Source organism: Nicotiana tabacum, chromosome 2 (assembly GCF_000715075.1).
Source record: "Nicotiana tabacum cultivar K326 chromosome 2, ASM71507v2, whole genome shotgun sequence".
In the NCBI taxonomy this organism is placed as follows: Eukaryota; Viridiplantae; Streptophyta; class Magnoliopsida; order Solanales; family Solanaceae; genus Nicotiana; species Nicotiana tabacum.
Window position 1 is genome coordinate 15,364,434 of NC_134081.1, and position 72,089 is coordinate 15,436,522.

Consider the following 72,089-nt stretch of genomic DNA (forward strand, 5'->3'; position numbering starts at 1 on the left):
TAAAATGCCATTGCCTCGCGAATCGGCCTCTAAACGTCCCGAATCTAGCCACAAGCAATACAATACAATCAATACGGCTAAAGGAATTAATTCTATAAGAAAAATACGAATTTTTTAAGCCAAAAACCAAAATTGGTCCAAACCCGCGTCTAGAAATCCGATAAAAAACATAAAACCCGAAAGCTCATTCACTCACGAGTCTAATCATACCAAACTTATCAAAATCCGACATCCAATGGCCATCCAATTCCCCAAAATTAACTCTCCAAATCCCTAACCTCAAACCCCCTAAATTTCACCTTAAAAACTCACCAACTAGGTATAAAATCAGTGGGGAAACAAGATTATTGACCAAAAAACGAGTACAAGAAGCTTACCTCAAGAATCCCCTCGAAAATCCTCTCCAAAATCGCCTAAGACCGAGTTCAAAATGTTGAAATGAAGCCAAAATAGTGAACTCTCATTTTTAAATATTCTGCCCAGGCCTTTCGCACCTGCGGTCACTTATCCGCACCTGTGGAACCGCTTTTGTGATTAAATCTCCGCTTCTGCGGAGTCCACTTAACCAGCTGCCTCCGCTTCTGCGTACTTCGCAGGTACGGAAAATGCCATCGCACTTGCAAAACCAGCCGCATATGTGCCCTTCTGCGTTCTGCGACCACGTAGGTGCGGGAGAATCTTCGCACCTGCAATCTCTGCTACCTCTCCCTTGGCCGCTTCTACGGCTCTTGTCCCGCTTTTGCGAACTCTCACCTACAATTCCCACTCCGCAGGTGAGATTACACCAGCAACAATAATATTTCAGTTGTTTCTCAAATCAAACTCCAAGTCCGTTAACCACCCGAAATCAACCCGAGGCCCCCAGGACCTCAACCAAACATACCAACAAGTCTTATAACCCAATACAAACTTAGTTGAACTCTCAAATCACCTCAACCAACATCAAAAACACGAATTGCACAAGGATTCAAGCCTAATGAACTTTGAAATTTCCAAATTCTACAAATAATGTCAAAACCTATCAAATCACATCCGATTGACCTCAAATTTTGCACACAAATCATAAATGATAGGGGGAACCTGCTACAACTTCCGAAAATCAAATCCGACCCTGGTATCAAAAAGTTCACCCCCGGTCAACTTTCTAAAATTCCAAGTTTCGCCATTTCAAGCCTAATTCTACTCCCGACCTACAAATCTCAATCCGGACACACTCTTAAGTCCAGAATCACTCAATGGATCTAAAGGAGCCATCAAAATTCCAGCCCGAGGTCATTTACACATAAGTAGACGTCCGATCGATTTTTCCAATTTAAGCTTTTAATTAAGAGACTAAGTGTCTCAATTCACTCTGAATTCTCCCTGGAACCGAACCAACTAACCCGATAAGTCATAAAACAACAGTGAAGCACAAAAATGAGCAGAAAAGGGGAACGTGGCTATATATCTCGAAATGACTGGCCGGGTTGTTATAGGTTATAAGGATGATTCTTATTTTAGAAGCTTAAGCAGTAAGAGTTGACCAAAGTTTGACTTTTATATAGACGACTCCGGAATGATGGTTTGATGATTCCAATATCTTTGTATGGTAATTTTGGACTTAGCCGTGCGTCTGATCTTGGATTTGGAGGTCCGTAAATTGATTTGATGCATTTTGGCAAAAAATAAAAAGTTGGAGGTTTGGAAGGTTGAGAGGTTTGACCAGGAGTTGACTTTGTTGATATCGGGTTCGGATTTTGATTTTAGGAGTTGGTATAGCTCCCTTTGACGTCATTTCGGGTTGATTTGATATATTTCAGCGCAAGTTGTAGAATTTGAAAGTGCATAAGTTCGATTTGGGGCACGATTCATAGTTTTGATATTGTTTGAAGTGATTTGAGGCCTCGAGCAGGTCCGCGTTATGTTATGGAACTTGTTGGTATGTTTTGATGGGGTCCTAGGAGTCTCGAGTGTGTTTCGGATGGGCTACAAGCCATTTTTTCATGCTTTAGAATTGTTGGTTTCTGGTGTGACTGTTGCTCTTCGCGATCGCGAAGATGAAACTGCGATCGCGAAGTGATTCTGGGAACTCAATGCTTTTGTTCATCGCGGTCGTGACTGTGTGCATGCAATCGCGAAGGTCCAGTTGGTTGTGGTCCGCGTTCGCGGCGTGTCTTCTGCATTCACGTAGAGATAGAGCTGGAAGGAGCATCGTGAATTGTTCTTCGCATTCGCACATATGGGTTCGCGATCACGTAAGCGGAGGTCGTTGTGGTTTGCGTCACGTCTGTGTTTTCGCGTTTGCGTAAGGTTATTTTTGGCAGCCTTCATTTTGTTCTTCGCGATCGCGAGGAATGTTCCGCGATCGTGATGTGTTATTGATGTCTTTTCCGTAATTGTTTATCCTTAATTGAAGTTATTGGTGTCTTTTTCATAAATGCTTAACCTTAATTGAAGTTATTATTATTATCTATTCCGGAATTGCTTAACCTTAACTGAAGTTTTGTTATCCCTTTCATTGTTGACATATCCTTATTGGGAATCTTTTATTCATGTTATCTCTCTTATCATCGAGTTGTACTTAAGTGGAATCATTGTTACACATTATCTCTCCCCTTGTCGAGTTATTCTTGTTGAGACCATTATTACCTGTGGTGTATTCCATTGCGAGCTCGTTCTTCCGTTTCTTTGTGTTCTGTAGTTCCTGTGTTGATTTACTTGCCGTACTCTCGTGTTATTGTTGTTGTTGTTGATGATGTATTCAGTGTTGTTGAGCTGAGGGCTATGCGTGGTTGTGGTATTAAAATTGTTTGAGGAAAAGTGATGGCATTTGGGCACATGTGGTGAAAGACCTTATATTGTGTTGTTATGTTTTTGGCACATATGGTATTGTTGAGAGAATTATCGTGGTGTTCGCATGTGAGTTATTATTACTATTATTATTATTATTATTATTATTATTATTATTATTATTATTATTATTATTATTATTATTATTATTATTATTATTATTATTATTATTATTATTATTATTATTATTATTATTATTATTATTATATATTATTATTGATATTTGCACATACGGCGTGACAAGGCGGGCTATATATGTGAGTTTGAGCATGTGGCGAGATAAGGTGGAAATATTATTATGCGCGTGTGGCGAGACAAGGTGGACATTTACTTTATTGTTGCGCACGTGGAGATGCAAGGTGGGCTATGTCCGAGATGATTTATGATGACTTGTGATGGCATGGGGCATTGTTATTGATGATATTTGTGTAATGGTGTGCCTACCTAGCGTGAGTTATGCATTTTACGTTTTGTATGTTGTTTCCTATGTGCCATTCGTTGTCTTTACTCTTATATGTTGACTCGAGTTGTGATAGAACACTTGCACAAGCATACACATAATTAATCACTCATATCAGTTTGAGAAGATAAACCCTGATGTCTATTGATCATTTACATATATTCTCGTATACTTGCCTTCTGTGTGAAAGTTATTCTTTTAGCACATGAGTTATCCGTGCGGTCAAGGTCATTATTATTGTTGGCACGTGAGTTGTCCGTGCGGGTATGAGATATTATCAGTCCCTTGGCACGTGAATCGTCCGTGCGATTATGAATTGTAATGTGGGCACAAGATGCCAAGTGATTAGGGTTCACGAGTTGGGACCCGTGAAATGTGACTATGAGATGAAATACCTCGGGAAAGTCCTTGAACAAATCTTGTGTGAAAGTGGTTGCTTTTATTGAGTGTTACTTATTTTTTCTTACTTGGTTTCATCAGACTTAAACTGTATTCAACTTACTCCACGGTGTTATTACCTGTTGTGTCTCGTTGCTAATTGTTGCTTTTAGTTTTCTATTACCAACACTGTTTCATTATTGTTGTCATGCTTAGCTTTATATTGATATTATTCCATATTAGTTTCACATTCATACTTGTTCAGGTTATTAAGTCTAGTAGGTGTCTTGACCGTCCCTCGTCACTAGGGGTGCTTATTGGGCAGATAAATTACGCTTAATGGTTCAACTTAATGATTATCGGATTATAAATGTTGTAATCCGCTAGCCATTCAATAAGACAACGGGCGAATTGGTATCAGATTAATAATTATTGGGCGGTTATCGGGCGGCTTATCGGCTAAACTAAATAGAAATTTTTTGAACAATCATTCAATCAATACCAAACAGTTTCAAATCAATACCAAATTTTTAATACGATTTAAGATCTAACCAAACAATATTTTTTAATTAAAGAGTTTTCACTCATACTGTTATACACGTATTAACTAAATTTTTAGTACCATCAAGACTACTCATACGAACATACACGTATTAATCATTGAGATTTCGATTTTTCGACTTCTCACTTTTCAGTTCAAGAGAGAGACGATACTGACGACTTCTCTGCCTCTAGTGGCTGCAGACAATTGAGAATTAGAAAATATAATTGAGGGATTTAGCCATTTAGGGTTTCAATAGTATTTTATATACATAGGGGTAAAAGTATAAATATAATAATTCTTAATGGGTTAACGATTTACCCGATAAGAAAATTGAGTAATCCGCCTCCAAACCGTTAAGCCGTTAATTATAAAATCTCAATCCGTTTACCATCCATTACCCCGATAATCCGATACCAATAAGCCAATGAGCTATTGGTTTGACTCGGTTCGGTTAATGATTTCGGTTGGGTTTTGAATAGTCCTACCCGTTACTACTCCACCGAGGTTAGTCTTGATACGTACTGGATACTGCCGTGGTGTACTCATGCTATGCTTTCTGCACATTTTTATGCAGATCCGGGTACTTAGGAGTATGTTGATCATTAGCTAGCTGATCAGGTATTGCTGTGGAGACTCAATGTATACTTGATGTCGCGTTCGCAGGCCTCGGAGTCACCTTCTGAAATTTTACTTTGTATTGTTCATTTCTATTCTGGAACAGTTGTACTTAGTAAACTCAGTAGAGCTTATGACTTGTACTACCGGTTTGGGATTGTAAGCTTTGTATAGAAATTTTTATTTTATTTAATAGTTGTTGGTTGAATTTTGCTATTAATCCAGTAAGTGTTAGGCTTACCTAGTCTTAAGGACTATGGGCCATCACGACATCCTACAGAGGGAAATTGGGGTCGTGACAGTAAGTGTCTTGCCAAACTTCATGTGGGGGAATTACCCCTCAGGATTTGTGTTGGTATATTGTTCACAGGTACTCTCCGTTATACTATATGGCCACATTCACCCTCATTGTTACCCAACTTTATAAAAATACCCTTCATCAAATGGAAAGCTATCAAATTTTATAAAAGATCCGTTTTTTATATATATAAAAAATTGAACCATCGACCCATAACTAGTTTAACCAAAAAAAAATTAGGGATCCTTTGTATTTACTGCACTTATTAGATATCTCCTCCGTGTGTGCTCTACTAGAGAAGAAAAAATCCATCGCTCATCCTCAAAATCAATTGATAGCTCAATAAATTTCCTTTCCCTTTCATCTTCTCTTTGGTGTGCTTCCTAAGTCGAGTGCGATTTGGTTCATCAACTAAACACAATGATTTAGGTCATCAACTATTACACATAGGTATTAGCTTCCACTCTGTTTGGATCATTGTTACCCATCGTTTTATAATGTATCATATTGTACTGTATTGTATTGTATTGTATCGTTTTATGAATACAATGTCTAGATAGATTGTATTGTTTGGTGTTGTTAAATAATATTTTGCTGTTTGGTTTGACTGTATCGCATTGTACTGTAATTGATAAGTTTACTAAAATACCCTCAATTATTTTAAATATTTAATTTATCAAGAATTACACATAAAAATAATTTAAGAAAATCTTTTTCTATTAATTTATCACCAATTATGTATTATATAAAAATCAAGCAATTAAATTCATGCAAATTCTATCGAAATTAGTAGAACAAGTTGATAATATTAAAAATAATAACAGTACACTATATTCATAATTAGATAATACTAATGATAAAATAAAAATAAAATGTTAAGTAGACTCCATTTAGAATTTTGATCATAAGTAATATTTTCTAACAACATGACATATAATCCATAACTTAAAGTATAAAACATAAAAGTTTTCTAATGGTGTGACATATAATCCATAATGAAATACTCATATCCGATAAAATCATGAATGATTATACCATAAATAATATTATTCTAACTCAACTGTCAGATGATGACATTATGGTCAATAAAAGAAATTTACGATCTTCCAATGAACATTCAATCAGTGTGCGACACAAGTCTACGCGTTGAAAAAGAAATATATAAGCTTTTAGGTTCATAATAGGCTCCAAATCAAGCTCCTGTACCATTTGCCATATCTCACTCTCAGGAATGGGTGGCATAGTTGAGAGGCAATTAATAGCATTAGCCAAACCCTCAACATATCAGCCATGCCTTCAAGATAATCTTTTTTAGACTTTTTATTCTTATTAGAAGATGGTGCCTCTGAATAAGCATTTGAGTTAGGTGCTTTTGAAGTTGATATGTGCTCATGTTGTTCACGTTCCTCAGTATTTTCTAAGGAATTAGCATCCATAGAAACCAGTTCATCTACCTCATAAATAGTCGATGAACTATCACTTAGCTTATCATAATTTCTAATCGGTTTGTTCCTCAATTCAACAGCTTCAGGTTTAGCCTACACAAAAAGTATAATATAGTAATAAATAAAATGAGATAAATATTATAATATAAACAAATAAGAAGAAAATTACTAAAAATAAATGTCCATTTATTAATTGATCCCATACTTCAGATTCAGCATTCCACATATTTGTGATGGGATCCCATGCAAATCCATTCATCCCATTTTGAAAGGTGTCATAACACTTGCTCAATTTTGTTTTAATATTTCTCATTCGGTTGTCAACTCTCTCCTTCGTAAAAAAATTATCTGAAAGTTTTGACTGCAACTCCTTCATTATATTATCTATTGCGTGAACAGTAAAAATTCCACCAACCATGTATGCTCACGCTGGAATGCCTCAATTAAGGCATCATCCATAACATTTGACCAAATGCAAATATAAGTATTATCCATAAAATTTATATCCCTTGCGGTTGCCTTTGGCCTTTTCGGCATGTTGACAACTACATAATTAAGATATATTCATAAGACTTAGATAAAGAAAACTTCATCAGACATAAATATTTATAAGATGTGTAAAATAAAATAAATGAATTGCACATAATGTTTATAACTCAATAATAGCTGCAAACAATATCAAATAAATAGCCACAAAAATATTTATTGAGTTTTTATCTCTGAGAAGATTAAGTTTGATAATTAGTCCACATGTCAGCTGCTATGCCATCTCCAATCAACTCTCCCCTTCTAAACTCCTCATTACTTTCTATAGGATTTGGTAGTTCTTCATGCACATTATTATCATTCATAAGCTCCGCATTAACTTGTGCAAGTAACTCATCATTTGGATCTGCACCTCTTAAGTAGTTGTGCAAAACACAACATGCAAAAATAATAAGCTTTTGGGTTTCAATACCATATGATGGTTGACTTGAACTAGAAATGATAGGAAATCTCTTTTTAAGAACTCCAAATGCTCGTTCAATAGCAGTACTTAAACATTGAGGTGGATTTCTTGAATACTCTTTCAAGTGATATCGTTCTCCCCTATAAGGCGTAATAAGTCCACTTCTCAACATCAGTCCATCATCAATAGGGTAGTATATTCCTAAATATTAAAAAGAAAAGTTTCAATTATTTGTTCATCACATTTACCTAGATAAATATATTTAACATTTACCTTATGGAAGTTTTAGAGGGTCTTGTCTATTTAAAGTTTCTTTCATGATTCTTGTGTCACATGTTGTCCCTTCCCATCCAGCTAGCACATATGTGAATTTTAAATCAAATGTGTATGCAGACAATACATTTTGTGCTGGATAATTTTTCCTTCCACGATATCTAGGTGATTCACTTATAGAAACTTTAACACGTATATGTGTACCATAAATTGCACCAATATAATCATGACATTATAGTCGTGAATTAAAATGCAAACAATCTTAATTTACTAAAATTTAATAAAAATTATAATTGTGTTCACCTTAAAATATGGGTAGACTCTTTGGATGTTGGCAATTTTAATAGGAATTTGGGAGCCATCAGGTTGTTTAATAATTTTTTCATATAACCCCAAAATCACTCGCAGGATAATATGGAATGACGACTGTTCGACTCCCCAGATCGTCGAAAGATAAAAGCTAACTCGCGATTTATCATATTATGTGCTAACAGGTAAAGTGTTTTGGCAACTTACTCTTCAACTGTAGCTTGAAGTGTTGGTCTAAGATCACCCTCTCTAACTAACATCTTACGTATACCGGTAAAAGCCGAAGGAGTCATTCTTATAATACTACAACAAAGTTCAGTTGAAAATAAATGATTCAATAATTCATCTCTGACTTGTTCACTTTCAAGTCTTATGTCATATGTGATAGTACGTCGATAAACTACATCGTGTTGTTGTAGCAAGAGAGCTGACTATAAGTTTTAGTTTACCTATCTAGTCTTTCTTAGGGAAAAATGTTAAAACCGCCAAACTGAGAGCAGCATATGTTGGCAAATGAGACTAAAATAGTTAAGTAAAGATTTTGAGTTCGAATCATTAGTCGTTTCTCTTTAGGTACACCTGAACCTTCTTATCTTAAAATTATAAAGAAGTTTAAGAATCTGTTTTATTGCTTTTGTCCTTCTTTTATATTCTAAATCACATTTTTTTTGGAATTTTGGGATTATATTTTTTGTTAACTAATTAACAGGGAATCCAATTTTAAGGATTTTTGTTTGTAAATTTTAATAATTTGTAACTTTTCTCACAGTAGTGTTTAACAACATTGTATCCTATGAAAGAGTAATTAAATTACTTAGTTATATATATATTTGGGTATATATTACTTGGTGAATCACGTTAGCAAACCATACTGATCATCAAGTACTTATGCTATACAAATAAGAATCGCCAAAATAATCATACATAATTTCAGCATAATAGGAGGTTAACTACTCAAACTACTAGATTTAGTTGCAATGCAATAGGAGAACTAGATTTACTGTTAGCAACATTAAAGGAATATAAAAAAAATTAAGTTTAATAAGAGTGAAAAAAATCAGTACAATTAACAAGTGAAAAAAATATCAACTTTATACATTTGCCCTAGGACATTTATAAAATCTCCTCCCGGGTTAGAAGGAGTGCTGGAAGTAAAGTGGCCAGCAACCAAACCACAACGGCACCTTCTCTGTGACGAACAACTATTTTGTGACATTTGACAACCTAATCACACTCAACTTAGGAAGCAAACTAGAGAGAAGATGAGAGGGAAGGAAAATTTATTGAGCTATCAATTGATTTCGAGGAACCCACTCGATGAGCAATGGATTTTTTCTTCTCTGGTAGAGCACGCACGGAGGAGATATCTAATAAGTGCAGTAAATACAAGGGATCCCTAGGTTTTTTTGGTTAAAAGAGTTATGGGTCGATAGTTTTTTTTATTTAAAAAATGGTGTCTTTTATAAAATGTGATAGATTTCCATCCGGTGAAGGGTATTTTTATAAAGTTGGGTAACAATAAAGGTGGATGTGGCCCTATAGTATAACGGAAGGTTCATGTGAACAATATACCAAAGTAGATGGGTATTTTTTGATCTTTTTCCAATTTTTTTTATAATTTCAATTTTATCATTTTCTGCATTAACAGATTCAATCTTCTTCAATTGGCTTGTAACTACCATCAATGAGGATTTTGTGCATGCAAATAGCTGGACTAATCTGTTTGATATTTGCTACAATCCACCCTAAGGCTCCTTCATGTGCTCTTTATGTGTACTTGTATATTCTTGTTTTATTTATAGGAAGCCGAATTTTGGCTTGATAATGAGGAAAATAATTCTCATACAGAAATTCTTTTGATGCAAATTCACCACAAGTACGAAGAAACTAACATTCAATATAGAGTTTGAGCGGTACTCCATGCTTATGGAATAATTGATACTAACTAGCTTGAATAACTTTTATATATGGTATAATATTATTATATTATGCGTTTATCTGATGATTCTACCATATTATTAGATCGTCCCATGCTCATACTTTTTTGTTGTGTAATTTGTCTTTCTTTTATGCAATATATCAATATTGATCACAATTATCTACTTATGATTCTCGTAAAAGCAATATTTATGCTTTTTTGTAAAAATCTCTCATTGATCCATTCATCGATACTTTTTTTTTGGGACCAATACACTAATAAGAGTATCACATGTTAATAGATGTGTCTGTAAAACTCTACATACTTCCAAAAGCTATCTGTCGAATTTTTCATAATCAATCTAACTCATAATTACAAAGTGTGGGGACACGCGTGGGAATATGAGAGCGGGAAATATTCAAGCACGGTAAAAAATTAGGTGCTCACACTATTATACTAAAGTTTCTCTTAAATATGACGTTTCATTAGATTACACATCTTCACTAAGTTATGAAAATTTAATAATCCTAGTTTTTTCTTGAATTATTTCAATTGTATTAGATTGGGATTTTACGTCTTTGAGTTATAATATAAATAGTATGATTTTATATTTTGTCATTAACAAAATCATGTCAAATAATCCAATCCTTCCTATTTGAATAATTCAGAAATTATACTTTAATATTTAAGTCTTTAAAATCAATTAAAATTTTACTCTATATAAATTATTTTTTAATTGAACAATATAACATAACACAACAATTTCTTTCATATTGATTTTAAATTTAATATGTGAACTATAATATATTTTTATATTATGTTTGAACTCTTTTCCTACTTAAATAGTTCATCAATTTTTGTATAATATTTGAAAAGTACACTCAACAATTTAAAAGAATTACTAAAAACATTAAGAAACATGAGAGAGAGACGTTACTAGCAAAAGTCAATACTAACAACTCTACAAAGACAAAGATCCAAAAGTGAAATAGTGATTGCATTTTCAATTATTTGAAAATATAATTCTTATTGGATCGATAAAATTATAATTAAAAATAAATATTTCAAATTCAGGATGAGCTAATATTAAAAATTTGAATCAAACAAAAGATAAATTATTTTCTTTAATATTGAGAATGAATAACTAAGTCTTTAAATTAACTAATTATCAAAAGAATCTCATTCAATTATTTTCTAAATTCTTCATATCAGTAAAGTTATTTTTTCAACTTGACATAACATTTTCGGTACAAACGGTGAAAGAAATCAAAAAATAAACTCGATTATAATATAATATTAAGAATCAGATTGGTTAAATGCTAACTTGAAGAAGTAGGCACTAAAGGCAAACTATATTCTAATGAGTTGACCTTAATTATTTTTCTTTTATTTTCCATTCATTCAAGCAATTGATTCGTTGTAGTTTTTGTTGCCAAAAATATGACTTTTTATAGTTTTTTTAATATTAAATCATTTATTGCAGAATACTAACTCAAATCGTTATTTTTACATTTTACATTTATACATATCCAATTTTTTCTAGGAGCTATAGGATTTATCCCTTGATTTCCGAATCTATAAAAGACTATAAGAATCAATTTTTAAATTTGTGTTGTTTGACAAAAAAATTAAAAAATATGATAAAAGCATATAATAAATATCGGGTCATTTGTGCCCAATGAGAATTTTGGTAAATTAGCAACAAACAATATATGTTGGTATTCAGATTGATTATAGCATTCTTGTGAGATGCAAAGGAAGAAGCTATGGGTTGATCAAATCGGTGTTAAGTGTATGTGTTGTTTAAATATATTTTTCATAAATATTTTATTTTAGAGTTTTATTTGATGAATGTTTGCATTAAGTTTTATTTATAGATCAACACACTGTTTAATATAGTTAATATAATTTTTAAAATAGTGTATTTATTGATTTGGATACACGCGCAAAGCGCGTACCCTAAGACTAGTATATACAAGTTGTTCAAGCTAGTTAGTTTCAATTACTCCATAAGCATGGAGTACTGCTCAGACTCTATATTGAATGTTAGTTTCTTCGTACTTGTAGTGAATTTGCATCAAAAGAATTTATGTATGAGAATTATTTTCCTCATTATCAAGTCAAAATTCTACTTCCTATAAATAAAACAAGAATATACAAGTACACATAAAGAGCACATGAAGGAGCCTTAGGGTGTATTGTAGCAAATATCAAACAGATTAGTCCAGCTATTTGCAGGCACCAAATCCTAATTGATGGTAGTTACAAGCCAATTGAAGAAGATTGACTCTGTAAAATGATAAAATTGAAATTATAAAAAATTAGAAAAAGATCCCAAAATACCCCTCTACTTTGGTATATTGTTCACATGAACCCTCTGTTATACTATAGGGTCACATGCACCCTCATTGTTACCCAACTTTATAAAAATACCCTTCATCAAATGGAAAGCTATCAGATTTTATAAAAGACACCATTTTTTAAATAAATAAAAAAATATCGACCCATAACCCGTTTAACCAAAAAAAAAACTAGGAATCCCTTGTATTTACTGCACTTATTAGATATCTCCTTCGTGCGTGCTCTACCAGAGAAGAAAAAATCCATTGCTCATCCGGTGGATTCCTCAAAATCAATTGATAGCTCAATAAATTGCCTTTCCCTCTCATCTTCTCTCTAGTCTGCTTCCTAAGTTGAGTGCGATTAGGTTGTCAAATGTCGCAAAATAGTTGTTCGTCACAAAGAAGGTGCCGTTGTGATTTGGTTGCCAACCACTTTACTTCCAACACTCCTTCTAACCCGGGAGGAGATTTTATAAAATGTCTATGTCACTTCATTTATAAAGTTGATATTTTTTTCACTTGTTAATTGTACTATTTTTTTCACTCTTATTAAACTTAATTTTTTTGATATTCTTTTAATATCGCTATGCTTTCTCTAAAAACCTCTCATTGATCCATTCATGGATACCTTTTTTGGGGACCAATACACTAATAAGAGTATCACATGTTAGTAGATGTGTCTGTAAAATTCTACATACTTCAAAAAGTTTTCTACAAAGTCCAGAATAAGAAAAGAAGAAGAAGAAGAGAGCAATAGTAGCAATATGGAGCATAAGAAGAAGTACCAACTTTGAGAAGGAGTAGAAGAGGCGTCGCGTGTATATAGTTATCGCTAAAGAAGAAAGATCTTCTTTTTAACAAGAAATTTTGGTCATGTGGATCTTTTATATCGCCAAAATTCATTGATTGCTCTGTATGAATTTGCAATTGGTCTGTGCGATATCGAGTATGCTAATGCGAATCTCGAATTGTGGTAATCAAATCTCTTAATCGTTTTCTTATTTTCGACTTGCAAGGCTCTAAAATGGTCTATCTATCCATTTTTTCATAATCAATCCAACCGATCAGTTCAGTCTGGCTTAGATTTGCAACATTTTTTCACATACTGACTTGCAGTAATATTATTTTTCAATTGAGTATAACATGTCTTTGCAAGGAAAAGAGGAACAAGAACAAGAACAAGAGGTCTAAAGTTTGTTCCGATGTGGCTAAACTTTAAATACTTGTAAAATTGGGTATCGAGTATTCGGCTTTCTCCTACCACTATGATATGGTTAAAAGTTAAAACCACGAGACCTGGGCCTCGAGTATTTGCTTAAATTGGGCTTCAACATTTACGATGGCTGAGCCCTACTATAAATAAAGGATGCTGCTTCTCTTTGCAAAACCCTAATCGGCAGAGCAGCTTCTCTCAGGTACTCACTCCTCTGTATACGTCAATGAAACCCTAATATCTATCTTCATCAAACCCTTAATCTTACACTCGTTTTCAATTCATCTCTTTGTAGGTAAGCTGGTAGATTTCTCGTAGGGTTTCATACTGTACCTATCCAAATGGCTCCAGCTAAAGGTACACTTCTGAGTCTCTTTTCGGCCATTTGATTTCTTTTTTCGGGGAATAATTTTGTTGTAATTTGAGTTTATTTTAATAAAACGATGTGCAGGATATGCTTGTTATGTTGTTGGAAATGTGAACAGTTGTTGCCTTTTTTTTGTGCTAAAATATAACTAATTATTGGGCTTTGCTACAAAATTTTCTATTCTTTGTGATATTATTAGTGTTGGTTAGATTTTCGAAGAAGGTTTTCAGTATGTTTATTATTATTTCTGGTAAGGATATGAGTACACTGAAGATTCATTTATCTGAACCCAACTTGTTACTCGTTTGTTATTGTGTAGTAGTAAGTAGATTCGGTTGTGAGGTTAATAAATAAGGTAATAACACGATGTCGGGTTGAAGTTTGTTAGAACCGCTGCAGTTGTGCTGTTGTAAAAAGGAGTTCAGTTATTTTGTTGAGTAGTCTTATTTCATCTGGTTTTGCTCCTTTTTATTGAAATCATTAAAATACCAGTCACAGTCATTAGTTTTAGAAACAACTGGAGGATTATTAGTTGCAAAAAGCTTGATTAATCAGGGGCAGGTTAATAGGCGGAAGTAGGGCGCCTGTATAAATTTTGGCATTTCATGAATTTCCTGAAGCTAATAGAATAAGTGCCTTTATTGTTGTCTTTGGCAACTGGAGCATTAACACGCTTCAGAGTCTTGAAAAATGGGAGAGCAGTTGCGATGTAGATAGTTTTGCAATTTTGAGAATTTCTTTTTTCTCTTGAGAGAAAAACACTTTTATTGGACATAATTATTATTTTTTGTCCTGTATAATACAATCAATTATAAAGCATTAAAATATTCTAATCAATTATATAGCGTTCACATATTCTAATTTGGAAGATCATCTAACATCCTGCTACCTAAAGGCTTGAAAATGCAGGAGGTAGATGTTAGTCTAGGATAAAGAATTGAGCATTAGAGAGGGAGTGTGGATAATTGTATGGGTTATTAAATACTTTTACCATGAGGTAAAAGAGATTGTTGTTAGTATCTTTGAAAGTGGATGCTGCTTTTGTTTCTCGCCTTACAAATAAACTTATGATATTAAAGCAGCATATTTTATGCTAGTTGAAGCTGTTGCTAACTCGAATTTCAAACTGCACTTGCAGCTGATCCGTCCAAAAAATCTGACCCCAAGGCACAGGCAGCTAAGGTTGCCAAGGCTGTCAAGTCAGGATCAACCTTGAAGAAAAAGTCACAAAAGATAAGGACAAAAGTTACATTCCACCGACCTAAGACTTTGAAGAAGGATAGAAACCCCAAGTACCCTCGTATTAGTGCACCTGGAAGGAACAAACTTGATCAGTATGGGATTCTAAAGTATCCCCTCACCACAGAGTCTGCAATGAAGAAGATTGAGGACAACAACACCCTTGTTTTCATTGTGGACATCAAGGCTGATAAAAAGAAGATTAAGGATGCCGTGAAGAAGATGTATGACATTCAGACAAAGAAAGTCAATACCTTAATTAGGTGAGTTTCCTGCCGTGCTTCTCTTCTTTCCATAGCAAGCCTAAAAAGATAAATTGCAAAGGTATATGTAAGTATGATTTCATATGAAAACTGGTTGTCCTCGTGTCAATTGATGGCGGAATGTCAGAACTGCACAAGGACATTATATTTCTTTCAGCTGTACGTTTCTGCTTTTATTCCATATGTATTGCCATGGCGATTCCTTGCTAAGGTGCTTCCTTGTGTTCCTTTTTCAGGCCTGATGGGACGAAGAAAGCATATGTGAGGTTGACTCCTGACTATGATGCTTTGGACGTTGCCAACAAAATTGGAATCATCTAAACTAGTTACCTGTCTAGAATTTTACAAGAATTTAAAATCTTGGATTTGAGTTACTAGATACACTTGAATGGAAGTGCCTTGTGTTTTTCATTCTGAATTTTGTGTTTCAGAGACAAGTTTTGTTCCGTGTAAAAGATTTCACTTTTATTCTCGCATTATTTATTTCCTGAGATTCTCTGAATCCTAAAGCTGTGTTCCTAAATCCTTAAGAGGCGGAGGGGTCAAGAATCCTAAGCTGGTAGATACTTTGAAACGAATGTGAGCCTTCTGTTAGTTTAAGTTATGAGTATTCATTATCATGTCAGGTGTTTAAGGATTGACCTTTTGGGTTGCACAATTGTCTCACTGTGTATAGCACTTAGGGGTGGTTTGGTAGGAGGTATTAGAAAAAATAATACAAGCATTAGCTCTATGCATTATTAATACATTGGTACATTTTTTCAACCTGTGTATATAACTAATACTTGTATTAGTTATACACCATACTTGGTATTATCCTATGTATAAGTAATGCATAGAAAACCATGACATTAATAATAAAAGGCTACTAATGTATGCATTAGGTTGGTTAAAGATAAAATTATCCTTAAAGTTACTTAAAGCTTGAGAATATGGAATGTATTTTTGTAAACAAGTATTTTTCTTAAAAATTATGCAATGCACCTTAGTTTTAATGCGCCACACTAACTAGTAGATAAGAAATAATCTGTAACTAATGTTTGTATTACTAACCCATGCATTACTAATACACCTTATTCCTACCAAACGACCCCTTAGTGTCATTTAACTATCCACTTGAGTGAACTTATTCCACGTGCTTTGAATTGAGAGCTAGATACTGGTTCAAGGCGTTTTGTTACCTTGGATATTCTCGCATCATAGCATATCGGAGAACTTCACTCTGCTCTTTAACTCTTTTGGCTGTTTTTGGACTTTTGGTATGCTTTGTAATTCCCTTTTGAGGCAGAGATTTGACCTTCGTTCATGTGCCGCAGTATATGAGTCTAACTGCATCATTTGAGTCTATTTGAACTGCTTCGTATCTTTACAGTACTAGATTAGTATCTCGCTTCAAGTAAATTTATGTGCAAGAATAATATATGCTTCATTTTTCTTATCAATTTAGCATTGATATATTTATGATAATTTCCATATATACTTACCTTAGCTTGTATTACATTTCAATTGTTGTAATTTCAAGGGGGCAAACATTTATAAAACAATCTGGAAAATTAGAGTTTTTGAATAAGAAAAATGAATTTAGTCATCACAAAAAGTTTAGGGTTATTCTCACCATTTCAATCCTATTTTATTCTCTTCTTTTGAGTCGTTTGCTTATTCTGATCTCAAAAAAGTTTATGCAACCAAAACTAGCATGAGAACAATATATAAATAAATATCAAATAAGTGAATAAAGTTACATACGAACATAAAAAAATACTAAACAACATGGAGTTTAAATCAATCAATAAAGCTTAGATCATAAATTAATAGGATTATGTCATCATGTCAATAAATTTTTTACAAGAACTATGAAATACATGGCACATTAAAAACAATCTAAAAGACTAAACGAATTTATTCGTCCTAATCTCGTCCTAAAATCATATGAATAATATATTCATCAGATAAATAAATATCAAATACAAAAATATAATAAAAGAAAATCGAACTTTTCTATAAAAACCTATCCGAAAGAGAACTAAATAACTTTCAAAAGCCTATCCAACCATTAACAACTAACCATGAAATCTTACGAACAAACAAAATATTGAAATAACAATATATGTGTAGAAATAATTGAAAGTTTTAAACCGAAAAAGCGGAAAAAGAGATTTCTAAACGTGAAATCAACAGGTACTTTGTCTTAGAGACTTCAGTTTGTAGTCCTACTGGAGTCAAATACGTACTTATTGTATTTTTTTTTCTCCAATTTTCTGTCAAATAAATTTTACTACATTCGAATATTAGAAACAACAATTACACCAACATATTTTCGTAAGGAAATCAATTCAAATCATTAGTTCTTGATAAATAATGGATTGAATTTAAATTCAGTTTTCCTTCTTTGGCCATGAATTAGAACTTTATGTAGTTGCTATTTATGTATTTCCGATAAGAATATCTTTTAAAAAGATTTACCACTTTTTGAATTGTGAATGAATAGACTTACCACTGAATATTAAATATTTTGTGAAAGGATAGCCGTTCAAATACCAACCACAAAGTGTTAAGGAGTTTATATCTAATGTATAAATCTAAACTTATTTTAAATAATTTAAATAAGAAAAGAATTTATATTAGTAAAATTTTAGTTGATTTTATTTTTTTTAAAATATTTAGAATTCGTGTTAGTTCAAATAAGGAGATTTATAGCAAAAAATTTAGATGACTTAAAGTCCTAAATATTAGGGAAATAACTTAAATTACAGTTTTGTATAGCGTGAACTCTATTCTTAAAAGGTAAAAAAGGTGAACGACATTTCGCTAAGGGTTTTCGTACTTTTAAAATAGTATATAGATATATATATATAGATATAGATTGATACCTCTGTTTCGGTACATCAAGAATTACAAGGTGGACAAGAACTTTAGCTTTGTTTTCTCGGTATTTTGTTCGTGTGTCCCTGGAACATTGAAGTGTGGAGCTGTGTATTCAAACTTTGAAGAATATCAGATTCTTGGCTCTTGATTGCATGCTCAAGAAAGTATTTCAGTAGTTCATAAATCTCAGGCTTGAGGGCGTGTCTCTTGTCTCCTGTACATGTATTTCACATTTGATTTCAATCAAACTACACCCAGGGACCCTCTGCAATCCTTCCCTCATTTCATACTCCTCTAGCTTTATATTCGAGCGAATCTGACAGCCTCCTAACAATGCCTTGTAAAAGATGAAAACAACTCAGTTTCATCTGTTTCCTTTTGGTTTTAAGTTACATGGTCATGGAACAGATACAAAATTAACACACTAAAGTTCCTGATAACTTCTGTGTTTATATGGTTCTTATTGAGTAGTTTCTGTATCATTGTGCTCATTTTCCTGACGAATCCTATTATTGTTCTGCAACAGTATGCGCATTTTCCCTGACAAATCATATTTATTGGTTCAACTAGCATATAAGTTTTTGTAAGACTACGATATAATCTGCCGAGTGGGATGAGGTATACCACTGTCAAGTGTCATTTAACCATCTATTTTGTAACGACGTTTCAGTGACAAACCTTGTACAGAGTTGCTTTAATGAGCATTGATCTCGATCCTCGTGCTTCGGAAGCAGCATAGCAGTGACGTTAAGAATATCTTTGCTCATCCGTGATTATGTACCCGGTTTGCTAGACACTGTTTAGAGGATTTCAGGTTGCTTGGATATCCTCATTCCTCACATAGTAGTAGTACCTGCAAAGCTTCACTCTAGCTCTTTTGGCTGGTTTTGGTATATTTTCATCGCATCAGCTGTCAGCACTTTGCGATTCCCTTTGAGGCAGAGTTTTGACCTTTGTTCAGATGCCACACTATATGAGTAAAATGAGTCTAACTGCACCATTTGAGCATATTAGATTGGCTACATCTAATAACAGTTTTCACAGGACTGGAGCATTGATAACAGTGCTGCAGTAAATCACAAATTAGACAAGAACAGCAGTCTTCTCCGCCTTCTTCATATCTTTACAGTTAACTGATACCTGTGTAGCTGTGTATCAGATTCTTGAAGAAAATCAGTTTCTTGGCTCTTCATTGCATGCTTAAGAAAGTAATCCAGTAGTTCATAAATCTCAGGATTGTGGGCATGTCTCTTGTCTCCAGTAACAAATACATGAATTTTGCATTTAATTTCAATCCAACTACATCCAGGGACCGTCTTCAGTCCTTTTACCCTCATTTCATTCCTTACAATTGACACGCTCTGCCATCTTCCAGCAGCAGAATGTGCATTTGAAAGCATTACATATGATGACACATCTCCTGGCTCTAAAGCCAATACCTTTTGGGCAGCATATTCCCCTAGCTTTGTATTCGAGTGAATCTGGCAGCCTCCTAATAATGCCTTCCAAAAGCCTATACCTGGATCAAAGGGCAAATCATGAATAAATTTCTCAGCTTGTTGAAATCTCCCTGAACGCGACAATAGATCAACCATACATGCATAGTGCTCAGATTTCAGCAAACTAGCATCCTGATTTCTTGCGTACTCGAAATATGAATAAGCCTCATCAACAAGACCAACATGACTACATGCCAATAACAAACCAAGAAGAGTGACACTGTTTGGCTTAATTCCCATGTCTTTCATTCTCTGAAACAATTCAATTGCTACTTTCCCTCTCCCATTTTGAGCATGAGCACATATTAAAGCATTCCAAGTTACAACATTTCTTTCAGGAAGTCTATTGAAAACCCAAAAACTATCCTCTAAGCTCCCACATTTCGCATAAAAGCTAAGAAGGGCATTGCCTATAAACAAACCAAGTCCACCCAAGAACTTCACCGCACAAGCATGAAAACTCTTTCCCCTTCCCAATGCTGCAATATTGGCAGCTGCACTGAATAAAGAAGGGAATGTCGATTGATCAGGTACAACACCTTGTCTCAACATCTCAACGAAAATATTAACCGCTTCTTCGTTACGTCCTTTCTGGCTATACCCACTAATCATAGCATTCCAAGAAACAACATTTCTCTCAGGGATTATCCTAAAGATTTCCATAGCTTCATCAAACTTCTCTTCTTTGAGATACCCACATATTAAAGTGGTGTAAGAAACCACATTTGGTTTGTGGGTGTCCTGAAAAACAAGCTGAGCTTCCTCAATACTGCTTAGCTTTACATAAAGATCCAAAAGTGCACTACCCACGTAAACATTTGAGTGAAGGCCAAGTTTGATTGAAATGGCATGAAGTTGCTTTCCTGATTTAATGTCTTTGAGTACAACGGATGAGTGAACTACAGTGCCTAAAGTGAACTCATTGGGTCTAATATTCAACTCAAACATTCTTGAGAAGATAGTTATTGCTTTCTTGTGTTGATTTAGTCTAGCAAATTGGCTAACCAAAGCTGTAGCAGATACTAGGTCACATTTAGGCAATTCATCGAACAATGAATCTGCATTTGTATCAGATTGAGAAGGGAGGAAATCGGGGTCAATGGTTGGAACTCCAGGGTTGTGCAAATGTCCACGAGCTTGTGCGGTTTGGCGAAGGCGTCTACAGGGTGAACTTTGCACTCTTATATAGACTGGCAGATACTGAAAAGTTAACCGAATAGAACGGAGCAAGTACAGATGATTCATATAACCAGTTCGAATTAATTGAGGATTGAAGGAAGCTTTGGATCGTGTCACAACTCACAACTTTGGTCATTTATATTTTATTCCAAATACAACATAAACATGGGGAGGAATAGCGGGTCACCAAAAATTAAGTAATTATTTAGAACGACTTTTGTGCATTAATATATTTGATTAATAACCTACAAGATTGAGTTGCTCTAGTGGTGATCACCCTCCACTTTCAATACGAAGAGAAAACATCGAGGAGTGCAAAAAAGACTTCTTGATGTAAATCCTAGATCATTTTATACACCATGTGGTTGTCATAATCTAAATTTGTTACTTTGTAATATTGCTAATTCTTGTACAAAAGTTATATCATTTTTTGGAGTGGTATAATGTATATATTCACTATTTTTATCTTCTACTAAGCGATGGAAAGTATTAAAGGATAGTGTACCAAGTCTAACTCTTAAATCATTGTCACAAACTCGTTGGGAAAGTCGTATTGAAAGTATTAAAACAATAAGATTTCAAACTCCACAAATAAGAGATGCTTTATTGAAATTAGTAGAAATTAGTGATGATCCAAAAACTAAAAGTGAAGCTAATTCCTTAGTAACATATGAACTCGAAAATTTTGAATTTTTATTCGGTATGACTATTTGGTATGATATATTATTTGTTATTAATTCAGTTAGCAAAAGTATGCAGTCAAAAGACATGCATATTGATGTTGCCATAGATCAATTAAAAGGTTTGATTTTTTTTTTTTTTTAACAAATATAGAAAAGAAGGATTTGCAACTGCTATGATTTCTGTCAAGAAAATTGCATTTGAAATGAATATCGAACCCGAATTTCGTAAGAAACGTGTGATCTCTAGGAAGAAAAAATTTGATGAGAATGTTGATAATGAAATCTCAAAGTCTCTTGAAGAGTCCTTTAGAGTTGATTACTTTTTATACATAGTAGACAAGGCTATTTTTTCACTTCAAAATAGATTTGAACAATTTGAAGCATATGAAAATATTTTTGGTTTTCTATTTAGTGGTAAAAAAACTAAGATCACTAAATGATGGAAATTTAAAAACACATTGCCTTAATCTTGAATTTTTCTTAAAGCATAATAATCAATCTGATATTGATGGTTTAGATTTATTTTCTGAGTTGAAAGTATTAAGAGAAATAGTACAAGTAGAAGATAATAGTTTAATCGATATACTCAATCAAATAAAGAGACTTGATTCTTTTCCAGATGTCTATATTGCTTATAGAATAATGTTAACAATTCCAATTACCGTTGCTTCAGCGGAAAGAAGCTTTTCAAAATTAAAATTGATAAAATCTTACCTAAAATCAATAATGTCTCGAGTAAGGGTGGCAAGTGGGCCGGTCCAGGTCCGGTCCCTTAACGGGCCAAACGGTCCCAATGGTTATTTTTTTTAATTTAAAAAACAATATAGCCGTTGGGCTGTCAAAAATAGCCGTTGGCTATTTATAAAATAGTCATTTAATCCCTCCAACTTTGTTTTAATACCAAACTTTTTATAATTATACTTTTTCCCTATTTTCAACTATAAATACCCCATCATTCTTTCATTTTTTCTTACAAAATCATCAATCTATCACAATCTCTCTCTAATTTTCTTCTATAATTGCTACTATTGTTTACTTTATTGTTACTAAGTGTATAATATATAAGCTATATTCGATATATTTATATATAGCTTATATACTTATATATAGTATATAAGATGTATATATAGCTTATCGAATATAACTTTTATATATATATATATATATATATATATATATATATATATATATATATACTATATATACATCTTATATACTATATATATTCGATATTAAATATTGAATATTAAAATTTAGGTCACAATTCTATAATAAAATTTACAAAGCATTGTCTTAGATATTTTTTTTAACATCCTTTTGTCTCTAATATCTATTTAATTTTTTTTTTTAAATTCGTTGGGCCCACTTAGCCCATTTAGCCCGCGGGCCGGGACCGTTTAGCCCAGGACCAAACGGTCCCAGTCCCGATCCCGGGCCGGTCCCTACAAAAAGACCGTTTAGCCCGGGTCCGTTTACGGGACCGTTTGGAACATGCTCACTTGGCCCGGGACCGGCCCACTTGCCAGCCTTAGTCTCAAGAAAGATTAAATGTGTTAGCTATATTGTCAATTGAGAAAGACTTATTAGGAGAAATTGATTATAAGAAAATTATTAGTAACTTTGCATCTAAAAAAGCTAGAAAAATTGACTTCAAATAATAATAAAAAAATTAAAACATTAAGGCCCCTCATTAAAATTTGGCTTTAGGCCCCAAAATACGTCGGGCCGCCCTTGATCCCTGGGCATGCCATATCTACCAGGTGCGCAGCGATGCACACATCTGAAATAGGAAAAAAATATATTAAATGCATTACATCTGGAGCATCATCACTATTTGGAAATCAAAGTTAAAATTGTTGGTCTGAAATATCGAAAGCGAAGCAAAATCTACTTACTTGGTCCTGACATTCAATATTTTGTTGCAGATACTCACCCAGAAAGAAGGGCAAAAATAGTTATGCCTTCTAAGGGCTCTCGTTTTTCTTGTTTTTGTTTTTATTTACAGAATATGCACTTGTAAAGATACATTTTAAGAAATTTTATCACCTAGTCTCTTACAACTACAAAGTCATTGTACAACAACAACATGAATATATCCGGTGTAATCCTATAAGTAGTATTTAGGGAGGGTACTGTGTAGGCAGACCTTCCTCTACTTTGTGAAGGTAGAGAGGCGATTTTCCATAAACCTTCGGCTCAAGAAAAACATAATCACATCATTTGAAAAAGAAATACGATAGTGGACAGTCATTATAAACTATGTAATTTTATAGTTCACAAAGAAAGATAGACATATTCTTCATATATTACATTTTATGCAGTCGATACTCTACAGTAATCAGTTAAACCTTTTGGATTTACTTCATTAGGTAAGTTTTTTCTAATTCTATCAAAGTATAAAATTTTATAGAAAAAGTCAATAGTAAAGAGTAATGAAAATTCGAACAAACCTAAACACTATGTTGGAGCTGGTTGTTTGAAACCAGACTCCATGACCGAGAAAGTTGAAGATGAAGAAGAAGAGACAAGGAAAGAGAAATTGGAGCTTTGGCTGCACAAAAGCTTGGTCACATTGACCAAAACTCTTTATCTCCTTTTGATACAAAGCAGCTGTCCATTGTCCACTTTTCACTTTAGTACATGTGAGCACGTGACCCACAAATAAGAATAGTACATTTATTGAATAAAGTAGCTGTTTTTATATTCTTTTATATACTATGTAAATAACAATGTAAAGGCACGGGGAAAAGAAGAAAACTTCTTTCCATCATTATCTTTTCCTTTTCAATATTCTTATATGGTATCAGAGCAGTGAAAGCTCGATCCATCAGTCGTCTTCCTCATCTTCATATCAATTGTAAACAATGTCGGATAACACTGCAAACACAGTGGCTCTGGACACCACTGGAGGAATCCCCACCATCGACTCAAACCATGCATACTTTCTTCATTCTTCTGATGCACCGGGAATGTCTCTTGTCAACACAACTTTTGATGGAAAAGGATTCCAAGGATGGAGAAGGTCTGTGCTTATAGCACTATCTGCTAAAAATAAAATAGGATTCATCAATGGTGCTTGTCCTGCTCCAACTCTCACTTCCAGAGACTATCAGCCTTGGAGCAGGTGTAATGACATGGTAACATCCTGGTTGCTCAACTCATTGTCCAATGACATAGGAGACAGTGTCATTTACTCTAAATCTGTTAAAGATCTCTGGACCAGCCTTGAACATAGGTTTGGTCAGTCAAATGGAGCTAAGCTCTATCACCTGAAGAAGGAATTATCAAGGTTAGTACAGGGAACTAGTGACATAGCAAGCTATTTTACAAAACTCAAACGTTTATGGGATGAATTGGATTCACTTAATTGTGATGTGAAGTGCAGTTGTTTGTGTGTCTGTGAAGGGAAGCAAAAATTGGAAAAGTCACTAGATGATGAAAGACTTATTCAGTTTCTTATGGGTTTAAATGATAGTTATAGCCAAGCAAGGGGAACCATCCTAATGATGAACCCCCTACCAAGCATAAACCATGCATATTCCCTAGTATTGCAAGATGAAAGCCAGAAAGAAGTTTTTTCTAACCCACTCATTTCTCCAGATTCTTCATCTTTCATGGCAACAAATCAAAACGACTTTGCACAAAGGAATGCAAGGCAGATGCAAAGGAACCAAATGCAACATCAAAAGTTTGGGAACAACATCCAAAAAGTGATTAACTCTACTCAAAGGAACACAACTTTCAAGGGAAAGAAAACTAAGTTTAACCCTAATGTAACATGCAGTCATTGCAAGAAATTAGGTCATATTGTTAGTGATTGCTACAGAATTATAGGTTTCCCAGAAGACTTTGAATTCACAAAGGGAAATCAAGTTCACGCCAGAAGCAATGGAGCATTTCAAATTGAAGAATCAGATCAGAACATCAGCAATCAAAATGAAGTACTCAGTCAACACCTCTCGCATGATCAATTTTCACAGCTGGTACAACTGATCAAGCAGGTTAAAGGTGCAGATTCAGGAAATTCTGAAACAAATATCAATGCAAATGCTGTGGCTGGTACTATTGCTAGATATTCCGGAACTTGTCTTTCAGTTTTTAATTCTAGTTCATGGATTATTGATTCTGGAGCATCTGAACACGTGTTTTGACTCAAATGCCTTTATTTCCTTGATACCTCTCCCAGTTCCATTAAACATAAATCTGCCTAATTTTTTCAAAGTCATTGTCACTCACATAGGAAGAATATCTATTCTTCCTGATTTCATTTTAGAAAATATATTACATGTACCTAGTTTCAGATACAATCTATTATCTGTTAACAGGTTTTGTTTACAATTTCATTCTATCCTCTTTTTACCTCTAGTAACTGTATGTTGCAGGGGCTTTTAGTGAAGAGGGCACAAGTTTTTGGTAAGGCAAGGGATGGGCTCTACCTTTTGGAACCAAGTGGAGTTAGAAATAGCACAAGTCTGGTACCACCTTCAGTTTTAAATTAAAATGTCTTTAGTCAATTGTCAGTCTTATCTGCAAGCTCAGTTTCAGATGTAAGCCTTTGGCACATTAGGTTAGGGCATTTGCCCTTTTCAGCAATGAAACATCTCAGTTTTATTTCTTTACCTTGTAGCTCTGATTGTTTCTGTCAAATTTGTCCTAAAGCTAGGCAAACCAGAATTCCTTTTTCATTAAGTCAAATTAAATCAACAAGGGCGTTTGAGTTAATCCATGTAGATGTTTGGGGGCCTTACAAGGAGTCAACTTACAATGGTTTTAAGTATTTCTTGACAGTTGTAGATGATTATAGTAGGGCAGTTTGGACTTTCCTTATGAGCACCAAAAGCAATGCTTTTGGACTCCTTAAAAATTTTCTCACAATGGTGGAAAGACAGTTTGGTGTAAAGGTACAAAAATTAAGAACAGATAATGCTTTTGAACTTGGGAAAGGTTCTCAGGAGGCAGCATTTTTAGCCTCTCAAGGAGTGCTACATCAAACATCGTGTGTGGCAACCCCTCAACAGAATGGAGTGGTTGAGAGGAAGCACAGACATCTTCTGGAAATTGCAAGGGCTTTGTTGCTTCAATCTAAGCTTCCTCTTTCTTATTGGGGAGAATGTGTACTAACTGCAACATATTTGATCAATAGGTTACCTTCTAGAGTGCTTAAAGGAAGGATACCTTATTTTGTTCTATTCAAACAAAAACCCTCTTATGAACTATTGAAGTGTTTTGGTTGTCTTTGCTTTGTATCTACTTTGACTAGCGGAAGAGGTAAGTTTGACCCAAGGGCAAAGCCCTGTGTGTTCCTAGGTTATCCCTTGGGGCAGAAAGGTTATAAAGTTCTAGAGTTGGATACAAGAAGAGTAAGTGTATCTAGAGATGTATACTTCTATGAAAATCAGTACCCTTTTGCCTCTACTACTACACCTACAGATTCCTTTTTTCCTGTTACATCATCCCTAGAACATAGTGTAGACTCTTCATCAGAACACATAAAGGATGAGCCCGTTATTCCTAGCTCACCCTTACCTTCACTGCCTACCTTTTCAAACCCAAGCAACTCTAGCACTCTTCCTTCAACCTCAGGTACAAGTTCTATTTCCCAACCTAGATCATTTCCTTATTCACCCTTACCTATATCCCTTCCTGAAGTTAGGAAATCCACTAGAACACATAATCCACCCTCATATCTCCAGGAATATGTGTGCAACTCAGTCTTTCTCACAGACCTCACAAACTCTTGCTTCAATGCACCAATCCAGCCCATGGTTCTACCCTTCACAGCTCTTTCTCCTATCAATCAGTCTATACTTAATTCCACTTCCTACCTTGTTGAACCTACTTCTTACTCGCAGGCATCTTTACACCCAGGGTGGCAGGAAGCAATGGAAAAAGAATTAGAAGCTCTAGAGCTTAACAAAACCTGGGAGGTTGTGCCTTTACCTAGTGGAACCTTGCAAATGGGTCTACAAAGTGAAATACAAGTCTGATGGATATTTAGAAAGATTCAAAGCTCGTTTGGTTATTAGGGGAGATATTCAAAGAGAAGGGATAGACTTTACTGAGACTTTTTCCCCAGTTGTAAAAATGACAACAATTAGGTGCTTACTTGTTATTGCAGTGAAAAAGGGATGGAAAGTGTCACAACTAGATGTGAATAATGCCTTCTTGCATGGGGATTTGCAAGAAGAAGTGTTTATGAAATTTCCAGCAGGGACAATACCACCTTCACCCAATCATGTCTATCTTTTGAAAAAATCACTATATGGACTGCGGCAAGCCTCAAGGCAGTGGTATGCAAGGCTCACTGCAGCCCTAAATTTTAAAGGATATTCACATTCTTTAAATGATTATTCCTTGTTTTTTAAACAATCAGCAGGAAGGATTACCATAGTTGCAGTTTACGTTGATGATATTCTAATCACAGGGGATGACCCTACTGAGCAGGCAGACCTCAAATCTTTCCTTCACTCTGAATTTAAAATAAAGGACCTAGGGGATGCACATTATTTTTTGGGATTTGAGATTATAAGGGAAGCACATGGAATAATTTTGACTCAAAGGCGTTTTACCTTAGATCTCTTGTCTGAATTTGATTGCATGAGCATGCGCCCAGTTTCTTCTCCTTTGAATCCTACTCAGAAATTGCGAGCAGAGGCAGGGACTTTGCTCCAAGATCCCACTTTATTATCGTCGGTTGTTAGGAAAGTTGAATTTCCTAACACACACCAGGCCGGACTTATCCTTTGCGGTGCAACATCTTAACCAATTCATGCAAACACCCCGTCAACCCCATTTAGATGCTGCATTTCATTGCCTCAGGTATCTCCTCAAGGACCCAGGATTAGGGCTTTTTTCTGAATTCAAAGCCTAATTATCAGCTCCTTGCTTTCTGTGATTCCGATTGGGGATCTTGTCCTCAATCTCGCAAGTCCATTAGCGGGTTCTTCATCAGCTTTGGGGGTTCTCCCGTTTCCTGGAAATCAAAGAAACAAACCTCAGTGTCATTATCCTCTGCTGAAGCAGAGTATAGATCTATGCGGAGAGTCACATCAGAGGTTACCTGGTTAGTTCGTCTATTGACTGATCTTTCGATTTCCCCTCCATTGCCAATAGATCTCTTCTCCGACAGTCAGGCCGCCATTCACATCGCCAAAAACCCATTTTTTCACGAGCGTACCAAGCATGTGGAGTTAGATTGTCACTTTGTCTGACAACAATTTCTGGCCGGAATCATCTCTCTTTCTTATATTCCTTCACGTTCTCAGGTGGCTGACATTTTTACTAAACCCTTAGCAGGACCGGCACACAACTCCATTATTGGCAAGTTGGGTGTGGTTACACCCCCCTCCAACTTAAGGGGGGTGTTGGAGCTGGTTGTTTGAAACCAGACTCCATGACCGAGAAAGTTGAAGATGAAGAAGAAGAGACAAGGAAAGAGAAATTGGAGCTTTGGTCTGCACAAAAGCTTGGTCATATTGACCAAAACTCTTTATCTCCTTTTGATACAAAGTAGCTGTCCATTGTCCAATTTTCACTTTAGTGCATGTGAGCACGTGATCCACAAATAAGAATAGTACATTTATTGAATAAAGTAGCTGTTTTTATATTCTTTTATATACTATGTAAATAACAATGTAAAGGCACGGGGAAAAGCAGAAAACTTCTTTCCATCATTATCTTTTCCTTTTCAATATTCTTACATACTACCAACTATCTATATAACACAACTCCAATGATGAAGTAACTCTTCTGGTTAATTTTTCTCTACAAAACGTGTTTGTTCTTAATTATAGAACATCGCATCTATGATATACTTTCCCCTAGTTAGATTATTGTTAGATTTTAAATTTTCCTAGCATCAGTCAGATTAGTAACTAAATTTTATGAAGCAAAAATTACGACATCTAGAAAATAAGCAGCGATAACACAAAAAGCTCCAAATAATGAAGAACTCGTCTTTTTCATGTAAACTCAGGATAACAAAATGGAAATAAATCAGAATCAGATAAAAAATAGTGGCTGAAATCCAAGTCAGTCACAAGCTCATATATTGTAAGATCCTCAATTATTAACTCTTGGTCAAACTGACCAAATCTTTAACTACAAACAAGAACGGAGAATGGTCAGATAATCAGCGAAAACCCGAATTTCTTTTCAAGGAATTTTTTGAGTTTCAAAAAATCAGGATAAAATTAGAAAGACATTTCGAACACAAAAGAAAATAAAACAATCACAGTACTGATAAAAGAAAATAAAATAGAACAGTAAAAACTAACCATTCGACTACACGATCTTAATGGAGCAACTATGAAACTGTGAAAAGACGCCGTAGAAACCCCAATTTAAGTATCACTTTATATTTCAAGAATTGATGCTCTGTTCTAGACACAAAGAGTTTAAACGATGAAGAAGGAGAAGCCAAGGTAATTGTAGACAAGCGAAGAGCGAGAAAAGCAAATTATTAAGCGGTGGCCTTAAGAGATGGAGCGGAAATTACCTATTTAGAACTTCACCGAACAACACAAAAGAGTAGACATAGGGGCCCAACAGAAATTCTACCTAGCATAGAATTGTAAAAAGACCAAGCTGCCCCCTGTCGGCAAGCAGGGATGTCGACGGTCTCCTGCTTGCTTTATGGCTCTTCTATATGGTACTAGTAAGGATAGCCCGGGCTGTGCCCGGGCCCAATGTGAATAAAGCTACACTATTGCAAATAGAGATACAGTGATAATATGTAGAATGATGAGAATGATCTTTGAGATCACTTCTACCCGATGATTGGTGGCGCCATTTCTAGTAGATAGGCGACACGAAAAAATTTGGCATCTGATGTTAGTTAACCCTTTTTTTTGCCAATTGAAGAGATATTTGTTGCTGAAATCAATGTCGTCAATACTAATTATATTTGGAAGGAAGTAGTTGTTTAGGTTTTGCCCAAAAGAAATTATTTTCTCGTCATACATAAAGCTTTCAACAATAGAAAAACTTCATCTTTTTCCTTCTCATTGTTCCGTTTCCCCCCCAAGATAATGAAATGAAATAAATAAAACACAGTACAATCGCTGTCAATAAGATGATGATGATGATAAATTATTATGTAAAATAGTACCAGGTGATATGGACCTAAAAGATAGCAGCAGTTACAATCGTTGTCAATAAGATGATAAACTATTATGTAAAATAAAGCATAACAGTGAAACAAATTAGCTATTGACATAATTTTAGGGATCAAATTTTCATGAAAACACTTATGGATCATGGAGCACATTTGGTGTAGGCATGATTTTGTTACTTTAATGTGTAGTTAAACATTATGCCTAAGAAGGATTTGAGCAAGCAGTAGTATGCTACATTTTGAAAACCACATAAGTACACAGATGTAAAATAGGAAAAACTAAGGATAAAGGATGCAACAAGATAGATACTGAGTACTGAGCAAAACTGAATTCAGTGTATAAATTGAGAATTGAGTCAATTTGCAAATCCTCACTAGCTGATTAGCTGGTACTTCAACGTAGCTAATCTGGTTAACCCATCAAACTAAGCTTAAACAATTTGTTCTTTTAATAAGTAGTCAAGCTTGAACACACTTTTCCTTTTGTTTTTCTTTTCCATGGGTGTGTTTTCTTAATTTACTATACTCAGCGTACTAAATACACAGGATAACAACTTGAGGTTGACTCATAATCGGCTCACCTGAACTTGTCTAAGTTTGGTAAGACCAAACAAACCACTTTAATGCTCATTTCTGAGTCACGGCAAATTTGAACAACCTAAATATTTGCTCTCAGTTGCTATAGAGCTTTTAATACTGTAAAACACATCATTAAATGAAGAAAATCTGAGCTACCATCATGATCAGTATAAAACACATCTCTGTGTGAAGGAAATTTGAGCTCATCGCAGATGCGAGGAAGTTAAGTCAAAGAATACCATTCATCAGGAAACGAAATGAAACTTACATCTATGAACTGTAGATCTTAAATGAGTAAAGAGAACTGATCATTATCTAGAACAGCAAGCAGCCTCCAATTAACGAAAAGTCGCAGCAAATAGGATAACATGATCCCAACTGTAACCGAGAGCTATATGACAGGAAAGTTAGCATGTGATTTACCTAACAGGCATAACCTTGGTTAAAGAGAATGAAGCCACTAAGCATACACTCGGCAATATATACAGGAACCTGAAATAAGCATAAACATGGGAAACAGCAAATTTGACACTTTTAACATCTCCAATAACTTATACAGTGTAACAAAGAAGAGAATTAGCAAACTTAATGTTTACCGTGTGAGAGATTATGCTGACTCCAAAACCTTCCAATAATCTTCCCATGTATAAGAAAGGCGGATCCTGGATCAATATTTGAGTCAGAAAGGGAAGCAGAAATATTACAATAGTGTAGGTTTGATGCATTATATGACCAGTAGTAATTTTTTTATTAGCAACAAAGCAGAATTGTCTTATTGTGGAAAATTAGATGGAAAGATAACCAATGATGTTAGGTATAGCAGCTATCATTAAAGACTGCAATTAGGAGAAGAAATTTGAGTGTCCACTTGTACAAAATAGGTAAGCAAAAGAAAAGGAGAAGTAGAATTCCTAGTGATGCCATCATCTTACCCCTTTTCCTCCAATGTACTCGGCAATTTGACCAGTAGATATTGCCTCGCCGAACAAAGAGAACTGAAAAGATTAACTTTAGTCAGAAATTGCTCTCAAGCAAATGAATCGAAACATATAAAGCAAGAATGACTCATTACCTCAGATACATCGAGCTTTCAGATCTTTGGTAAGAACAGTTTGCGTTTGGTGAAGAATAACCAGATTACAGTAACAATAACAACAAGAACAAAAAAAGGAAAACAGTTGATCCAATAGAGACATACACACACACAGACACATGTACATACATACATACATATATATATACATACATAGAAGCAATATAAAACTGGTATGTATCCAAGAAAACTACAGATTACACAGGGACACTTAAACCTGTAGATATACTACGGATTTAGGTAGAAAATTGCCATAACAAATTGTAATCCCAGAAAAGAAAATGTATTCTCAATAAAGAAGTAACCTTTCTGCCAAGTGATCCCTTTATGACCTAAAGCAAAGTACAATTTCCATTTTCATTTTAATATCAGCAAACAAATTGCATATTATATAATGGAAACTTCAATTTCTAAAATTACTATAGATTTAGGTTACAAGAATCAGTAGAAATCTCAATAAATACTCCACCTTTTAGCCAAAATTGATCCATTTACCACTAAGAGAAGGTAAAACATGCAACAAAAAATCACATGTAGTACCAATGTACCATCACACTTTTCATTGAAGGAATTAGTTGGAAACAGAGAGAAGTCATTAAACATTTTAAGAAGTATGTGCATCTTTTTTGCATTTCTGCAGAATCGGTCAGTTCACAGAGTACGATATTTATTCTTTTGTAGTCAAAACCTTTGATGTGTGAAAAAGATGACGATCACATGAGCATCATACTGGATGCTCATGTATTCATAATAGTTGTCGGAAAATGATGAAGAGGTTAAAGAAGATCTGGAAATTGTCCAACCAATTGGATAATATTGAGTGGTAAAACTGATCAGATCATTGGAACATACATATCTAATACCAAATGAAGAAATCAAACAATGTCTGAGGTAGAAAATAAAGTTACTCTATTACAACTTGGTTAGAACTTTTTAGTAGCAACATGTGCAAATATTTCACTTTATAGCATCTCTTTGACATACTTTCAATACAAAATCATAGGTATATTAAGTGGTAAAGGAACACCAAAGCATCAAAATAGAAGATCATTCAATTAACCATGGAAATTTGTAGTAAAAGTGTAACAATTATATTGGAAAGAATTGGCTGATAAGAGGCAACTTTATTTTAGCAGAGAAGAATTGAATCAGTAAATGAAAACACAGTAGTGAAGGATCTAACTTCTAAGAAACTGAAAAACCCTCCTCCTTTGTCCGGGCTTGGGACCGGTTGTGTTGCAGGCGGAGTTAAAAATTTGATTTTTTATTCAATTGTAAAAGCAAAGTATCTTTCATTGAATGTATTTTTCTTCTAGTAGCAGCAAAGAATCTAAGAGAAAAGTTCCACGAAGTTAACAAAATCAAAGGCATCACTAGGTCACCGACGAGAAGGCCTTTTGAATAACTTCATCATACACTACATTATGTGTTGAATGATCATCATTATCGTCTGTTGTAGGTGGACGAATCAGTATTTTGACACAATTTGAACTTTTGGCTCTTGATAGAGCAACATAAAGTTGGCCATGTGAAAAAACAGGTTCACGTAAATAGATTCCAACAAAATCTAATGTTTGACCTTGAGCTTTATTTATTGTCATAGCAAAACATAATCTTAAAGGAAATTGTGTTCTCTTAAACTGAACAGATATTTTCTCATCTTGTGATGCTAACAATGGTATTCTTGGAATAAACACATGTGTATTTTTGAAGTCACCGCTTTCAATTTTAGCACTTATGATATGTGTTCTAAAGTCACAACATTTTAATCGAGTACCATTGCATAAACCTTCACAAGGATTCAAATTTCGTAACAATATAACTGGACAATTTTCCTTTAAAGTTCACTTATAAGGAGGTAGATCAGGAGGATCTAAACTATGTAGGAAATCTTCAAATTGACTTTGATCATTCAGTTCAATAGTTTCATCAATTGCAACAAATGTTGTAGCCCTTTCCGGGAATTTAGTGATTAACATATTGTTTATTTCATTCACAAAATCATTCCTCGCCGTTAAAATAACACGAGAAGTAAACAGGGATGAATCAGGGGAAAATGCATGTAAATCCGGATACGTTATATTAAATAATGCATCTAAAGATTCTTCTTCCGTGGTAAAAGGAATAACAAAAGAATTAGGAATCTCAATTTTGTTTTCGCAATTAGTTGCTTCTTTTCCATTTCCAATCCTAAGTAAATATTCACAAAAAGATGGATCTGTTCTTGCACGCATATTTTCAGACAGATGCAATTTTTCAAATTCATTCCAAATGTTAGAATATAATAAGCTTTCTTGAATAAAATCTTCTTTTATACCGTTTCGAACGACCGGAAGAGTCTGTCTAAAGTCACCTCCAAATACAACAACTTTACCTCTGAATAATCTATTCACATCCATAATATCTCTAAGAAGTGCATCAAGAGCTTCAATCATGTTTTTTTTGGCCATTGACGCCTCATCCCATACAATTAATTTTGCATCTCGAATCAAGGTTGCGAGAGAACTTTGTTTACTAAAATTGCAGCAAAAGTTATCATCTATGTCTATTGGCATTTTAAAACGCGAGTGTACAGTTCGTCCTTCTGGAAGGACAGAAGCTGCTACACCAGAAGTTGCAGTTGCTAAGGCTATAAATCCCTTAGACCTGATAGTTGCTAATAATGCACGATATAAGAAAGTTTTACCTGTTCCGCCGGGACCATCAATGAAAAAAGCTCCTGATTGCTTAGAAGATATTCTATCAATTATTATGTTATATGACCGCAATTGTTCAGCATTCAATCTCCTTGGTAAGAGCAAGTCTTCTTCACTAACAATTATGTTTCTTTCGAAATGAACATCTTTTGCATCTTTTGCAGTGACAGAAGCTCTAATATTTTCTAGCACAAACTTATACTCATTTATGTCATGGCCCATAGAATGTAAGATATCGTTGATATGGCTTAACACGTTATGCCGAACACTTTGTGATGTAATATTCGGGAAAAGCCTAAAGTCTTCGGACATTGAATCCTCGAACATTTCCCATAATTCTTTTGGATTAACGGGGTTGCAATATACTAATAACGTAGCAAATAAACGTCTCAAACTATACGACATCTGGTAGCTTACAACCTCTAACATACATTCAATTATACTATTATTACAGTATAGTAATCCTCTTTTTTCTGCAGCTTCTCTAAATGTACTACAGGGTACCCCATTAACCGTGCGAAGATCTTCATATGATTTTGGTCCTCTCACATTCATCAATAGTAACCGTAGATAATATCTTTCCCCTTCTGTTGGATGACAAGTCACAACACGTCCAATTACATTACATTTTTGCCGACGTGTCCACATTTTATATCCGGGAGACCATACAAAATATTCTGGAAATTCCTTATATAATAATTGCATATCTTTAGCATGTTCATTAGTGCTATTCATTGCAAAAAACTCAGTCAACATTGTTTTTCTAATCATTGGATTGTTCAAGATTCTATTCACACTTTCGGTACTTCTAAAAGAAACAAATTGTTGCCCTTCTAAATGTAACTGAAGATGATAGACACTTGGAGTCATTTCACTAATAAGAAAACCAAATAAGCGCCATGCCGCTTCTGGAGGTGTTATCCATCTAGCAGATCGATATTCTTTTATTTCATCTATTTCTTCGTTGCCATGTACAGAAAAAGCTATTTTATCATGTCCTTTGCAAATATATTTGTAAATATATTTCATAACTTTAATATCCGAACAAACCTCAACATTTATATGACAATCAAACTTACAAAGCAGGTAAGGGCTGTATGGGACAACCCATGAATTGTCCAAATATTGTTCCCTTATGTGTACAAGTTTTCCTGTATTTCGTCTCTTATAAATTGGATATGAATTTTTTCCTTTAGATGTCTGCTCAGCAAAATCTTTCGGATAGTTGAATTTACAGAGGCCTTTTTTTCCCATACATGAATTTGTAGGATTTAAATCACCACATGGTCCATGCATCATATGTTGAAGCACATGTGAATGAAGATGTTTTTCAGTATTAGGATCAGGTAGTTCAGCACAGACAAACTTATCGTAAGATTCAGGTGTTAATAATTTATATTCATCTTCAAGTATGATCAGAAAATGCGCATGTGGAAGACCACGCTTTTGAAATTCAATAGTATACATAAAAGCAGCAACTTTTCCAAAGATTTTTCTTTTCAAAATATCTTTTTTCAATTCTTCTACTTTTGCTTTGAATACTCGTGATATTAAATCAGGTCTATTTTGAGTTTCGTCAGTTGATAACAAATGTTGTTTTATTTCTGGCCAAGATGGATTACATGTCATAGTTATAAACAGATCAGGTTTTCCAAAACGTTGCACTAATGCGATAGCATCCATATAACGCCGATGCATATCTCTTGGTCCTCCTGTGAAAGTAACAGGGAGAAATATTTTTTTTCCAATTTTGGAAGCTTCTGTTTCACCAAGTCTTAGAAAATCAATTATTCCTTGTAGTATATCTATTCGAAACAAATCTTGATTAAAAAAATAAAAATCTAATCTTTGTGTTTCTAGCTTTATGAACACATCTACTATGAATTGTTGAAATAATCTTCCACAATGTAACACTTCATTCTTCTCATTCTCTCTTATTTGGAATTTGTAACAATAATACTCACGGCAAGAAACTGTCTCTCTTTTTCGTTTTCCTTTTTTCATGACTTGATCTTCCATGTCAAGAAATCCATCAATGGAACACATGTTCTTTACACTTGGTAATTCTTCATGTTCACAATAACGTTGATTTCTTCGTGTAATTTTTTTAATACCACAATGCCATCCGTTTTGGCCATAAGGAAATAATAATGGGTATTGCAAGGGATCATAACATCCGTAATAATAATTTACAGATTGTGTCTTATTACTATGGGTATAGATTCGAATATGTGGTGTAGAGACAATATCGGCAGGATTATCTTGAACCCATATTCCAGCTATCTCTGTTGCAGTTGGTAAGTTATATGTACGTTGATCTAAACATGAATCACATTTAAGCGCAATATAAGAATCAGATAGTTTCGGAACATTTGCAAAATATTTCAGAAAGATTGAATATGGATTAACTGAGAGAACATTCATAAGTCTTCTGACAATTGATTCGTTAATATTCACTGAATAGGCCATTCTGTTAGCAAGTTCATTTTCATTATCATAGAAGTATAACTGCAAATTCTTTGCTTTTTTATCAGAAGGAAGCAAATCAGGTATGAAATGATACATTTGCCCTTGAACTCGAAATGTATATATACCATGATATCTCCTTGCTAAGTCCTTATCATTGGTTACACCAAGTGAGGTAAACGCAAACATATTATTATATGTTCTAATGTAGGTTCGAAAATGCCTAGATTCTTCGGCATTTCCTGAATAAAGATCTGATAATTCTTGGGGGAGCTGATATGAAATTAACTTTAGTGACCCACTACCGCAACAAAATCCAGGTGGTTCATACTGAAACCTTTTTGCATTGCAAAATTTACAGTTTGGTACGGCTTTTAAGTGTACATAATCTAAGTTGTTTTCATTAATTTTCGTATAGCCTATTTTGTCCAATCTATAACCTGTATGTTGTAACTAATGTTAAAATTAAAGACTGGCTAAAAATTCAAATAATGAGTAATGATAGTTGAACGATTAAGACTAAACTTTGTTGGTAACAACTTCAGTGGAGGCATTTTGTTGTCCCTTAGGTTTACCAAATGTTGATCCTGGTGTATCAATTTCTTTAATTTAGATGTACGCCTATGGCATGATGAAGTAACAAAGTTAAAGGCAGAGGTTGCAGCCTTACCTCTTTCAAACCCACAGAATGAGTGCCCGACGTCTTTTCCTTTATCAAAAACAGTTGATAAATTAGGAGTTTCATGGCTGCTGCCTACTGCGTAAAATACGAAACACATTTCACAGTAAGTGAATATTCATGTTATGAGAATTGGTAAAAATAAAGGCTGAGATAAATTTTACTAATGCATAATGTTACTTTAACACAAAAGTAATACTAACCTGTGTTTGAAATAACTTCAGGGGAGACATCTTGTTGACCCTTACATGTTCCAGATGTTGATCCTGATAAAAATTTCTTATAATTTAGATGTACGCCTAAGTTATGACGTGGTAACAAAAGATAAACCTGGAGGTTATAGTTTTACCTCTTTCAAATACACAGAATGGACGAGAGATACTTGTTTCTTTATTAAAAGAACTTGATAAAGTACTAACTTCATGAATGCAGTACATTCAACAGTAAGTTATTATTCAGGTAAACTAACAAAAGTAGAGAAAACCCAATATGTCATTCCAACCTTTGACATTAGCAGAAGAAGACTCTCTTATAGTAAGTGGACTTTGTTTTGACAACATTGTGTCACGTTGAGACTTCATCCTTTCAGATGGGCACTCAACAACTGATTTTATGGAATCATTGCATTTTTCTAGTTCTATTTTTTTGGTACGTCGTTGTAATAACATTGCCTCTTTTTGATCAGCTGCTATCTTTCCATACGTATCACGTCGCCTTGATTTCTTTTCACAGTTTGTATCTTCTGTACATGTACGTTTGTTCCTTTGGTTGGAAGACATTTCTTCACACACTTATTACTGTGAGATATCTGCTTTTTAAATAGTTCAAACAATCAAACCAAAAAGTGCCTCAGTAGACTTTAAGCAGCACATTTTATTGTTTATTCTACTGACAATACATAGGCAGCTAAATGCAATACAACGCTGCAACAAATTTATTCCATTATAAATATGTTAGGTTCTAAATTTACCATTCTTCTCATGTAAGAATTAAGTAAAGCCTACTCCTAGGAAAGCTATCTGGCAATTTGAAAAATTAGAACTTCTAACTTTTTTAACTTAAAAACTATGGAGAAACAATATTGTTTTACTGTCTGACCCCTATGTAACACGAATAGTTATAGGAAAGTTTCTTAAATTCAAATTTCACTAATTCCTGAACCCCCAAGTAGTCAAGCTTATTCATTAAAATGAACATTAATTAAAATAGTAAAGGTTGGTACATCAGGAAACAAGACAACATCAGTAATGCTTTGTTGATTATGAATAAATATGTGCTTGATTTTGATATGTTAGTTTCATTCTTTGTCGGATGTGTCCAGAGGAGGGCTAAAATTGAAAAACTGAATCTAAAATTATAAAACTTTGAAGTGACAACATATATGAAATTAATAGGTACCCTTAGAAGGAACCTAGCAGAACTTAGTGGTAATTTAAAGGTGCAAAAACCATGGACAAATCTAAAATATGTGATTTTTGATAAGTTTGCCATATAGGTAATATATGCAAATTGAAGTGCTATTACTCTTTCCCCTAGCAAGCTCATATGCAGTAAATGTTCATATATCTCTTTTTCTTACTTACACCTCTAAATCTGTAAATCAATTATCTATGTAAGCACTTATCCTTCTCTTAAAGTTGCTAAATCAATATGCATAACAAATTACTACAACTCTCTGAAGAGGATGGCTAATATTCATTCTCAGCTTCAGATTCCAGTCGCATTAACACCAAATCTATGTTTCCTTTCCCCCTTTATGAATAAAGTATGAATGTTATAAATTAACTAAATTTAGGAGCTTGTTGTTATTTCACTTGCTTCCTCATTCGTAGTCCAGTGTCTAATATAGTACCCCAAAGAGAACCTGGAGGCGGCAAACTTTTTCCGCGCCTTTTCTAAAACTTTGACCTAGAAGAATTAGAAGTAGGGAGAAAGTGGAGGTATATTATATAATTTAGCCACAGCGAAATGAGAACAAAAATCATCGATACTCCTCAAGAGAAATACAGATATAGATGAATCACAAACACTTAAAAAATAGAGAAGACAAAAATATGCATACGACATTTAACAGATATGGTAATTCACTGGAGAATTTTCTCAAACACCTAGACAACAAAATCCATTGATACTCCTCAAGAGAAATATAGATAAAGATGAATCAAATAGATCGTAGAATAGATACCCAGCGGAAAAATACAATTGACGGAAGGAAACACACTGAAGTGCAAATTTGACAACAAGAGGAAAGACGGAGAGCGCATATGTTCTGGATTTTTCTTAGTTCCAGATCTTCACGGTTGTTCGAGATTTAGTCGAGAAACCAGCGGTGCTTCCACGCGTTAAAATTGGAACTCCACGTGTTAGCTGTGAAAGTTTTGAAATGACAGAAGTATCCTCAGATTAATTTTAATTTCTTTGTTCCTTTTTATGATTGTTACGAGTTGAATATAGGTAACTACATTTGAGTTAGCAAGTGAATGATGTGTAGCCTATGTATATTCTTAATCTATTGCTGACTGCACTATAAGGACCCTATAGCCAATCATCCTAAGGTGCCCTATACCATACATTTATATTGTATTTTCCATTATACTATCCTAATGATGTCCACTTCAAGTAATCAAACCTTTTTGAATTGTAGATTTATCAATATACTGGTGAGGAGCCACTTAACCACTCAAACAGTACCAAATGAAAAAAGAGAGAAAAAGAAAGAAAGCTGCTGCATTATTGAAATCTGTGAGAACCCTACGCAATAAACAATGTTGTCGATAACTCCAGCTAATTTAATTTAAAATGTCAACGTATAACTTATGACAAATTACATAACTGATATGTTTTCCTCCTCCTTTTTCTTTCCCTTATGCTTTTCTGAAATGGCTTATTTGTTGTTTATGGGTATCCAATTGTATTAGCCTTAACATGTGAATGATGCTAATTTTATTGTAGAAAATTTCACTGGAAATCTGGTCCAGGCACAGTTTATACAGTTGGATAATGTTACTAGCAACTTAAGAAGTTCTACGTTGAGGCGCATGTACGAATTTCACCCAAACAAGCTCCCAAATATTGGCTCATATTTCGAGTGTCTGTTCCGCCTCTTGGCTCGAATACTTATTTTGTTTCTAAAGCATCGCAAAAATTAGTTGAATTTCAGGCTTAGCAATGGGAAAAAGCCAAAGAAATTAGGTTAAAAAATTAGGTAAAGCATATAAAAAGAACAATACACAGCAACAGCCATAAATCACATCAATTTTAAATCTTTTTCTGAAAAAATAACCAGCACACGGTACAACAAAATATAAAACAAAGACAAAGAACAGTAGGAAGTGCAAACTAACCAACTCAGTTGTGGAAGCGAAGAGGATGTACACAGGGAGAGCGGAGCAGATTAATCACTTTAAGATTGAATATCAAACGAAAACCCCAAAGATCTGATCTTTTTGCAGAAGAAGAAAAAATAGTGAAGAAAGTGAAACCACTAATCCTGGAGAAGAAGAAACAGAAGCAGAGGAAAGCAAAGCGGCGGAGATAAAATTGAGATGTAACAAAATTTGAAGCGGTGCTTTCTACGTGGCAAATTAGGAACGTGGCAGCAGCAGTTGAAATGTCAAAAATGCCCCTCTGCCAGGCAGGCATGTTGACGGAGAGCTCCTTGCTTTCCCTCTTATTAGATAGTAGTAAAGTAGGATTGCCCGGGCTTCGCCCGGGCCCAATATGATGAAAACTTATACTACATTGTTTTGTTATACATTATATTACATATTTATTCTTTCCATAAATAAGAGACTGCATTTATAAATATAGTGACAAAGTCTAGAAGGATGCAAGGCAGGACCAAAACGCTTTTACAGTGTCCTTTGCTGCAAATCGAAGTAGAAGTAAATGTCAGATCAGTAAAATATAGAAGTTGCAGCTAAGGGAAAATATTTTTCTATTTGGCCAAGTTTCAATATTCCGAAAGGAAAGACACAGTAAGTGTTAGCTACCAGGTATAGCATACAAAAGATAGTGATTAACTCTAAAACAGCATGACAAAGACTAAAGGTATCCTTGATTTAGGGAAGAGTCTGAAAAATAAAAGGCTTGAGATTCCTCAAGAGCCAGAGGATTCAGATTAAAAACATAATCTGCAACTAACCACCTAAAAGTAAAACTATAATACTTGGCAGCTAAGTGCAATTTTGTATTTTAGAAATCAGTTATACGGCAAATTTCAGAGCACCACACCCTAGTAGACAAATGGAAAAGGCACTGATTGAAGAATTGAAGACTCATATTTGCACAGAGTCAACTGAACATGACAGGCAATTAGAACACTGTCAAAATCTGAAAATATCTGCATTCTCAGTCTGCTCTGTGGGTCAAACTTTTTTTAATCCTAAATATAGAAATGGAACATGTTTTAGTAGTTACAAGTTATCTCCAGTGTAGTTAAAGATTCTCTCTAGGATGTTCTGTTAAAGCTCGTAAGGCAGAAAGTTAAAATGAATGACTCGGTTACAAAAGAGCTTGGTTTATACATCAAGGTGAGATATAATTCCATCAAGAAGGAAATGTCAGATATATGCAAAGACATTGTTGCGTTCAATTTCAAGAGATGGACAAACCATTTCCCCCAATTGATTAAGTAAATCCTCTATATGCACACTAATGATATCAGGGAAGTAAGATTTAATGGAGCATGCAAGTATTTGCAATGATTATTCCGAGCTAACGGGTGTCCACAACGATCCTTCACCATCAGCAGCAGGTGTCTTTGCGGCTTTTATGAAGATAAATTACGTTCATTAAGCATCTGCTCTCTGTTTGTAACTTCAGGAAGTAAAAATCTTCGTCTTTTAGCAAAGGCCCAAGGGCCAAGGCTAATTGGTTTGACATCATAGGGCAGTTCTCATTATCATAAAACAACAGAGAATATGGTTATACTTTGAGCAATCAAAATAATTACTCAACGACGGTAAACGATGGAGCATTCTCTAAAAGTGGCGGCAACAACATCAAAAGGCCTTTCTCTACTATATTCCCCACTAAGTATCCAAGTTTCATAATTGAAGTTTTTCTAAAAATAATTACTTATGTTTGTATGTGCAAAACATCTCTCTTAGGAACAAAATATACCTTTTAAGGTAATTAAGTTGCATCATTTCATTTCTTCCCCGCAATTTACTTCCATTCTATCACCATATCATAAAAGATGTCATTCACAAAAGAAATCACAATATGGGATAATTAAGCAAAAGCAACTTATTTTCAGACAAATGAATTAGGGTATGTACAATTACGGACAAATCAGAAATTCCATGCCTAAGGAGAGGGTTTAAAGTTGTTATGACCTAACGTGTTTCTTATTCACAATGATCTAAAGCAAGAAAAGTTCGAACACCTTCTGGACAGAAGCTCGATTCTTTGAAAATTTTTGTCGGGCATGTACAGGGCAAATGAAACATAAAGGAGTCCAGGAAAAGGCCAAAATCAAAGATAAACGGACGACGAAAATCAAACCAAAGGCAGCAAAGAAAAGATTCGTCACTTCCTTCTAACAATGTCAATAGAAAATTAATCTACTGTGTTGAGTATTAACTCTTTTGCTTCGCTTAGGATGAGAATAACTTCCGCTTGAGTCCAGTTCTTCCACATCCATGATTATTATTAATCATTGCTTTTAATGGTTTCAGCAGTAAAATGTTTCGTCCTAGCATCCCACAGAAGATGAAAGCCATGATAGAAGATTTACAAGATGACAAAGATGAGTAATTACCAGAGCATCCGCCAAAGTTCAAAGATAAGAAGAAGATGACCACTGGCTCAATGAATCCTCACCTCTGCCACTCACTGGAAAAAGTAAAAACCTTACCCACATCCACCAAATTATATGAGAGCTATTTATTGTAGAAGCTCTAGGACCCATGGTACTATACCAATTCTATTTTTTTCCTTACTTTCGTCTTCTTTCAATACTATACCTTTCTCTTAAAATATTTTAAACCCAGTTGCATTTGTTTTACATTTTTCAACGCTACAAAAAATATAGGATGCTTTTGAAATTTTTTCTGGAATTGAAATTAAACAAAATGATATCATTTGAAACTAAAGGTAGAACATTATACTGTGTATAATAACTATTCAAAACTGAGATGACTTCTTTACCAATGAATTTGTTCACCTTATCCTCAGGCATCTTATATCATCGTAGTCAAGCAAGATAGGCCTTATTGCCCTTTCTAGAATTAATTCATTTCGAGATTCCTAAGTAAGTTCAAGTGGATTAGTTTAATCCCTTCCTAGCATAATGCTAAATATTTCACACTTTGGCAGGGTCTTCCAAGTTGTTCTTCCTCTTAGAAGTCTCATTCTTTGGTTAATTTGCCCTTTCATCCGAAGCAGCTCATTTATATAACTAAATGCCTGTTGCGTTACTGACAAAGCAGTCCATCCAAGGGAAGACAGGTAAACGTAATCTATAATAGTGTGAACCATTTGGAGAAGGTAGTTCAATAAGAAGATCGGAAGATAATTAAGGCACATGCGGAACACCAACAACAAGAAAATATAATTCTTTTACAGCATGATTAGCGAAAGCCATCTCTTCCCCCGGCCCTATCAGATTTGCTATTATGTTAACATGTGTCAATGTGCAATAACCAACAAAAGTGTTCATCACAGTAATCCAATTTTCCGGTTCAGTCTTGGAAATGAGTCCATTCTAAAGCTTCATTATTCAAAACTTAGATTTAAAGGTTTGCCCAACGCAGTGCATTACCACTAAAGTTGAAAAAATTCTGCCAAAAATTAGAGATTCAAACACACTGTTTTGATGCAAATACCAGAAAATCTTCAACACAGAGTCCTAAGAAGGTAACTAACCCCCCTCCTGGCACAAAGAATAGTAAAAACAATTTCTACATTCCAATTTTCACAATAAAATTTCCGTAAAAATCCTTAAATCCACACCAATTTTCACAATAATTCATGTAAAAGCCTAAAATTCAAAGCAAGCACCGTTGTACTTTCTTCAGTTCCAACGAAGCAGCAAAAACCCATGCATTCAGCGGTTCGGGAACTATGTAAATTCAAAATAGGGGAAGTTAAACATATTTTTTCTCTAAATGCAAATTCCTACCAGATGAAGAGCGGAGATGAAGGCTCGTAGTACAAATCAGGGAAGTAAATTGATACTAAGTGATTACCATCTTCCATTTGTGGATGCTCTACCATCTGGTACTTTGTGGATGCGACAAAGTTAGAGCAGCGAAGAAGTCCAAACCCCTACATAAGCTATGAATGCAAAAGTACAGCAAAATTTTTCATGGAGAAACGGGTATGTAGCAGAGAATAAGTTGAAACTGAAGAGAGTGCTGGCAGTTTGTACAGGTATAAAATGACTATGTAACCCTCGCTAATTTAAGAGCGTGCGTTAACAATATAAGGACATAATAGAGAATTCAACACAAAATTAGACTGAAATGACCAAAATAGCCCTTGGTCGGCAAGCAAGGATCTCGACGGACAGACTGCTTGCTTTAGGGCTCTTCTATATAGTAGGAAAGGAATAGAATTTACATGCGTTTCCCACTCATTTTCCCACAAAACTCATTTTTCACTCTCCTCCCTCAGTAACTCTAATGGCCATCGCCGCCGCAATTACGGTGCCTCTCACAACCCCAAGCCGTCGTTTTCTTGCTTCTGCTTCCGCTAATCCCATTCGATTTTCTTCTCCTTTAACTGCACAACCAAAATATCTCAAAATCGCTGCCGGTAGAGGAACACAGTGCCCTAATTTCCGCATTTGTGCGGCATCTTCAATGAGAATCGAAGCTCCGGAGAAAGCTTCTCCAGATTCTTTCCTTGACCGTAAGGAAAGCGGCATTCTTCACTTCGTCAAGTACCACGGCCTCGGCAACGACTTCATATTGGTAATACAAAACACAATACATACAGATATATATGCAATGCTCAATTCGAATAATGCTTTTTCTAGTTTCCTAGGAATTTGGAAAAATGATGTGAATTTAAGAGATATTACTTGCTGCATTTTTTCCTCGTTATCTTGGTCAACTGCTTCTATTTTGTGATGCAAAGTTACAGTTTTTCACTGGTTTGTAGTTTTGTCCTTCCTCTGTAACTAATGTTTCAAATAATGGTCATATCACTATTTATCCTTCTTCAAATATCCGACCCAACTAATCTGGGATTGAGGCGTTGTTGGTTGCTGATTTTATGTTTTTCCTGTTGCCAAGACTGAACAGGGTGAGGTTATCTTATTCTCATTTAATATATCTCAAAGTTCTTAGTTTTCTTGTTTGTAATATCTCAAGGTGTTGATTGATTGGTCTTGGTGTTTGTTGGAAAGATGCAAAATTGCAGAAAATGACTGAGCTAGTTTCAAAACTCTCGATACAGTTGGGATTTGTAAATCCTAAATACTGGTTTGGGACTCAAAAGTTTGAGTCTTTTCGCTAGAGTTTAAATAAAAGTTGTCAGTTTAAAATGTTGAAATTTTGGTATATTACTTATTTGAATGAGCTTACATTTTAAGGTTTGGAGAAAAAAAAATCCTATGCTTGTGATACTTACACTTTATAAAAGGAATCCCATGTTTGTGAATCATGATTAACTGTCCATGACTGTGATGGTTTAGTGTTTGGAGAAGCACGCGTAGAAGCATGAACTTAGAGGAAAATAGTCATGATTTTGTTTAGTTCTTTGGTCTTTAATCTTTTATTTTCGGTGTTTGATTAGATGCTCTTCTTATCCATGCTTGTTTGAGCAGGTTGACAATAGAGATACAACAGAACCTAAGGTCAGTCCTGATCAAGCTGTGCAACTATGTGACAGAAACTTCGGAATTGGTGCTGATGGCGTGATATTTGCAATGCCGGGTGTCAATGGCACTGATTATACCATGAGGATCTTCAATTCAGATGGAAGCGAGCCAGAGGTAATATTGCATGTTCCTGAAATTTAAAATTGATTGCATCTCTGTCTCTGGAAGGATTAATTTGGCTTATCTTTTACCTCTAAAAGTTGCATGTTTGTGTACATTTATGCCAATCTATGATAGATATAAGGAGAGAATTGTGGTTGAAACTATCTTGCTTTTCATCCAGTCTCTATCTATCTTCTATGTTTCTTATTTTCTTTTCTTTTTTGTCCAACTTTCTGTCAGCAGTACCTTGGTTGTTGGATCTTGTTTTCTACGTAGCTACTGCGTAAAAGCTAGGAAAGTATTATGCCTCAGGTATAGTATTAGAATGCTGTGACATGTAATCAGATGACCAGTATAATTGGCTGTAAAGTTTGCATATATCTAGTAGTCCTCAAATTTATTTGTATGTTTCATACCAACTTCTGTTTCTTTCTGATTGTTCATTTCCATAGTTGAGTCCACTGGAAGATTTAAAGAATTCCTTTCTGACACCCTATATGCAATAGATTCTTGCCTGAGCTACAAATTGCTTTATCGTTTATTCCCAGTTTGCTACAGGTGCTTTTGGGGCATACTTATTTTACTTTGTTCTGTATGTGTGTGTTGTGTGCAAATGTTATATGCTTCCTGGACTCTTTAGTATGGCTGGAGTGACTGGGTGTTGACGCAACATTACACTAGAAGACTAGTGAAGTCTTCATTTTCTAGGACCCTATGCAATACATTCTTGCCCGGGCCTGCACCACATGTATAGAATTACTTTATTGTGTATGCCTAGTTTAATACTGGTGCTTTCTAGGTAAACTTATTTTATTTTGTTGTGTATACGTATGTTGTGGGTAGGAATTGTTTATGCTACCTGAACTCTTCAATGTGGCTGGAGTAACTGGGTCACTCTGGTATCTACTAAGGTTCACGACCCATCTTTAACCTGTTATTACACCAGCGCGGGTAATTCAACATATTTTTCCAAGGAAGCAAACAGCTAAGTCGTCTCCTCCCCATTTGTGCGAACTTTTCACTTCCTCTAAGTGAGCTGTCCCGATGAACTAGTTAAATAAATGGAAGCCAGAAAAGTAATTGCAAATCTAAACGAATATACTTGGTCAACATTCAAGCAAGGTAAGATCATTTAAATAGGACGTCTTTACACCCAGGAAGACGATTATACACCTATTTAATCACTTTCTAGTACTAATGTGTTGTCCCCGAAGAGGGACACATACCTTTTCAAGATCTAAGTCAGAGATAGGTGGTGAATGAGTACACAACTTTTTTTGTTTTATTTATTTATTTAATTTTGTTAGTGACTAGGGAGGTATAGTATTGTGGAAAGGACCCTCCACCTCCAAGGCTCCAACCATGAGATTGGGGGTTTGAGTCGCCAAAGAAAGCAAAGGACTTGAGGTATTGAAATTTTTTAAATACAAAGTAAAGGACTTGAGGTTACGATCCTCAAGTCAGAGAGAAGACATCAAATGTTCCACTTTTGGCAAAAAAGAAAAGAAAAATGAACACAGTGTGAACTTGAGCTGAAAATATTTATAGGATTGGGGATTGTCTTGAGCGAGGTCTAAACCAGTTATTTTCACATCACAATCTCCCTTTGGGACTTACTGTGAAAATTCATATTCTGAAAAAGAAAAGAGAACATAGTAAGGACATAGTTTTTTAGGGGGGAAAACACTAATGGATTATATGCTAAGGTCAATCTGGACTGACCTCTAATACCTTATGGAACTTATATATTGGGAATATAAGAGAAGCAAAACTGCAAAACACCATATATTTCACCTGTGTGAAAATATTATCCTTGATCAGATCCGAATTTCAAGGTGTAGTCATGTCTTACTTACAATTTTCTCAAAGAAAAGGTCTGCGCAAGTCTTACACCTTCCGCTCTTGCACCTGGAAACTGCTCATTTTGGAAGACAAACTTGCAATAGTGCCTTGTATGAATGCTATTGTTCAATTTTACTTTGGTTTATTCCTCAATTCTTGCCATGATTTCTAAGACATAATATAGAGATCTGTTGAATCTAGTCTTCTGTCCATTTCATTTTTCATCTTACGAGTTGGATGCAGCCTATGTTTCTTTTCCAGTGTTACTTTTCTTGTTTGGCAAGGAAAAGAAAAAGATTTTAAAAGATCAGAAGAATTGTGCTTCCAGCTAAATATGACCCTTTTCTGATGGAATAAAAAAACAGAATTGAATGACACTATTTTCATGAAACAGAAAATCACTTGAATATGTTGTTAGGCCATTCCTTCTTTGTCCATGTTTTTTCCTTTCCCTTCTCTGATATAGAATGAAAGGAAGCCTGATAGACCATTCGTATCTTCATCTATACAGCGATGAAAAGCGCCCTTTTTGTTAGAACTTTTTTTTTTTTTTTAAATTTCAACTTTCAATCTATTTGAGCTGAAATTTGTGGTTGTTAACAATATTTCCTTTGTGTAAATACAGATGTGTGGTAATGGAATTCGATGCCTTGCCAAATTTATAGCGGAGCTTGAGAACTCCCGTGGAAAGCGAAGGTCTCTACATTCTTTTTGTTTATATTTTAGAATTTACTTTCTTTTATTTGTTTCTTTGTATTGAAAACTCCTGGGAAAATTGAAGCTTCTTTAAACTTGCTTATTTGGTTCTAGAAACTGGTGTATGCCTAGCAATGTTAGCTAGACCATGAGAACTAGAAAACCAGGACCTGATAACCTCATCTACAATAATCTTGATTTTGGTGTAGATGACTCCAGGATAGCAATTGTGGGGCCTAATGGAGCTGGAAATAGCATACTACTTAAGTTGATGATATGGGATTTAATTCTCAGTGATGGCATGGTTAATCACCTTAAAATTGCTCAGTACCACCAGCACTAGGCTGAGAAGCTAGACATGGAAATGTCAGCTCTTTAGTACATGATGACGGGATGAGGGCAGCAATTGGGAAGTTTGGCCTCACAGGTAAAGCTCAAGTAATGCCCATGAAGAACTTGTCAGATGGTCAACGTTGTCCGGTGATATTTGCTTGGTTGGCTTATAGGCAACCTCACATGCTTCTGTTAGAATGAGCCAACCTACCATCTGGTTATTGAGACAATTGACTCACTTGCTGAGGCATTGAATGGAGGGTGGAGTGGTTCTAGTTTTAGTCATGGTTTTAGGCTCATTTTTTTTTTGATAAGGTAAATTGTATTAATCAAAAGGGAGATAACTCCCGTGTACACGAAGTATACCAAAGACGTAGAGAATTTACATCAGAACATGATTCTCTACAAAAGACGCCCAATCTTCTATACAAGTAGGGGCTAAACGAGTGCACCAAAAAGCGATCAAAGATAAAAGACTATTCTTAAGATGTGAAAAATGAGACTCAATCTCCTCAAAAGCTCTCCTATTTCTCTCCCCCCATACTACCCACATGAGAGCTAACGGGGCGAATTTCCACGCCTTTTGCTTTCTTCTTCTACGAAAACTGCCCCAGCTATATAACATTTCCTTTACAGTGCTTGGCATCACCCATTGAACACCAAAAAGATTCAGGATTGACCTCCACAATGCAGAGGACACAGGGCAATGCAACATAAAGTGATCAACTTCTTCCCCAGAGCTTTTACACATGTAGCACCAACTAACAAGTGTAATTCCCCTCTTTCGGAGATTTTCAGCAGTCAAGATCACTCCCTTTGCCGCTAGCCATGCAAAAAAGCACACCTTCGTGGGCGCCCTAGGAATCCAGATCGAGGAGTATGGAAAAGTGGTCTCCTCTCTCACCAACATACTCTGGTAAAAGGACTTTACGGTGAACAAACCATCGCCACGCAAGCCCCATCTCCAAGAGTCGCAGGATGGCTGGAGCATGTCTTGCTCGTATAGCAGTGCTAACAAGACTTGAAGCTCCGCAATCTCCCAATCTTGCACGTTCCTCCTGAATGAGAGGTCCCATACTAACCCCCCCTTCATGCTCCTTGCGAATCTGTTGAAACTCTGAAGACGTGGGGGAAGGAGACCCTCAGAGTATCCTCTCCACACCACCTATGATTCCAAAAGCTGATTCTCCTTCCATCTCCCACCCTGTAAGTGATGTTGCCACTGAATGCTTCCCAATTCTTCATGATACTCCTCCACATGCCACACCCGAAAGGTGTTGTGATCGCCTTGGTCCTCCAACCCCCTCCCGTTGAATCGTACTTTTCTACTATGACCTCTCTCCATAGAGCATGCTCTTCTACCCCGAATCTCCACAGCCACTTTCCCATTAAAGCTCTGTTAAATACCCTAAGATCTTTCACTCCAAGTCCACCCCACTTCTTTGGGGAAGTGACTGTCTGCCAATTCACTAGATGAAACTTTCTAGTTCCATCCGCCGCATCCCACAGAAAGTTCCTTTGAAGTCGCTCCAGTTTTTCTGTGATGCTCACCGGTGCTTGCAACAGGGATAAGTAATAGGTGGGCATACTCGATAAAGTACTTTTGATAAGCACTTCCTTACCTCCTTTTGACAAATATCGTTTCTGCCACCCTGCTAATCTTTTTTCAACCCGCTCGATCACTGGATTCCAAACCGTAGTATCCTTATATGAAGCGCCCAAAGGGAGGCCCAGGTAAGTAGTGGGAAGGGAGCCCACCTTGCATCTGAGAACACCAGACAAGGCATCAAAATTAGTAAACTCACCTACCGGGAAAATCTCACACTTGCCGATGTTGATTTTGAGTCCTGATACTAACTGAAACCACTGCAGGACCTGCTTCAGGTAGGTCAACTGATCCATATCGGCATCACAGAAAACCAGTGTGTCATCCGCAAAAAGCAAATGTGAGACTCTTCGGGCACTGAGCACCCCAATCGGAGCTGAGAATCCTCTCAAGAAACCTCCGCCCGCCGCACGATCCATCATTTTGCTCAGAGCATCCATCACTAGAATGAATAACATGGGGGATAAGGGGTCACCTTGCCTAAGACCCCTGGAGCTGCCAAAGAAACCACACGGGCTACCATTAACCAGAATCTGACTGAGGAAATGCAGAACTTTATCCATCCCCTCCATCTTTCCCCAAACCCCATCCGCATCATAATGAAGTCCAGGAACTTCCAATTGACATGGTCGAAAGCCTTCTCAAGATCTAACTTGCATAGTAAGCCGGGTTCTCTATTTTTCCTTCTGGAGTCTACAAGTTCATTTGCCACCAAGGTAGCATCCAGGATCTGCCTACCTTCCACAAACGCATTCTGGGAGGACGAAACAGTCATGTCAAGAACCTTCTTAAGTCTGTTGGAAAGCACTTTAGAAATAATCTTGTAAATGCTCCCCACTAGACTAATAGGCCTGTAGTCTCTGATACAAGATGCACCTTCTTTCTTAGGCACAATAGTAATAAAGGAAGCATTGATACTTCTCTCGAAAACACCATTCGCATGGAAGTATTCAATGGCTTCCATCAACTCCCCCTTGATGGTGTCCCAAAAGAGCTGAAAGAAAGCCAAGGAGAAACCATCAGGCCCGGGGGCCTTATCACCAGCACAACACGACACAACCTCGTGCACCTCCTCCTCCTCGAAAACCCTTTCTAGCCACTCGTTGTCTCCTTCCCCTATATGGTTGAACTCTATTCCCCCCAAAGTCGGCCTCCAACTAACTTCCTCTTTAAATAAGTTCTCATAAAACCCCGCTATCGCCCCTTTTACCTCCTCCTCTCCTTCAATCCTCACCCCGTCCACAACTAAGGACTCTAAGCAACAATTCCCCTTTTATCTGAGCTATTGCTAACTCGACTATTTCCCTCTTAACCTCCCCCAATCTCTCTTTCTCAGATTCGTCTAGCTCCCTCGCCCCTTCCCCTCTTTCTAAATCCCCCAATTCATGCATAAGCTCCCTCATTTTAACCTCTACCCTCCCAAAAACCTCCTTATTCCACCTAATAATATCTCCCTTGAGCAATTTGAGTTTCTTTGAAAGACGGTATGAAGGTGTCCCTGATACCCCATAGCTTGTCCACCATTCTTTTACCTTGTCACAGAATCCTGGCACTTTCAACCACATGTTTTCGAATCGGAAGGGAGCACGCACCCCCTCCCTCTGCATCCATCTAGCAAAATAGGCAAATGATCTGAAGTCAACCTAGGTAAAGGAATCTGCAGCACATTCGGCACTAGCTCATCCCATGAGGGAGATGTCAGGAATCTATCAATTCTAGACCTTGAGTTGGAATCCTCCGCCCTGGCCCAAGTAAACCTTTCCCCTGACAGAGGAAGGTCAATGAGAAAGTGATCATTGATGAAGTCAGAAAACTCCTCCATGGCCCTCGAAATCACACTACCCCCTAATCTCTCCTCCGGGAATCTAATAGTGTTAAAGTCTCCCCCTAGAACCCATGGAATATCCCATTCCCCCATAATATTGGCCAGTTCCTCCCAGAAAGACACCTTGGACCCTTCCCCTACCGGCCCATACACTCCCCCAAATCCCCACTACACCCCACTCACTCTATCTTTGACGAGAGCTGCCAAAGAGAAAACTCCCTTCCTAATCTCCTTTACCTCCAAGCTTCTATCATCCCACATAAGTAGGATGCCCCCGGCACTTCCCACTGCTGGGACCCAGTCATATTTCACCCAGCTACCTCCCCAGACACTTCTCACGATCGCATCCGACAAAACTTCCATTTTGGTCTCCTGAAAACAAACTAGGTTGGCACCCCACTCCCTAACTCCCACTTTGATGATGGCCCTTTTGTTTGGGTCATTCATCCCCCTCACATTCCATGAAAGGATCTTAACTTCCATAAGCAACAATAGCCCCCATTTCCCCACCCCCCTTAGCCGAGGTCCCTTTCTCTTTGTCACACACTCGCCCCCTTCTCTGATACACCACTACATCCCCTAAGTTATTTTGCTTAACACCTTTACCCAACTCCCTCCCTGCACCATCGTAAAGAGATTGTTGCTCAATCTCCCTCAACAGTTCTAACACCCTATCTTCCTTCCCTGCAACAGATACACCTAGAAACTTCCCAAAGTTTAAGAGTTTGTCCTCCATCCAAAAAGACATATCCCCTCCTTCGATCCTTGACGAAATTGGGCAGGCTTCTTCTATATGTGCCCTTTCCTTGCTACTACCAGAGGAATACAAGACCATAGCATTGCTAGCACTAGGAGTTTTAACCTCCGAAAGGGTCTCACCGTTTCCTTGGGGGTCAGCAACCTCTGAAATTAACACCCCGTTGCTATAGGAATGTCCAGAACCATCAGTAGGGTAGCATGGAGGAAGAGAGCACGGAACCCTTGGCGGCATATTAACTGAAAATATTGGTCCGACACTAACATCAATTGGGGCATGCTCAACAATCTCCCTAGAAGAAGAAGAAGCTTTAAGTGTGGCCTCAGCACAACTAAGCCCAGGAGCAGGTGAGGGGTTGATGGAACCGGGTCCATCAGAGGCGGGGGGCCGTGAATTAACAGCACCATCCTTAGCCGGTTCTGCTCCTGCAGCAGCGGCCATCATAGAGGGGAACATGTCACTAGAGCTCGGTGAAGGAGTGCCACTGTGTGAAGCACCTTGGCCAGAGGAAGAGGAACGACTGTTCCCATATGCTTAGGAGACTTATCATGCGCAGCTTGAAATAAATTGGGCCCCTTAGGATCAATTCTAATGGATTTGGAGAAAGTTGCTGGGCCCATGTGAGGAGGCCCAGGCCTATACTTGCTGAAAACATGCCCGGCCCTATGATAAGTAGAAGAGGACCGTCCCATTCTGCCTTTCCAGCCCGCCTCACTGACCCATTCACGTCTTCTCCTCCTTTTAAAATTTTGTCTTCCTCCCCCAACTTCAAACCTCCCGTCTCTTCTCGATCTAACGTTTGATTTCGGCTTAATCCAGTGATCCGGTGAACCCTCCCCTCCCCTCAGAGGCTGATTTTCCCTCCCCTCCCTTCTATCTGACCTTCCTTTTTCTTCCGTCGCTATCACAGGCATAAAGATAGGGCGAAATTCAGGGCTCAACCAAACCCTATAACTCAAGTAGCCATCTTCCACCACAGTGGAGACAGGGATTCTGCCCCCTTTCCTCACCACAATCCTCACTCGCGAGAGATCGTGTAAACTGCAAGGGACATCAATACACCAAAGATGCACCGGGAGACCCGCCATGTTGACCACCAATGTTTCGCCAGTGAAGCGAGGGTCAAGACACCCATCATGCTCTACCCATCTGTCTAGATTTAAAAAGTTCCCATCGAACCACCTGTTTCCTCTGACAAGAATTTCCGAAGCTTGAGACTTGTCAACAAAACGAAAGAGATATTGAGTGTCCCCCAATTGCGATATTTTCAGCCCGTCCTTGACGTTCCATGCCTCTGCTGCCCTGTTCCTAACAGCCTCCGGAGAACCAACCCATTTGGAGAAAGACCCAATGAGACTAGATTCCAAGAAACCCTTGCGCCTTAGAGTGTGCTCCTCGGACAGCGTGAAGTGCGGCTCCTGTCCTACGTCGAGCTTTCGATGGCATCTTCCCCCAAGTTCTAGGGCTGGCCAAGAGACAGCTTTCATAAAAGACATGTTTTCCAGTTTTCTAGATTCTAGAGAGAAAAAAGAGCTTCTCTCTGTACAATCCATCATATTCTAAATGCGGCTGTCCCGAAAAAACTGGCCGGAAAAAGCCTCAATAGTCGGAATAACAGTATTCACAGTGGGTAAAAACAGTATATATGAAGGGAGGAAGGTTTTCTCGTACTGAACAAAGAAAACAATCGTCAGAAACTGGGGTTTAAAGGCCGAAAAAAGAAAAAGTCGTCGGAATTTGGTGAAACTGGCACGGGATGGCTCGGAAATGCCTCGAGAAGAGGCTGTCTGAAGAAAAATATTTGAAAAGTCGCCGGAAAAGGCCACACGCGCCGGCGCGTGGCTGAAATCTCGCCGGAAAGACAGGCGAGTTGGCGGCGCGTGAGAGCTCAGTTGCCGGAGAAATTTACTGGGGTTTGGATGCGGGGAGCTTGGCTCTTGATGGGTGTGGTGGAAAATTAGGAAGAAGAAGAGATGGAAGAGGCTCGGCCATAGGAAGCACTGTTGCGAAGGCACTGTTGCGATGGCACTGTTATAGGAGTCTCTGAAACCTTCTTTGAAAGACTTTAGAGCTACTTCAGGGCACTCCTCCACAAGAGCCACAAAGATGAGAATAGATATACATCTCAGAGGAGAATTTCTTCTACAGCCAACAAATCCAAAATCGATAGTATTCAACAGTATTGTCAGCACGAGCACGAACGCTGAGCAAGTTCCTGGTTTAGGCTCATAAACCCGGTTGCCGATGAGATGGGTATGTGACAATCAGGCTGTGAATCGCTGGGAGGGTGACATCATGGACTTTAAGAAGCACTTCAAAACAAGAGCCAGATTGGGTGATTGAAGCAGATATTCTTTATGGGCAATAGTTATATTAGAAAGTGATGGTGTCACTTTTCTTCTTGTTTGTTGTTCACTGCCAAGGGTAACTGTGAAATATTATCAGGCCCGTTAAGTAAGCTGAAAGGGGAGAAAGTAAAGGTTTGTTGATCACCCGTAAGACCCAGTCATGTTAGCTAGACCACCAGGCCTAGAGCTGATGCTAGAGAGAGGTAGTGATTGCACCATGGTCATCATATGGATCTCTGGTTGTTGCTTAGTTCACAATTTCTACTGTCCGCTCTACTGTCTTTACATATTCTCTTCGGTTTTGGTGAGGATACATGGCAGCGTATTTCTTATGTTAACATCATATTTGTTATATATCACCATATTAAAATCATTGTTGCACCTTGTTTTTCAGTGCGCTTAATTAGATTTTGATAATTGATAGGTTTGATTAACTGTCAATATGATTGTTATGTCCCACCTATCCTGTTATATGCCTAAATTTGATAATAGCATTTGATTGCATCTGATGAAAATGGTTTCGGTAAATAGTGGATACTGATTGGCTGTCATGTCTTTTTAATCTTGTAGTTTTCTGATTGGCTGTCATGTCTTTTTAATCTTGTAGTTTCACCATACATACAGGGGCTGGACTTATTGTTCCTGAGATTCAAGAAGATGGAAAGGTAAATCCATTTTTCTCATCCATTTAAGTAGATTAAAGCGCTATTGCATTGATTGTGCAGATTGGATGTGTAATATCAAATAGCCAACCCAACTAGTTTGGATATAGTTGATTGGCTGATTGTAGGAACTATTGCACGCTATAAGCATTCAGTATTGATGTTTTATTCCTCCTTTTAAGATTTATGTCAGGTTACTTTGCATTAAATAGTAAAGCAATCACACGTGTTTGCCTTTTTGTTGAGATTTAATATTTGCTTCTAATTTCAGGTTAGGGTTGACATGGGTGAACCCATTCTGAAGGCATCAGATGTACCCACGAAACTACCCCCTAATAAAGATCAATCTGTTGTTAAAGCAAGACTAGATGTAGATGGAAGTGAATGGAATGTGACCTGTGTCAGCATGGGAAATCCTCATTGTGTCACTTTTGGTACATCACAAAGCCAGGTATCCTTCTTTGGATTAATTCTATTTGGTATCATTTATGTGGAACCAAAGGCTGATAGTGCTACATCACAAAGCCAGGTATCCTTCTTTGGATGACTTGTTATAAGTAAAATTTTATGTTATCCTTAAAGGATTCAATAAGCTATTCTATGAAATGAACAACTGAAGATTGTTGCGCTAAACATTGTACCAAGCTTTTCACTCTGTAAATCAGCTTCTTAAAAATCTCATATTTTATCTAAGAAATCAAGTCAGTTCTGTTATTTTCTTGCTGAACTGGAGTAAAATATTCTTTGGATATTAATTTCGTTTTTTCCCATGAAAACTAGTCATTTCATTTTCCTATTCTAAGAATTTAGTGGTTATCTGATATATTCTTTCGTTAATTGACAGTATGCTTCTGCTTGTACAGAAATAGAAAACAGAAACATTTGACAGTCTTGTGTCTCCCTCTCAATTTCTGGGCTTGATTGCTTTTCCTTTTTCTGCTTATCATGCAACAGGATTTGCATGTAGATGAATTGAATTTAGCAGACATTGGCCCAAAGTTTGAACATCATGTGATGTTCCCTGCTCGCACTAACACAGGTCAGTTTAAATCTATCAATTTGGGAACTTTAATCTCTTTAATGATGCACGAGTATGATCTTCACGACAGCATTATTATTTTCTCGTTATAAAAAGATTTTGAACCTCACAACAAGAATTTTTGGTATCTCTATCTCATCTCTGTCTCGATTGAATTAGCATGATTTTTCATTTGGAATCTCCTAAATCTAGGGGTTATGGTCCCTGGTTCTTTAACATTATTGTTCTTTCCTTTGGGATTTTAAAACTAAACATAGCAGAATTAGTTTCTATTATATAATGTGGCATTGTGGCTTTGGAAAGAAATGAAGATTGAATGCAAGCAAAAATACCCGAGATTCTGTTTTTGGTTAATCAGTTTGGTTCTCTGTACTCTACTTTGGCAAGCCATTCATGGTTATTGAACTCGATTATCATTTACGATCTAAAGTGACTGAGTAGTTGTCATTCAGCATGCATCATCCGTTTCTGTTAGCACTTTCTTGGGTGGGATCTGCACTTTAGGTGCACTTCCGACATCATTTTAGCTATAAGGGGAATGAACTCAAGTAATTTTCAATTTTGTCATTTATGTTCAAGATGTAGCTCCCTGATTGGGAATGCACTCGATTTCTGTAGCTTCATGCACTTTCCTGCCATGGATATAGATAGAGAAAGATTAAACTTACGTGCATGGTATGACCATTTGATCAGAATTTTTCCCTACAATTTTATTTAAATATGACATATTTGTTTGATTTGCAGAATTTGTACAAGTCTTCTCCCCAACACACCTTAAAATGCATGTCTGGGAGCGTGGTGCAGGTTTGTTTTCTGAACACAAAAATAGACCTTTAACCAACAAATATTTGATGTGTTAGATAGACCAAGTTTCTACTAAATATAACTGTGTATTTAACCTTGACGAGTATAGGCGCGACACTAGCCTGTGGGACAGGAGCTTGTGCCGTAGTTGTTGCAGCAGTGCTCGAGGGTCGTGCTGCAAGGGTAAGAAGTTGATAAATTTTATAGGTTAATGTTGTAAAAACAATAATCATGTCAAGTATGTCTGTCTGCGTGTCCCATATATTTATTTTTGTTATTGATTACTCCTTTTTGATCATTTCCCTTTCCCATTCTGGAAACAGCGGTGTACTGTTGATTTGCCTGGTGGGCCTCTGGACATTGAGTGGAGTGAGAAAGACAACCATATATACATGACGGGGCCAGCAGAGGTAGTTTTCTATGGGTCAGTTCCTCTTTAAGCCCTTGAATGTAAGTTTATTTTAACTTCATACATTCTGTAAGCTATTTAAATCTTTTAGAATTCATAAGTAAGCTCCAAATGTTTGCCAAATTTGTTGGACAATGAAAGAAATGCAGAAGAATGGATCTTGGGTAACCAGATTACTTTGATTGTTGCCTCAATTGAGCTTTTTCTTCTTTCGATATCCTTTTGCGGTGATTTCTCAGAGATGTAAACTTTTACCCTCTCCCATTTAGTCATTTCGAGGAGGCGGAGAAAGTGCGTTAGTTTCATATTGGCTCCTTGAAATTGTATAAGTATCATTATTGATGGAGCAGGCTGTTCTTTCTCATTAGGACACACACACTATTGTTCATAGAACTAATCGGTTGTGTGGAGCTTAGAGAAATTGCTAGGCATAGACCTGTACATACCATGTACAAGATCTACCCCGAGCCATTGACATACCTTGTTTACGCCATCAAGTGCTAACGTGTAAAGTAATTTGTCGAAATTAAAAGGTTTTTTATATGATGTAATTACTCGGGGGTCGTTTGGTACGCAGACTAAATTATCCCGAGATTATAATCCCGCTAGACTAATTTATCCCACCTCCCAAGTTTGATTGGATAAGGTGTGATATCCAGTATTAAGTCTCCCAAGATAGATTTGTACCATTAACCAAACATGATATAAATTTAATCCTTTACCTTATCCCACCTTATTCCGCGTACCAAACGACCCCTCAGTGTTCCACAGAGCACAGAGATTACATGTTATATATATACGTAAGGGCTATGTGTAGATATTGAATATCTTCCTGTAATGTTTAGTTTGTGACTCTGTTGATATAATGTTCACCTTCCTAATAATGAAAATTCAGACACATTACATATGTTCTTCCCCGTACAATTTTTTCATTCTATTAGTATAAAGTGTAACTTGTGTAACCCCATAGCAGACTTGTTAAAAGTACCGATAATGAGCATATGTTCAGGGATTAAATAAGAGCTTGTAAAATTTTGGTTGTGGGTGGTTTTCATTTTTTGAGGGAAGCAATTTCATCCGTATGTCTTTTTGGAAAGTGCATTTTGCTATATCCTAAAGGCTGTCATCCATGATTCTTTAGAAAGGGCACTTTGCCATAGTCACTTACATTCTCCGCTTTTCAAATATTCGGCCAGACTTCTTCTGGGTGAAGAAACTCTTATTAAAACTGGTTAAGCTCCTTAAAGTTTCTTTAGTGCTGCCAGTGATCATAACTCCAATCAACTGAAAAACGAATGTAAAAGTGAAGAGGGTGAAGGTATATGTCAAATTCAAGAAGTAGCCATCATATTAACATTCTAGTAACTTACAAAGTTGTCTAAGATGTGCATCTCAAATATATAATCGGTGGAAGGACAGTAATTTAGATGATGGGTAACTTCAGAGTCGCATTCGCATTTAATCTCGACTGAACCAGTCATCAAATTTATACCAGAGCATTATTAGCCTATGACTGAAATCGAAATGGTTCAATGATCTCTTTGTTTGGAGTTTTATCTCATTCTCAAATCTCAAGTCTTGAAGTTGAGTTCTTCAATTTTCTGTAGTGTAAGTTAAAATGTGGCCTTCTGTAAGACTTACTTGATTGTGCTACAATTGACTAAGGTTTCAATTTTGGATTGGTTGTTTAGAGCAACACCATATTGAATCTGATAAAGTTCTTATTTTGCTCATTAAAAACAAAGAACAAGAGAAAATTATTGAACCAGATTCAAGATTCCTTTCTCATCTTGTCAAATCAATTGAGAAGGCTTTTCTGGGTCCTGGATTTTTTTAGTCAAACTCTAGACTTCATTTAATTTGGAGTGTAACAAATTATCTTTGTAGGCATTTCGGTGGATGATGACAAAAAAGAGTTGTTGAAAAGAAGTTTGTGGAACTTGTTTCTAGTAGTTTGTTAAAACTGAGTTAGAGGAAACAAAATAGCCACTACATTTAACAAATGAATCACTTCCATTAAACAAGAAAATTCTAGCTTGATCATATGAAACATATTATTTTCATACTACAGTGGGGAATATAAAGGAAGTAATGAGCTCTGATCTGTGTCATTGTTTAGCTAGTTCTTTCAGTTTTCTGTTTAGAACTGTGAAGTTGACAGATCAAACAACACGAAAAGGAGAAGGAACTTTTCATGCTTATGATTTCAATTTGTAGTGGCTAAGACATACATGAAGCATTTAAATTTTGTTCTCTCTATCTCCCTCATTCTGATTATTAATGGGCAACTCAGATTAAGATGAGAATACGACTTTTATTCATAAGTAAAGACTCTGCCTGTTGAGCTTTGCTTATATTACCGGTTTCAATTCGAATAAAGGAAGAATGTCGTGCTAAGCTATCAATCTACATAAAACTTGTTAAATCCCCAACTTGTGAAGACAGATTTTTAAGGCCAAGATCTCTTTTCGCTGAAATATTTATGTAAAAAAAAAAAAACTCTGTAAGCCAAATAAGTACTGCAAAATTTAGTCGATAGATAAAGAGTTTAAAAGATTGAATTAGCAGTTCTGAACTATAATATAAAATACTATAAACGTGAAAAATAAAATATTTTTCTCTTGATATGCGAAAGTGGACAAGTAAAAAGTGAACGGAAGGAGTATTACATTTGACAAATAAATCACTTCCATTAAACAAGAAAATTCGAGCTTGATCACATGGAACATATTATTTTCATACTACATTGGGGAATATAAATTAATGCACTTCGTGAGTGTGTGCATCCAAATGCTTGGAAGGTGGCCAACTCGAAGCATAATGACTTTTCCACTTGTTCTTACTCTATATTGACATTATAGTAAGAACCAAAGTTTTAAAAGGTGAGGGCGTGAGGCGGGGCATTTTATTTAATATGGGCCGAGGCGAAAGCCTCTAGTTCCTTTTTGGCAAAAAAACAGATAACAATATAAATAAAAAATAAAGTAAAAAAATGTCAAGCTCTTAGGGAGCTTAACTTAAGCCCCAATATTTTTATTAAAATTAAGACTTCTGAGATCTTTATAAACATATGAATATTAAATATACTGCATATATATATACGAACACGAATAACTAATAAGTACTCCCTCCGGTCCATGATCTTTTGGTTCTTTTTACAACATATTAAGAAATTCACCCATTTAGCATTAATTAATAATAAAATTGACAATATTAACCTTAATTTGCTTATTGGAAATATATAACAAACTACTCCTAACTCTTTACTCCAAGGGCAACTTTGGAAAGAACAAGTTAATTCCTTCTTGGAGTATAGTATTTGTTCTTTCCACATTGGAATGTGGATATAATCTATTAATCTTTTCTTGACTTTTACTTCGAAAATGGCAGAATTATTTGATCTGCTAGGACATGCAAATGATCAAAATTAATTTCCTCATTATAAATTAAAGTCAAACGTCTCTGACTTAATGCGTTAAATCAAGATTGCCACAGTGACTCTCTCCAATAGAGGAAAGGTCAACTATTTAGAATGATCTAAGCCACATGTTTCTGTCTTTTGACTCAAACCAAAATTCATTTTAGGTAACGTTTATTAGGAATTCATAAAATGTCAGCCCATTAAAAAAGAAAGAAAAAGAAATATTAGTTGTCAGATCATTAGGAACAAGCCATTTGCTAATCTTATCCATAACTTGAAGTAACTAAAGTCTACTATTTACGACCTATATAAGCCAATTTCATTTTTATTTTCTTTTTTAAGTTACACAAGAAATCGCTAAAGAAAATATGACTTACTAGAGCGAGAGAGAGGAAACTAAAGGGATTAAGAATCAAAATCCGGAAGAATTGATTTTGTAATCCTTTACAAATTTATTTTAGTTTTATGTCTAAGAGATATGAAGTTTTACACATAAAAAATATGAAAATAACACACAAGAGATCTGAAAAGATCATTTTCTTCTATTCAAATTGTGAGCGGCCACAAGAGACCATTTCCCCCCCATAATTTGACATATTCAACCATATATATGTGGTCTCTTCGCCATGACAATTTAGTGGTAAAGACATCACTATTTGAATAACAATATTATGAGTTCAAATACAACTACACATATAGTCAAAATTACTCCAAAAATAAGTCATTTTGTGTTGTCACACTCCTCTTCTTTTTTGATATATAAATTGCTTATTTTGTGCTTGGAGTATGAGACATGACATAAGTGTATCCTTTAAGGAACCAAGAGATAGTAAACTGAAACAAATATACACTTCCACCAAAACAATTCAAAATCTAACATGGATAATTAGTTTGTGAAATCATTTTTCTACCTAAGAATGAAAAAAAAAGTATTAAACAAAAACAATGTCTTGACAGTTGGCACTTGCCACATCGAATGTAGAAAATAGTTGCACGTTACTAATTTTATTAAGTGTAAGCTGAAGATTAACAATGTAGTTGTCATTAGCTTAATCATTGCTAGCTCTTTTAATAGTTAAATTTATCCTGATTAAAGTTCAAGGGTGTATTAGTTCTATATATATGCCACGTTCAATTAGATGGTCAATTGGACAAGCTCGAAAGTGTCTTTTAATTTTAATTACTACTAGCATATATATGTTTAAGTTGATTACTGCAAGGGTTTCACTATCATTCTAAAGTGATAGCACTTTTTCAAATTAAATTAACGTTTAAAATCAGTAACCTTAACAAGTGTCTTCCGGTTAATTAAATGACACAACACAGCTAATCCCCATCACGTTTTCTCATGAATCCGTGAATATGCATTCTTGCTCTTTTTCTCCACCTCACTTATTTTTTTAAAAACAATTCCTTTCGGTAACTATTAATCTTTTTTGTTTGTTTGTTTGTTTAATCATATGGTATTTTTAGAAGAAGAATTCACCTAAATAGTTGCCCCCCTAATGACTTTAAATCAAAAATTTCTTCTAAGGTAAAGGGTAGAAGAGTCTCTGTTTGTTATAATGTTTATGGATTCTCAATTTAGAGTAAAAAAAACTCATTAGTTATTACTATTGGAAGGGGAGCTTTGACGTAACTGGTAAAGTTGCTACCATATAACCAGGAGGTCACATGTTCGAGTCAGTCAATTACCAAACCAAACCAATTGTGTCGGGTTATTAAATCTAAAGACCAAACCAACAAAAGTCGATTTTTTTAATCTCGATTTTTTCAGGTTTTCGGATTTTTTTCGATTTTGTTTTTCATATCCAAATATTTCTTTAATCCTAGTAAGACAGAACTATATAAGGTATTTTTTTAATAAAATAACATGCATAAATATGAGATGAGTCATGGCATTATACTAAAATATTCAACAATAAGATAATAAAATTGCATAATATACATATTATTAATATGGCATAACGAAAACAAACATAATTTAAAATTATTAAGTTGCTAAAATAAGTACGACTAATAAGTACTATTATTTACATGACTAAATACTAAAAAAAAAAATAAGATGCATTTTATCTAAGCCATAAAAAAACTAAAAAATAGATATCCTATTTTCATTTATAGTACAATTGAATTGAATGTCTTTTATTAGCATTAGTATTGATTTGATTTTGGTTTAAGATTTATTTGAGTTACTAACATTTATGGACTATAAAACTTATTAGAGCATCCAAAAATTATAAGTTCAAGATTGAAATAATACGTTAAAAGATAAAACTATGAAAAAGCTTAAGAAATATTTATAAATTACACTACAATAAATATTTTTATGTATTAAATATATTTAAAATTTCTATACTTATAATGTCGGGTTGATTTAGTTTCGGTTTGACCTTTTTTAATTAAAACAATACCAAACCAATTATGGTCGGGTTTTATTTTTCCAACACCAAACCAAATCAAACCAAATCATAGTCGGGTTTTTTTTTCTCGATTTGATTCAGATTTTCGGATTGGTGCGGTTTGTCGGTTTTATTTATACACCCCTAGTTGCTGCCATGTGACCAGAAGGTCACGGGTTCGAGCCGTGGAAAAGCCTCTTGTAGAAATGGAGGGTAAGGCTGCGCACAATAGACCCTTGTGGTCCGACCCTTCCCCGAATTCCGCGCATAGCGAGACTTTAGTGCACCAGGTTATCTTTTTTATTTATTTTTATTTTTTATAAAATTATATTCGTTAAGAAAAATAAACAGTAAATTCAATTGGCTATTTGCTTAGAGATCCCTCTTTGGAACCCACAAGGGAGAAGCGATCCTACGAGGGGTTTCTCCATTCACGGGGCTTAAACCAGAAGTGAATCTAATCCATCTAATATTCCTCGATTAGATAACCTGAACCAAAAAGAGCATTCATCTTCAATTCTTAACCTGAATCTTGAAAAAAGAGTTCTTGAAGTTGTGTGAAATTTTTTTGAAAGTTAAAATTGTATTTGATCATGCATTTTATTTTGAAAATAAGTTAAAGTTTTATGAGTAGAAGAAAAGTTTTCACCATTAACAAGAGTTGTGATGGAGTGGTAAGTACTCCTTCATCCTTAACCAGAGGTCTCGGGTTTAAGTCCCTGGGTATAGAGTCACCTTTGTTAGGGAGCGCTTTACCCCCCAATGTGGGACTTCCCGGCGCAAATCCGAATTTAGTCGAGCCTCAATGTGAGTACCGGACACCAGGTGAAAAAGCAAAAAAAGAAAAAATTTCATCCAAAAACTGTCCTAAACGAGTTTTTGAGAACTTGATTTTTTTCTTTTTTTTCAAAAACAGATTTCATGAACAAATAATGTTTTCAAAATATTTTTAAAAAAAGTTGCCAAGATGTATGGCCAAATGAGAGCTTAATGGGTTGTTACTGAAATCAGCTAAAGTTTCGATTTAATAACTTTCCAAGAATTGCTAAGATGCATTTTATTAAGTTTCGATTTAATAACTGAAATCAGCTATCTGTATTTCGTGTGTTAATTAGTTGCAGAAGCGGAGCCAGGATTTGAACCTAATGGGTTCGGAATTCTAATCATTTTAAGTTACTTGTTCTAAATTAATAAGTTGTACGTATTCAATGGATTTCTTAAGACAAATACATTGTTTGAACAAAAGCTACTGAGTTCGGCCGACTCCACATCCGCACTCTACCTCCGCCCCTGATTAGTCGTCCGAAAATGGATAAATGTGAACTATCATATTCTACGTCACAAATCAATACTTTTTAATTAGAGTTATATCAATTACCTTTTAACTAACTTAATTGTGTAAACATTTAATAATACAGAACTTAAATTCATGGAAAAAAAGGTGAACTTAATTAATGGAAAATGTCTAATATCAACTTCCACTCTCAGCGTCTACTCTTCTATATTGCTTCAATTTCTTTTTTTCTCCTTCTTTTCCTTTTATAAGGTATTTGTAAATTAAAGAAATTAAAATAATTATTTGTGTTCCATAATAGTGAACGTTGAATATTATGACATGCAAAAGATCAACGTTGCTCATGATATAATTACCAAAAACAATTCATATTTCTGACTTTATGTATTAGTACGATGGCCACAATATTGATTGTCTCTAATTATTTGCCAATAGGGGAAAGGTCAACTATTTAGAATGATCTAAACCACATGTTTCTGTCTTTGACAAAGAACTAAAATCCATTTTAGGTGAGAGTTTATTGGAAATTCCAAACTATATATATATATATATATATATATATATATATATATATATATATATATATATATATATATTGTCACGACAAACTATTGGCTCTACTATATATATTCCTGTCGATGTCTCACAATCTTTTGTCTTGCTTCCGAGTTTCAAGTAATAGGCTTTTGGACAATATTTTGTTATATTGCAAAAAAGCATTCAAAGTTGAAATAGAAAAAGAATATTTGGATATGAATCCCATTTATAAAAAGAAGTTACAATTTGTAAATAGAATATTATTTTATTTAAAATACTCTACAAATAAGTTTTTTCAATATTTCATCAGTATTTCAAATGTTGAAGTTCAGTATTTACCGCAAAACGAGTAAGAATTTCAACTCCAAATACTTTTTTTCAACTTAACTTCAAATACTGTTTTTTTTTTTTTGAAAATTCTCAAGGAAACCTTCGGTAGCTTACGAGTTTACGTCCATCCCTGGTCGGGTACAGTTTTCTTTCGATTTCTCCCTTGTAGTCGTTACCCGAATTCGCGCAAGTGTGTCCGCACCCCCAAACTGACTTGACGAGGAATCCTTTCTCGCGAACAAACACAACCCTCGCATCCGTCACCCTTCGGGTGCATATTGGGTAACCTACTCACTATGCAATGGCTCGTGAACCACACATGAGATGTAAACCGTATTAGACAAGCCCAGTGCGATGAGCTCTGATTGAGGGTGGTTGAGTTGATTGAGTGAGTGATGATTTCCCACACGAGAGATGTAGGACCGATTCCTTGATTATAGAATTATTAATGTCGAATCAGTATCACAAACTGAAAGCTGATGTTGTAATCAGAGGAAACAGGAGCGTGTGTTATGCGACTAATTAACAATCGGATAAGGTTAATCTTATAAATCTATAATTAACAATATCTCAATTATCAATTATAGGCAAAGTTCACCGGCCTATAGTCTTATAGGTGAACAATAAAAATATATGGTGATTATTTCTTTAACGTACATTTGTCACGAAAGCTAAGAATTTCAAGACAACTCATGTTACCTTTGTCACATATAAGTTTTTCAAAGAGTATATAACTTAAGATTTCGGTTGCAGTGTTAGTTTCCTAATTAGTCCAAATTAATCTATAGTATTATATTACGGCTGCTGATTTATCAGTTGTCATGGATTTTAATCGTTGCAAAGGCTAATTGGTCAATTACCAACCATATGCCTCTCGGGTTAGGTTCCAAAATAAGCTTCAAAAAATAAAAAATAAATTTAAACTGAAGTATTTTGCGAGTAATTATAAAATATAGTCAAAATTATTAGAGGGGTATATTTAAACAATTACTTTTTTAAGTATTCTAACACGTGGGATCTATTATCAAGATTCTAACCTAGTTCATAGCCCATTCCTCTACACTGAAGCTTGAGTCAAATGCAAATACGAGATAATTTTCTAACGTCAATTATTTCAGTATCACTCTATCAATGATCAAAAAATATAATGAAGGGCAATGCAAGACATATATCAAGGACCGAAAAACGTAGGGCAATTTAACACATAGTTAAATGTATATGTGGTGAACTTAGTATTTTACCTTTCTTTAATTAGCAGCCGTGTTAATTAGTCGAGCCACTCACGTAGTCAATTGAAAGACTAGTTGATTGATACTTAGTTATTTATATGTGGAAATGAAGGGAGATTAGGTTTTCTCTACCCTGAACTACTTGGCATTTGTCTGCCCTAAACTCCCTTTTTAATGCTATATTAATACTTAATACACTTTCTTTCGTGTCTCTTACTTTTTTCTAATTAAAGTGGAAAAAACATGGAAAATCCTACGTACAAGTGGGTACAGAGAGAGAGGGAAAAACGTAAATCAATGCCTTTTTATATATTTTATTGGTTATAAATTTAGTGAGTATTGCAACTTGTCTTTGACTTGAAGCCTACAGCAAAGCCACACCATTGACATATAAAGAACTGAAGTTCATGCATGCTTTAGTTGGCAAATTTACTTTCCTCTTTAGCCAGATCAACAATTAGAAAAATAAAACAAGTTTACTTGGGATAGAAAGATTTTTTAAAAATGTTGATTTTAATTTTCTTTTTACTAATATCATGCTAATAATTACAATATATACTACTATAGTTGGAAAATTCGTTTGGCAAATTAAATTGTCCGACCAATATAGTCGAAAATTTTCGACTATAGTAGTGGGAACTTTTTTTTCCGACGTACTTGTTTCCGACTACACCAAAACGGTCTGAGTGTAGCCGTAAAATTGGATTTTTCTACTATTATGATAGTTGAAAAACTGTGATTTTCTGACAGTGTTTTCATTTTAATGATATCATACTAATATTTGCAATATATACGATTTAGGTATTCATAAACAGGAAAACGGTTTTAAAAAAGATTAAGATGTCTAGCAGCTAGCACAATGTTTTCATATATTTCAGTAATTTCTTTTCTTCTCTTTCTGTACAAAGTGCAAACTAATATTTTCAGGAAAGAAAAAAATTGATACAACCATATTCTAAAAGGACTTGTATAGTTTTGGGGACAAATATAGTGGCAGTCTCATTATTGGTTCGAAATCAAGTTGAGATTAAGCTACAAAAGAAGGACATATATTGTACTTGAGCCTTCATTTTCTATACTTTTTTGCTATGCGAGAAATGATTATGGATCTTCCATCTAATCATTCTGAGAACAATGATTGTAATATGCAGAACTTATGACCAATGGAATAGTTTGTTATGCTTTTTGCAATTTGAAGTAGTTGGACTAGTTATTAAAAGTTGCATAGCCGTAAATTTTATTAAGGTGTGTCAAAATATAAAAAATAAACACACGAAGAAATTAAAAGGAGCCGAAATATAGTAATAATATGTCATTAAATTTTTTTATCTAGTTACATAATGTAATTTTTCGGACGAAAGGGATACGGCGGCTCCACCATTGACTCCCTCTATTTTAATTCATGTGATGTCGTATGACTTGTATGAAGTTTGAGAAAACAAAAAGGAAACTTTTAAAATTTGTGATCAAAATATGGTGGGTATAAAATTTTTCATTAAATTAAATGTAAAATGAGTAAAATAAAAAATTTAAAATTAAATTATTTCGAAATACAGAATAATATATTCTTTTTTTTAAACGAAATAATAAAATATTATAGAGTATATGGATGAAAGTGGATGCCATAATTGCACTTCTATCCAGACTATTCCAACCTTTTAATTTGCCGCTAAACGTAGTATGTTTTGTATATAATACTTCTCCATTCTTCATGAAGAGAATAATTAAATGGTGCCTTTTTTATTTTATTTTATCTGTCAAATTAAGAAAAACATTTACCCAACTCTGTTTTTAAATTATTTTTACATTGAAAAATTAGAAATATCTGTTCTTTTACTCACTTTGTATTTAAAACTTTGTTGTATCTTTTATAAAGTGAATATAATCTCAAGTCTAGTCTCACTCCAAAACTTAGTTAAAAGTTTAAACAGAATGTATTAAAGCTGAAGGATTTAGCTAGAATCGACTTGATCGATCCTTATCAGATAATTGAGGTAAAGTTTTATGTCCCTCTCACCACCAGGAGAAGTGAAAGTGAATGCTTTAATTATAAAAATTATGATAGTTTCTAATTAAGTCTTTGGTAGTATCCTGAAAGCTTTGTTAGAGCCAAAGCATAACCAAATAAATCACTTGCTCTGAATTTTAGTTGTGCATTCTGTAATTACATCATAAAAATACTTGTTTGATCACATGAAACATGTTTTCATACCCCACTACAAATAAAAGGAATTTAGCAAATTAAATGTGCTATGAGTGTCATGGCTTAGCTAATTCTTTCATTTTTCTGCTTCAAAGTAAACCGTAAAAGTTTTTTAAAAATTTAAAATCGAAGACACATCATATTGAACAAAAGGAGAGGAAATTTTTCATGTTGATGCTTCCAATTTATAGTTGCAAAGACATGCATGTGAATTTAATCTATTAATATAAAACTAGTTCCTCTATTAAGTAAAATATGCTATGGCACGTGGCCACCCAAGAAGGGGACACGTGGATTCTAAGCCGGGAGAACGAAAAACCGGACGCAGTATCCCGTGTGTCACCGGAAAAGATAACGTTCGTGAAGGCATTGAATACTCTGCGCCCGATAGCATTCAATGAGGAATATTCCATAACATTAAAGAGCAACGACCCGTTATAGAGAATTTGGCATTTATGTTCACCGTTACGTCTTCATCAATGCTCCTCACTCCCGTTACAAGATATTAGGTAAAATATGTTTTGGCACGTGGCCATCCAAGAAGGGGACATGTGGAACCTAAGCCGGGAGGACAAAAAATCGGGCGCAGATATCCCGCGTGTCACCGTAAAAGATAACGTTCGTGAAGGCATTGAATACTCTGCGCCCGGTAGCATTTAATGAGGAATATTCCACAGCATTAAAGAACAACGGCCCGTTACAGAGAATTTGACATTTATGTTCACCGTTACGTCTTCATCAATGCTCCTCATAATTGACATTAAAGAAGGGCACAACCCTAGTACCTTCTTCATGACTATAAATAATAAGCTCAATGATCATTGTAAGGGACAAGGATTTTTTGGCTTACTTACACTACATTCTATACAGCATTTTAATACAATTTTATTTTCTCATTTTTAATCTCATCATTGTTGTGCCCGGAAACCCTATTCCCTGACTCATTAGCTCTGTCGTTCCATCTCCATTCTAAGGCTAAGTATTTTATATTTCATAAGTTATTTCATTATCTTTTAGATCAAATTAATTCACTTGTCTAGAAATCACGAACAAATTCAATTGTACCGTTTTACGGGTAAACAATTCTCTCTCTCTCAGATTAGTCATTTTTGTATTGGTTGTTT

The 72,089-nt window shown here is 35.4% G+C and overlaps 5 protein-coding genes across 17 annotated transcripts; 2 read left to right on the forward strand and 3 right to left on the reverse strand.

Moving 5' to 3' along the window:
- Window positions 1-7,297: 7,297 nt before the first annotated feature.
- LOC142166238 (uncharacterized) lies at window positions 7,298-8,393 on the reverse strand. Its single transcript, XM_075224886.1, has 2 exons — window positions 8,372-8,393; window positions 7,298-7,719 (listed from the first exon to the last, which is right to left on the reverse strand). The coding sequence occupies exons 1-2, from the start codon at window positions 8,391-8,393 to the stop codon at window positions 7,298-7,300; spliced, it is 444 nt and encodes a 147-aa protein (XP_075080987.1).
- Window positions 8,394-13,717: 5,324 nt separating this feature from the next.
- LOC107796789 (60S ribosomal protein L23a) lies at window positions 13,718-15,951 on the forward strand. The gene is made up of 4 exons (NM_001425881.1): window positions 13,718-13,775; window positions 13,869-13,930; window positions 15,079-15,442; window positions 15,679-15,951. Exons 2-4 carry the CDS (start codon window positions 13,915-13,917, stop codon window positions 15,761-15,763), a joined length of 465 nt encoding a protein of 154 aa, NP_001412810.1. The 5' UTR covers window positions 13,718-13,775; window positions 13,869-13,914; the 3' UTR covers window positions 15,764-15,951.
- A 1,267-nt stretch (window positions 15,952-17,218) lies between these two features.
- Window positions 17,219-21,327, reverse strand: LOC107796785 (pentatricopeptide repeat-containing protein At5g42450, mitochondrial-like). Its single transcript, XM_016619593.2, has 2 exons — window positions 18,986-21,327; window positions 17,219-18,644 (listed from the first exon to the last, which is right to left on the reverse strand). Exon 1 carries the CDS (start codon window positions 21,049-21,051, stop codon window positions 19,423-19,425), a length of 1,629 nt encoding a protein of 542 aa, XP_016475079.1. The 5' UTR covers window positions 21,052-21,327; the 3' UTR covers window positions 17,219-18,644; window positions 18,986-19,422.
- Window positions 21,328-23,206: 1,879 nt separating this feature from the next.
- On the reverse strand, window positions 23,207-45,655 carry LOC107796790 (uncharacterized). Of its 13 annotated transcripts, XR_012699419.1 has the most exons (10): window positions 45,490-45,655; window positions 38,799-39,104; window positions 38,500-38,562; window positions 38,288-38,374; window positions 32,295-32,357; window positions 31,959-32,024; window positions 31,786-31,854; window positions 28,729-29,181; window positions 28,238-28,641; window positions 24,215-24,937 (listed from the first exon to the last, which is right to left on the reverse strand). XR_012699419.1 is itself a non-coding variant. In XM_075231140.1 (8 exons), the coding sequence occupies exons 2-7, from the start codon at window positions 39,073-39,075 to the stop codon at window positions 31,823-31,825; spliced, it is 588 nt and encodes a 195-aa protein (XP_075087241.1). In that variant the 5' UTR covers window positions 39,076-39,104; window positions 45,490-45,655; the 3' UTR covers window positions 23,207-23,448; window positions 31,786-31,822. The 13 variants fall into 13 exon arrangements, 4 of the variants coding, with proteins under 4 accessions (XP_075087241.1, XP_016475095.1, XP_016475093.1 ...); XR_012699421.1 differs by having other exon boundaries at window positions 28,729-31,854; window positions 38,288-38,371; XR_012699418.1 differs by having other exon boundaries at window positions 28,729-31,854.
- Window positions 45,656-45,842: 187 nt separating this feature from the next.
- On the forward strand, window positions 45,843-59,725 carry LOC107796792 (diaminopimelate epimerase, chloroplastic-like). The gene is made up of 9 exons (XM_016619611.2): window positions 45,843-46,215; window positions 47,073-47,240; window positions 49,696-49,766; window positions 57,243-57,300; window positions 57,569-57,748; window positions 58,252-58,336; window positions 59,081-59,140; window positions 59,250-59,323; window positions 59,464-59,725. The coding sequence occupies exons 1-9, from the start codon at window positions 45,925-45,927 to the stop codon at window positions 59,578-59,580; spliced, it is 1,104 nt and encodes a 367-aa protein (XP_016475097.1). The 5' UTR covers window positions 45,843-45,924; the 3' UTR covers window positions 59,581-59,725.
- The last annotated feature ends 12,364 nt before the right edge of the window (window positions 59,726-72,089 follow it).

Coding starts and splice junctions, on each gene's coding strand:
- LOC142166238 (XM_075224886.1), bottom strand. CDS start 8,393: ATGACTCCTTCGGCTTTTACCG. Junction 7,720..8,371: donor GACTCCTTCGGCTTTTACCG/GTATACGTAAGA, acceptor TTTAATATTTAG/GAATATACTACCCTATTGAT.
- LOC107796785 (XM_016619593.2), bottom strand. CDS start 21,051: ATGAATCATCTGTACTTGCTCCGTTCTATTCGGTTAACTTTTCAGTAT.
- LOC107796792 (XM_016619611.2), top strand. CDS start 45,925: ATGGCCATCGCCGCCGCAATTACGGTGCCTCTCACAACCCCAAGCCGT. Junction 57,301..57,568: donor AGATTCAAGAAGATGGAAAG/GTAAATCCATTT, acceptor TTCTAATTTCAG/GTTAGGGTTGACATGGGTGA. Junction 58,337..59,080: donor CCCTGCTCGCACTAACACAG/GTCAGTTTAAAT, acceptor TTTGATTTGCAG/AATTTGTACAAGTCTTCTCC.
- LOC107796790 (XM_016619606.2), bottom strand. CDS start 39,075: ATGTCTTCCAACCAAAGGAACAAACGTACATGTACAGAAGATACAAAC. Junction 38,563..38,798: donor TTCTTCTGCTAATGTCAAAG/GTTGGAATGACA, acceptor AATTTTTATCAG/GATCAACATCTGGAACATGT. Junction 38,375..38,499: donor TGAAGTTATTTCAAACACAG/GTTAGTATTACT, acceptor TATTTTACGCAG/TAGGCAGCAGCCATGAAACT.
- LOC107796789 (NM_001425881.1), top strand. Junction 15,443..15,678: donor AAAGTCAATACCTTAATTAG/GTGAGTTTCCTG, acceptor TTCCTTTTTCAG/GCCTGATGGGACGAAGAAAG.